At 37.3% G+C, this 55324-nt stretch overlaps 7 protein-coding genes across 10 annotated transcripts; 1 reads left to right on the top strand and 6 right to left on the bottom strand.

Annotated features, from left to right (window-relative positions):
- Window positions 1–663: 663 nt before the first annotated feature.
- On the bottom strand, window positions 664–3153 carry LOC137953408 (uncharacterized). Of its 2 annotated transcripts, none has more exons than XM_068800799.1 (3): window positions 3056–3153; window positions 2806–2954; window positions 664–2415 (listed from the first exon to the last, which is right to left on the bottom strand). In XM_068800799.1, exon 3 carries the CDS (start codon window positions 2380–2382, stop codon window positions 1360–1362), a length of 1023 nt encoding a protein of 340 aa, XP_068656900.1. In that variant the 5' UTR covers window positions 2383–2415; window positions 2806–2954; window positions 3056–3153; the 3' UTR covers window positions 664–1359. The 2 variants fall into 2 exon arrangements, with proteins under 2 accessions (XP_068656900.1, XP_068656899.1); XM_068800798.1 differs by having other exon boundaries at window positions 664–2420.
- Window positions 3154–6649: 3496 nt separating this feature from the next.
- LOC137953436 (probable polyamine transporter At3g19553) lies at window positions 6650–9494 on the bottom strand. The gene is made up of 2 exons (XM_068800855.1): window positions 8123–9494; window positions 6650–7347 (listed from the first exon to the last, which is right to left on the bottom strand). The coding sequence occupies exons 1-2, from the start codon at window positions 9079–9081 to the stop codon at window positions 6858–6860; spliced, it is 1449 nt and encodes a 482-aa protein (XP_068656956.1). The 5' UTR covers window positions 9082–9494; the 3' UTR covers window positions 6650–6857.
- Window positions 9495–10308: 814 nt separating this feature from the next.
- LOC137953344 (ABC transporter B family member 29, chloroplastic) lies at window positions 10309–16684 on the bottom strand. Of its 2 annotated transcripts, none has more exons than XM_068800709.1 (10): window positions 16030–16684; window positions 15705–15791; window positions 15497–15604; window positions 14947–15213; window positions 14726–14809; window positions 13390–13606; window positions 12680–12765; window positions 12233–12420; window positions 11920–12010; window positions 10309–10765 (listed from the first exon to the last, which is right to left on the bottom strand). In XM_068800709.1, exons 1-10 carry the CDS (start codon window positions 16666–16668, stop codon window positions 10613–10615), a joined length of 1920 nt encoding a protein of 639 aa, XP_068656810.1. In that variant the 5' UTR covers window positions 16669–16684; the 3' UTR covers window positions 10309–10612. The 2 variants fall into 2 exon arrangements, with proteins under 2 accessions (XP_068656810.1, XP_068656809.1); XM_068800708.1 differs by having other exon boundaries at window positions 11881–12010.
- A 749-nt stretch (window positions 16685–17433) lies between these two features.
- LOC137953217 (small ribosomal subunit protein eS25) lies at window positions 17434–19604 on the bottom strand. The gene is made up of 4 exons (XM_068800501.1): window positions 19521–19604; window positions 19311–19385; window positions 18950–19084; window positions 17434–17745 (listed from the first exon to the last, which is right to left on the bottom strand). Exons 1-4 carry the CDS (start codon window positions 19521–19523, stop codon window positions 17632–17634), a joined length of 327 nt encoding a protein of 108 aa, XP_068656602.1. The 5' UTR covers window positions 19524–19604; the 3' UTR covers window positions 17434–17631.
- Window positions 19605–21006: 1402 nt separating this feature from the next.
- On the top strand, window positions 21007–28525 carry LOC137953398 (FAD-linked sulfhydryl oxidase ERV1). 2 transcript variants are annotated; one of them, XM_068800785.1, is made up of 6 exons: window positions 21007–21313; window positions 21679–21756; window positions 22553–22588; window positions 27089–27153; window positions 27917–27994; window positions 28091–28525. In XM_068800785.1, the coding sequence occupies exons 1-6, from the start codon at window positions 21065–21067 to the stop codon at window positions 28209–28211; spliced, it is 627 nt and encodes a 208-aa protein (XP_068656886.1). In that variant the 5' UTR covers window positions 21007–21064; the 3' UTR covers window positions 28212–28525. The 2 variants fall into 2 exon arrangements, with proteins under 2 accessions (XP_068656886.1, XP_068656885.1); XM_068800784.1 differs by having other exon boundaries at window positions 22553–22600; window positions 28091–28519.
- Window positions 28526–28638: 113 nt separating this feature from the next.
- Window positions 28639–33517, bottom strand: LOC137953399 (uncharacterized). The gene is made up of 4 exons (XM_068800786.1): window positions 33389–33517; window positions 33160–33305; window positions 29009–29134; window positions 28639–28926 (listed from the first exon to the last, which is right to left on the bottom strand). The coding sequence occupies exons 1-4, from the start codon at window positions 33419–33421 to the stop codon at window positions 28773–28775; spliced, it is 459 nt and encodes a 152-aa protein (XP_068656887.1). The 5' UTR covers window positions 33422–33517; the 3' UTR covers window positions 28639–28772.
- Window positions 33518–38460: 4943 nt separating this feature from the next.
- Window positions 38461–39945, bottom strand: LOC137953971 (scarecrow-like protein 32). The gene has a single exon (XM_068801548.1). It carries the CDS (start codon window positions 39943–39945, stop codon window positions 38593–38595), a length of 1353 nt encoding a protein of 450 aa, XP_068657649.1. The 3' UTR covers window positions 38461–38592.
- Window positions 39946–55324: the final 15379 nt, after the last annotated feature.

Here is a 55324-nt window from a genome sequence, read left to right on the forward strand (position 1 = left end):
AGGCCCCTTAGCTTTGGTTTATTAGTTTGGATGGAGCTAGCCATTACTTGTCAATACAATAGTTCCTTTATCCATTCATAGGGGTGATACAACTTTGGGCACTAAAAGTGTTCTGCTAGAATTTTCCTAGATCACCAAACGGTCACTAGAAAACACATACTTCAACTTTTTCTTTTTCTTTTATTTGAATGGTGGAAATCTTATTAAAAATAAAGTGGAGAAAACCCTCTGCTACAAAAAGAATGCACAGGAACCAAACTGCCCATTAAACAGAGCAATGTAGTTGCAACTAACTCTTTTTGAAAATTTTAATCTAGTTCAATATACTTCAAGCTAAAAGAAATTAACATGGGCATGGCTATCGTCAGATGATTTAAAAAACTGCTTTTAACACATTGGAGTTCATGCATAAACACAGTGACTACTTTCGTCAATACAAGACTTACATTCCAAATAAACTCATAGCTTGACTTTTTTTTTTTCAATCCAACTAATTTTTCATACTTTATAAAGCCATCATTCAGTAAAGTATGTCTACAAGGAGCCAAAGTCAACATGGTAGTTCCTTCTAAGACCAGACAAATTTTGCTAGTTCATATAAACTGTACAGTACCAAGCCCCACTGTAGTTGGGCAAGGCTCTTTTATCTTTGATGACGGATGATTTCAAGCTACATAAAAGAGGTCCATACATTGTAATTGGCTGACAATTTGTGGAACTGTTATTTCTCCATTATGTAACATTGAGAGTCTAGAATCCACTCTTAAGTATCAACCACTAAAAAAAAATGGAAAAGTGCCACAGGGGCTAACATCAAAGGCTTTGACTGGATACAGATGCAGGATTTTTTTCAAAGAGAGATGCTGAACAATTTAACTCAAGATAACAACGTTCTAAAATTTTCCAACTTAATGCTTTATATACAGAAGCTACTCCATATGATTAACTATAGTCGGAATCAGTAAAAAACATAAATTTGTCATTTTTTTTCAATGATATAAATGTCATTTCATTATCTGGAATTTGTGCAGTATAAACTGAGTTGCGACTGGCATTTTGTTGCCATAACATCATTCCTCGGCATATCACCATCATCCGGATCCTTTCTTTGGAGTGGTCCTCTCATACTCATGACAGAAAAAACTTCAAATCCACTTTAAGAATGCCTCAAACCTCCTAAATTTCTAAAATATACTGCCATTTATTACCCTTCCAAATCAAAGGCTAGAGAATCCTTTTAAACAATCTTTGGCTAGAAAATCCTTTAAAACAATCTATCCTCATAAGCATGTTAAAGTGGCCAACATCAGCTATAATTACGTACATGGAGTTCTGACCGAAGTATCTGAGACCTATAATTTACTCCTCTGATGAGCAGAAGCATATCTTCTCCAGCTGGACTGGCCAATTATAACCAAGTAACTGAGGATTTGTTTCCATTGCAACTTGAAAATCTAGTAAAGATGCCGCATAGTAACAATTTGACTTTGACATATATCTATTGGTCATCATGCTGGTTAAAGATTGTTCTTCGACATGTCTTGCTTTTGCTAATTCCAAGCATGGCTTTATCAATCTCTTCAGCAATGCATCCAACCCATTATTTAATAAATGAACACAGTCAACTGAAACATCGAGACCCTCCATCATCAACTTTTGCTCCACCCGACTCTTCAGTAATTTGAAGTCAGGTAGCTCAAGACAATTACCACAAGTCTCAGGCGTGCATGACACTGGAAGAGAAAACCTAGGTTCACGTCCAAAACAGCCTCTTGTTTGGATACCAAGTGGAGCCTCTAAAGGGCTTCTACTTTGAACATGTGAAGTTTCAGGTATTTGTTCTACCTCTTCTCCATCTTCCACAGAAAAAACTTCACTCTGCTGCTCTTGTAGTCTTTTCAAATCATAGGAACCAATGAAAGTAGGCCCGTTTACTGTAAGCCTTGATACCAACTCATCAGATAATACACCTTGGATCTTATCAACAGGCTTGAGAGGACTTGGTCTGTCATTAAACTTGCGATCACGAATATTAGCAGAATGGGACTTGCGTGGGGACCAGGGAATTGCATCTGTACAAATGGAACTGTGATTTCCCTGAGATCTATTGACAGAATCTATGGATTTCGTGGAATAGGCTGGAGGTGACTCAGCAAGACATGCATTTTTGAGAATTGATTGGATAAGAATGTTGTGAAGAGCAATGTTTTCTCTTCCGATGGTACTAAAACAAAGCCTATTAAACTTGGACTTGGTAATTTTATAGCTAAGGAATCCCTTAAGGTGATAGAAGTACTTCTCCGATCTCTTGTACCCAACTTTGCGAACAATCTGTGCTTTCAGCTCAAGCAGATCAACTCTGGAGTGTAGAAGGGTCGGCATTTGAAGCTCCAATTTCAGCACACTCCCGCAATTCTTCTCTAATTAACCAAAGCCCAGAAGTAAGAGGAGATTGGTTTTTAAAATAATGTAAAAACGACATATCAAGCAAAAACAAAAAAGAACAATATATAAGTTGGAAATTTCTTGAATTTTGACAAAGATAGTGCAGTTAATCGCCGGAAGCGAGGAAACCACAACGCACTTTGAATTCAATGTATTTATTTGCAATAGCCGCAGAGGAGAAAAGGAAAACGTAATCAGCATAAAATGGCTGAAAAATCCATTCAACCCCTCAAATTCCAAATGTCATCCATTAACCAAGCATATGCTAAAAATTGAACATTATAACGAGAAGTATAATCAACACATAGGGTACAAAAAATAAGCATTTACTAAGGAGACAGAAACGGGAAAACGGCAAACCTGATAGAGGGATGGAACCGCTTTTCCTGATCGCTACAACAAAGTACAGCAATATCACAAAGCACACGACAAAACTGAATTCAGCCAGAAAAGGCTAAAAAATCCAATAATCCCTTGAGCTGTAACTGTGATCCACGATGGAGGATAATCTGAAAATTGAAGAAAAAAGCCAGAAGCAAAATCAAGATAACGTGCACATAAAATTACATCAAGGGATTAAAGGGTTTAATAAAAGCGAGAAAGGGCGGACCTGGGATAGGAATTGGGGTGCTTTTTTTCTGCTAGCTACAACGGAATACTCCCTCGAAGGGGTTGGAGCATTCTTCCGAAATTCTTCGAGGAAAGGATGCCTAATCAACCTTGGACATCGGGGAGGGGTCAAAATATTGTTTTTGTAGCCTGCGTGAGCTCGCGCAAGTCTTCCTTCCATTGGTCCTTCGGAGCTTGGGTTCGGACTCTTCGGACCACGTTGCCATGTCATCTTTATTTAAGCTGAAAACAAATTCTTTTTAAAAAAAAAGTCTGTTTTCTCCTAGAAAAAAGTTGTCACAATGTACATAATATTTTTAAGCTATGTTCTAAAAATTGCATAAATCTTGCTATATCATTTAAATAAATTTATATATTGAACATAATAAATTATATTTAGGTAATAGTTATAAAATTCAATCTGAGCACCCCTAACTCGAGTTAACTCGAATACGAAAAAAATCGAGTAATTATTATTAAACTTGTTTTTACATAAGTTAATTAATTTTTTTAAGACTCACCCGAATTTTAGAAGATCAGATCAAGACCACTTAGTCCAATTCTGTACAAGGACAAGTCTAATTTCCTGTAAAATTTAAAACTCAAAATTGTGTATAATGTATAATTATGTCAAATTACATATGTCACTTCCTAATATTTATGTATATAAAAAGATTGATTTATGAATAGATAGATAAAATCATTAGGGATGTTGAAAACTTACAACATGGTTAAAACTCATCCATGTTGTTGAGTTAGCTCGAACCGAGTCAAGTTTATTCTAATTTCTACAAGAAACTCAATCAATTCGAAAATCTATTTAAGAAATTTTATATATTGTCTTCATTTTTATCTTTATTTTTATAACAAAGGTAGTGTTGACTAATAGAATTGAGAGATACTTCAAGATGAGTACAAATTCCAGTGGTCATTAAACAATTTCATTCTCTTTGAAGTAAAACTTCTAATGAGTTGGCCAAAACTTATTTTAGGTATTCCAACATCCAAAATATCATTTAAATAGATCGTTTACTTGTTAACATAATTGTGTGTGATCATATAGTGATGAAGTTATAAGCTAAGTGGGTTTTGTGCTTTTTTGTTTTAAGTAGGAATCATAAATCTTTTTATTTATCGGAAGTTTTCAGTTCGTGTTGAAAGTCTAAAGCATAAGACATAGACCCATCAACAAGTGTAACATGCTTAATAATAGAAGACTCCTAGTAAATAAAGATGACATACTTGACATATGAGTAGAAGTTCTTGAGTCAATTACTCCGGAAGAGAAGACTTTTGCAACATATCGGTAATATTGCCTATAGAAAAGGTAAATCTACTCTACAAAGAAAAAGAGTTATAATACTTTGTGCAAACAAAGGGACGGTTAGTGTCGCATGAACCGGATTTCTTCTTATGTATTTTTCTAATGCTGACACTCCTTATCTGGGTGAGACTTGAACTCAAGACCTCATACTAGAAACCCTCCCATGCAGGCACTGAGCTGAAGGCTCAATCCACAACTTCTTTCTATGTTTCTTTGCCTATGGACATCAAACTCCACTACACCTCTTTTGGCTTAGGTTATTACATCATTCACCAAGACATAAAACTTTGTCATATTTCAGTTCAGATGTCAATCAACACCACTAACAGATCATAAGAGCCACAAAAAAAAAAAAAAAAGAAAGAAGGCAACTTTGAGAAAGAAAAAAAAGATATAGATAAGAAGAGGAAACCTTGAGATGAGAAAGAAGTTTCATAAATTGTCAATCTAATGGGTTGAGTTCCCTGAAACTTGTCTTCGTAGTTCAACCACATATGATAAGTTGAAGCAGTCACAGACTCTAACAAATCAACAGAGAAGGCAATCTACTCAAATTCTCTGCCACCTTACACAAACATATCCAGTATCTAATTCAGAAACGAGAAAAAGCTACTTCCAGAAGCTGTTCTTCAGAGTGCAACAATCTTAGATGTAGGTTAACAATTAAAGTAGGTGAAATCATAAATGAAAATTCCAGGAGTTTCTCTGATTAGAACAGGGAACAGGTGATGATTACATCTGCAACCTTCCAATTCTAAAAGTGAAACGAAATGGCAATGCTAAGCTTTCAATAACTCTCAAACCTCTCCTAGAAGTTGTCTCATCGAGTGCAACAGATCAAGTTTCGGAGGGTTACTTGAAAGCAATATGCTGCATCAAATGAAGTCCAAAGCCCTGTAAAATGTACCATACATTCTTTACATATTTTGCTACATTATTTTACATACTTTTAAACAATTTGTGGTCATAAGTAAGAATCTGGGGAAAACCCAAAGCCAACAAGTGACTCGATATTGTCTAATTATATTTGGATAGCCAATTTGGAGATTTGGTCAAGTGTCAAAAAGAGGAAAACAGGGTTTTTTTTTTTTTTTACATATTTAAAGATTCTTTATTCATAATCATCTAGCAACTCAAATGCAACAAAATAAAGTAAGCAATCATCACTTCAGATATACTCAACATCAGGTTAAGTCAGGTCACTTGTTTATCACTTGCTTTGAATTTTATAACTCTCCTCCTTGGCTTTTTCATATCATTTTCATTTTCCTTCTTGATGTGGTTCTAGGAAGAGCTGAAGATGGAAGTACGTTCACGCTTTAGAACTAAAGAGAACAAAATATAGATTTGTTTGCACTTCTTTGCAACTTGACAATAGAAAAGGATTTGAAAAGCGAAGTAACTAGCAAGGAAGCAAAAACAAGAGCTCTAAGATTATTATTAAATTTAAGCAAATAAGAAGTGTTCTCTAGGATCCTAAGAGAGCTTTCATAACCTCCTACATATTATATATAGAAACATATGAGAAGTAGGATTCGATCAGAACTCTGTTAAAAGGCTCAAACTTCTAAACAACAAATATAACTGACACTACTGATCTAAAATCAGAAAGTCCCACTACAACGAGACAAATATGAAATCAGAACTTATATAACGAAAATTTTGAGAATAAAAAGAAAAATCAAATAAGGAAACTCTAAGAAAATTAAGGCTACATCCCTCTTATTTATTCATATGGAGAAGAAAACCATAACTTTGGAAAGTCTACATCATTCTGTTCCAAGTGAATTATGCATAACAAGGAATCAACTGACAAATAAGCAGCCATGTTATACAGCACAAAGTACAGTACCATCCTGCAGAACATTTATTAATTGAACACCAACTTTCTGTAAGTCAACCTTTACTCAAATCCAAAACTGACAGGGATATGGAACAACTGATTGCATACACTAATAGTACCTTACCTTTTGGATTGAATTATGAAGACCAAGAGAAAATTCACTAGCCAGTCTTCAAAAAGTGCTTGCAAATCCAAGATGGTGTATGCGTTGGACTGAAAAGCTATAAATATGAGATTCAATGGAATTGGGAAAACATTGGTCCAGATGGGCAAAGCATGGAGGTGATGGCAATCATTGTAATACATTTTGAGAAATGAATATATGGCTCAGACAGCAAACAGGCAAACGAAGGGAAATATATCATGTCAATTTAAAATAACAACTTCCTTATCTAAATCAGTACCGAAAAGCAAAACTTTTTGTTACCAAGCATCTTACTTTAATGGACCCACTATCACCGACAATACTTGTTACATTTACACATTTAAAGATGATAGATATTAATAACTTATGAATTTTTTATAATAGAACAATTATAAAAATTAGTACTTACACCACCTTACAACAATACATGAAACATTTTTCAACAATGAAGACAACACTATTCCATCTTCAAAATCTGTTCCTGTAAAATGTCAGGCTTCCTTGTTGGTGATATCTGATAGAAGGCCCAGAGAAGCCTCATCAGAAATCTCTTCCTGCTGTTGGCACACAATTGGAAGGGTATCTGAAGTTATGTCAGTGGACACGTCAGTCGTATCAAACCTAGCCCAATTCTTATCCTTTGCATGCCCAATAGCAGGATATAATAGAAAGCCAAGTATAATTACACAGCCACTAACGATCAAAGTTCTGACTGTGGCCAAACACATAACAAGAATAAGCAACAAGGTTGGAGGCACACAGAGAAGTGTTACCCCCAGTGTTTGCAAGGGGACCTTGTATGGTCTGTGGAGATCAGGTTTATGTACTCTCAGCTTTATGAAGGCAGCAAACTCAAGAAGCATTCCAACTGAGTATAAAAAATTGAGAAATTCCAATATCTCCTGAAAGCTCATCCAGGACAAGAAGACAACACCAGTAGCTGAAAATAAGATGCTTATGGTGGGAGTCCCATACCTGGATCTACAAAAGGTTTTCAGAGAATTTTGTTAAGATTTACTAAAGATGATCTTTTCTTTGACAAATGAAATCAAGTTTAAGATAGCCCAGACAAGAATACATATGTTGATGACAAAAAAAAGAAAAAGTAACAAACTTAAAGCCTAAACAGGAAAAGACTAGAGAGGAGGAAAAAAGCAGAATATAGTGTACACTTAACTTGTATTTTCTTTTATGGAGTTGGGAGCATCAGCAAAAAGAGTTTGAACAGCTAAATTCATCATCTAATGTACTATATTATAGTCAATTCTGTACCAACTTAGTATGCCAATGCTCCTTTTAAAAGAAATGTCTCTTCTAATAGGTTATGAGTATAGAGATGAGTCACACAATATGTCTCCATTAAAATAAGGCAAACAGATGATTTTGGATTTTCTTCATTACTGCTTAAACTGCAAAAACTACGTAGCCATTTGATTGGTGAAAGACCAGATAAAAAATTTCAAGAACTCATACATACAGAAAAAATATTCATTAAAATTTCCACTAAACAAGGGGTTTCCCAAAAAACGGGTCAAACAATTAAAACCAAATTTAACTGCATCTGATACTTATCGTCTTGAACTTTTCACTAAAATATGTATCTTTCAGGTCGTTACTATAGTGCTAATCCTGAGAAGAGCATCAACATCAACATCTCAAAGTAGATATGAAATGACTCCTATGCATGTAATGTTGCATTTAGCTAGCCTGGTATTACATAAAATGAAAGAACAGTTCCACCGAATAGCCAACTAACCTCATGGAGAATATAGAAGGCAGCATACCCATCTCGCTCATTCCCAACAACTGAAATGCATCGCCACTCATTTCAGCAGCGAACAAACCCATATTGGACATTGCCGCAGCTGCCTGTATCCACCATCGCAGCCAAGCACCCCCAATCAAAAAACCAACCTCTGCAAAGTACCCGTCGCTCCATTCACTAGCACCAACGTCAAGAGCTCCAGTGCCTGAAAGAAGTGGTATCAAATAGGAGGAAACTACCAATAGTACAGCCCCCAATAACGCCTTAGGAAAGGTCGCACTCGGATTCTCAACCTCCCCAGCCAGGGTGCTTGCCTTGTCCCAATAGTTCAAGTTCCAAAACATACTGTTAAAATACCCCCTCCAGTGAACGTTCTTGAAATCCACAATCAACCATCGGCCTGGTCGAATTCGCGGAATTGCGAGAAGACCCATAACTACAAACGGGGAAAGGGAGAAAACTGCCAAAATAACCGCAGAGAAGCCCACAATATGAAGCCCCCTGTAATTCAAGTAAGTCAAAAACGCTGTAATTGCTAATAACGATGGGACTCGAGCAATCGGTTGACTAAGAATCGGGAGCGAGTGCTTCAAGTAATCGAGAAAGAGAACAGGATAGAGTGCGTTATCCATGACCCCACTGAACCACTTCCAAAACCCTTCCTGAAATCCCCAAAATGGGCCAAAGGCCGACGAAATCCAGACAACATAGCCGCCATTTTGAGGGAAGGCGGCGGCAAGTTCGGCAGTGACTAGAGCTTCCGGTACACTCCATAACAAAGGGAAAACGATGAAACCAAGCAAAGAGAGCAGAGGACCTCCTCCGTCTTTGACCGAATCTTCTACCCCAAAAGGGCCGCCGGAAACTTCATAGAAGATGAGCGCCACGAGCGACAGAATGGTCAGTTTGGGATTGGACTTCACATTAGTTTCAGTTTGCTCTTCACCCATGGAAGGCCAAACCGACTTCTTCCTTTTCTGTACCGTTTAGGAGAGAGGGATTCGAAAGACACAATTCCGTTGTTAACAGGAGGGGGAGTTGAATCCGGAACCTCCGTGCCCGGATGATTTGATGAATCGCCGTTTGACGGCAGCTAAGGATACAATATGGCGTCTAATATCTATCCGATATTTTCGGACAAATAAAAGTAACTGCTGGAACGGTCAAAGCTGAGTTACAAAAGGAGGATCGAAAACAGAAATGATAAAAAAAATTAAAAACTCAGCAGCAACGATCAAACAAAAACTTTGCTGACGGTTCATACGGGAGTAAACAGAAGAGGCTTTTACCCGTTTTTTTCCCGCGGTAATCCTTCACGGCCGTTTCTGAGCGAAAGAAACCCAATGGAAATAATTTGGTATTAACACTGAAGACTTTCGAAAGTTCTTAGTAATCTGATTGAGGGATTTGATGTCTAATAGAAATGATTACTGGGTATGAATCTGGTTCCAGAAAATCTTCGAAAATGTGGTTTTATTGCTTCTGTGTTCATTGAAACGAAAATAAATACATTTATTGGGAAAAAAAAGGCCTTTGGAAACGGAATCCAACTTAGATTTCTGTGTTCTCAAAATAATAAAACCAAACTGGATTAGATTGAACATCTACTAATTAGATTAAAACACATTTCTACTAAGATATAATTAAGGCAATTCTGGAGCGATGCTGCCACAGCCACAGTGAAAATTTACAACAAAACATATTTACAGTTGAAGAGATACAACATCATCAGAGCAAATTGTTTGCCGCCTGTAGCAGCAGATCCTGACTCGTCATGGTAGGACCCAGAGGCATCTTTTACCAATTTGGCAGAAATGTCAGGTCGGAACAACATGCATCTTTTTCATTTTCCAGCTAGTTGCAGCTGGTCCACAGTTGGGATAAATAATCTACTCATTCTTGTGAGAAATTGTTTTTTGTTTTTATGCTTATTTTGCTCAAATCCACACTAGGAAATTAGTCTAATTATAATTAAATTATCATATCTTATAATAAAAATTATATAAAACTCTTCCATATCTACTCTTCAACAATGTCTGACTGATTATCTCCTTTCTAAAAATATTTCTAGCTCTTAGTTTCTGAGTTCTTATTCTCTTTTGTTTTATTTATTTTTATTTTTATTTTTATTTTTGTTTTTGTCCTCCTAAAAACGTATAATTGTAAGAGTTTATGTCTAATAGACAAAAATAAAAAATCTATTGTATCTTGAAAAGACAAAGACAGTGAATACACACCTCAACCCTGCAATATTTACATAAAAAAGAACGGATTCTATTTCTGAAGATCATGCCTTAGTCGATGATAGACTTCATGGGAAGCTCCAACTACCCATGCATGAAAAAACTGACCTCCAAGCGCTGCTCCACCTGATACCTCTTTCGCTGCAAAATCTGCTTTGGTATATCCGTGATAGATGCCAGCAGAGAACCAGAAGATAATCGAGCATAAGTTTTTTTCAGGATTTCTGTTCCAGTCTGATCAAAAGATGAGTCCACTTGACAGCAGAGAGCCATGGGATAAACCATTGCCAAGAAGGGAAGAACGAGGTATCTCCTCAAGTTTTCCACCATCCAAGAGAAACACCCGATCTGCCATCCGAACAGTTTCCAAACGGTGGGCAATCACAAGCACCTAAACATTTTCAGCCAGAATACAGGATTTAGAAGGTTATTCTGGCCAAACATGAATCATATCACATGTCTTAGTTATCTATAGGAAGCTAGCCTATCTCCATCCCACTAAGAAGAAGTGCTGAACAAGAAATTGTAGTCGGGAATAGTTTTGCTTGGAAATGAATGAAATGCACAGACATGGACAAAGTTGGTTCAGTTCGTAAACCCAACATTTTGCCATGGAGAGAAACTGAATCACAGAGAATGGAATGATTATGGCATCTTCAGATGGGAAGTGACACTGGTGGAAATGAAGGAGAAGAACAAAGAAGAGAATCAGGGACCGGACTGGATGTAATGGATGTGTAGTGTAAAAAGTCTAGAACAAAAGTCACACATGAAAATGCCTTTCAGTCCTCTCATAGATATTAAGACGCAAGATAAAGAAAACAGAAATATAAAAACTTTAAAATGTGTAGTAATTCTGTAATTTTAGCCACTAACGGGGCTGTTTCAAGAAAAGATTGCGACTCTCAGAGAATTTAGTTCCCTTCAACTCAACGAACAAAACAAAAAAGGAAACCCAAAACAGTCACTAGCAAAGGGTGCCTACTTCAGGAATATGTTCCAATTACAGAGAAAAGAGAAATGTGTAACCCTCAGATAACCTTGCAAAAACTACCAGATGCACAAAATTGCAAAGAGCTGATAGCTATTTATAAAGATGAAGGATCAATACCGGATGGAATGAGTCCCAGCCTAGAGTCTGAGATGAAATAGGGTTTCAGTTTTAAAAGATATTTCTCTTTATACTTCGGCCACAAACCTATTCCTCCCTTAAGGGACAATATGACCTATAGTAGCTCAAATTTTGACTAGTAAAATATGCTCATGAGACAGTTCATTTATACGCTATTAGTGCTTTTCACAAAGGGAATCATGAAAATCATTTGAAAACAATTGATGTTGAAAATTGATGACACTAACTGAAAACTGACATGAACTCTTACTTTCACCATGACTTACTTATTTTTTGAAGATGACCATTCTAATTAAGAAGAAAATATAGATAAAAAAAGAGCAATCTTATTTAGAAACAAACAAGTATGAAAGAAAAATAAATTTCTCCCTCACAGTATGGTTTTTCAGTAAACGCTCCACAGCCTGTCTCACCAATTGCTCAGATCGGTTGTCCAAAGCAGAAGTAGCTTCATCAAGAATCAATATTGAGGAATTCTGATACAGAGCCCTTGCTATGGCAAGCCTGGAATAGAAAAGAATTACCGGAAGCAATATTAACAAATCCATAAAAAGAAAGTGATGCCAATTAGATTTGCCAAACACAATGGAATCAGGCTGAAGTCTTAATTATCTTTTGGACTGAAAAAATTGTGGATGTTTAGCCAAGTAGAACATTGTAGATGGACTTGAAGGGCAAGAATGAGTATCACAGCACAAATACAGGACTATCAACTAAAATTTTCACCTCTGCTTTTGGCCCCCACTCAAAAGGGATCCCCGTTGTCCAATATTGGTGTCGTAGCCTTCTGAAAGCATTAGAATGAACTCATCTGCATTTGCAATCTTAGCAGCTTCCACAACTTGATCCATGTTAATTTTGCCCATCAAATCCCTGTAGCCGATGTTTTCGGCTACAGTTCCTGAAAACAGTGCCTGATAAACACAAAGAAGTAAAAGGGAAAGAAGAAAAAAGAGCGCTCAACCTTGACTGAGCAAGGAAGATTAACAATGAATCTAAGAATGAACACTGGGCTGGACTCATATTTTCCTCTCTTTTTTTCCATGTTAGTCCCACCAGAACATCAAACCTATCATACAAGATGAAATGCTTGTGAACTTTACTTTCGTTACTGTACCAAGTTTAAGAATTATACACCTTATTGAAACAGATTTAAATGTTTGGTGCACTCACTATATCCTGTGACACCAGAGATATGTGTTTTCTCAGACTAGCCAACTTAATGTCTCCAATGTTATGATCATCCAAAAGTATGCGTCCTGCAATAATATAATTAGAAGCAAGTAAGTAATTCATATGTAGGAAGAAAGGTTATCATGCAAAGAAATGCCATTTAACTTTCACAATAGGGAAAAAAAAAAAAAAGTCACTTCACTTCCAAAAATATATTCATTTTCAACAATTAAGCACTTAACAAAGTATAGATAAAGAAAAGAGCTTTGTTATTCTTTAAAGAATACAGTGATAATGGTTAGTCTAACTTTGAACGAGTAACAGCGAGTTTGACTTAGGATTCAGAAAAAGAAAATATTCATTGAAAGTCAATATCAAACAAAATTAGCTCAATGCTGTGTTGAAAGGACAATTACTTTTTTGCAGTTTTTCCTAAAAGAAAAAGCAATATCTCCTGAACTTAAAATGTATAGTGAAGAACAGGGAATATAAATGGTATTTTTAGAAAAACAAGGTTTTGATGAGGGGCTTTTTTGCCATTCTACATCATAAAGGAGAATTAAATGAAGTGTCTCAATTCGAGGACTGATAAAACATATATTCGAAAATAAGGCCCAAATAAACTTTGCCAGACCACATTGAAGAATACTAAAACAGAAAACATAGAATTATCACACAAGCAGTATTGCTTTAGAAGCTAGATGAATCACCACAAAGAGGACCATAAAGACGAAGCAGCAATTTTGTAAGTGTTGTCTTTCCACCACCAGAGGGTCCCACGAGAGCTACCGTTTCTCCTGGTTTGATATGGAGATTCAATTGATGGAGAACAAGAGGCATACTGTCTCCATACTTGAATGTAACACCACAAAATTTTATGTCTCCTGTAACAGAGTCCAAATCAACTGCATCTGGTTTCTCAATCACCTATTGTTAAGAAAAATGATTAGAAGCTAATTCAAAACACCAAATTCCATGGCACGAATAACTAGGAATGAACTAAGAACTCAACTAAGCTGCAGAATTAAAAACAGAGAGTATGACATAGCAGGGAGTTACCCTTAATAATTACAAAACCTGAACGCAATCATCTCGTAGAAAACCCAATGATATTGACCGTTGGAAAGACCAAAATCACAAAATTTAGATGCAATTTCCAGATTAGAAAATCGAGTATGTTGGGAAAATAATGAAACAAGAAAATCAACTTCAAGAATGTCATGCAATAAAATGGCGTATTAACATCATAAAGATACATAGTGTAAAAGAAACTCCACTTGGGTATTAAGGACATGTAGCTGTCGTGAAGTCACAATGAAGTACCAGTTAACAGAAGATGATAGGAAAGTCGAGCAAGTAAGTGGTTCTCCAAAGCTTCTAGTATCCATATTGTCATAGGCTATCACAATGAAGTACCAGTTAACAGAAGATGATAGGAAAGTCGAGCAAGTAAGTGGTTCTCCAAAGCTTCTAGTATCCATATTGTCATAGGCTATCTTTTTTTTTTTTTTTTGGATGAAGAAGTATTTCTATTAACAAGAGAAATTTACAGAGAGGGAGGGAGCAAATCCCTTACAACAAGAGATTGCAGGGAAGCTCCCTCATAGGCTATCTAAACGACAATTTTCCTCTCAATACAACTTCAGCTACAAAATTTACATGCAACATAAGATATTAATACCTATATTTGCATACATTTTCTTTTTAAAAATTTTAAAAACATAATACCGATATCAATGACAACAAAGGCACTCCCTTAGATGCAAAGCAATCAACACATGGACTGTGTAGCCACCTAGGTGGTGAGTTCCGATAAAAATTGCACAAACATGTTAATCAAGAAGAACTAGAATGACACATATAGAATTAATGGATATACCCTGTTGCTACTAAAACATCAATTTCTTCTTCATATATTATCTAACATATAAAAATCTATTTTTTGAACCAATACCTGGTATGATTGTAACAACAACCATAGCCAGAGGAAACAATAAGACAGTTGCATTCTCAATAGAACATCTGGTGAAATGATGATAATGATACCTGATAGTCGAACCTAGTCAAATCAAATAAACGATCTATAGAAGGTTCTCCCTGCTTGAACTCATTATATGCTTTTCCAATACCCTGTAAAGTTAATGAGAAGAAGAAGATAAAATCACTAGGAGAGAAGAGGAGTACATTGACTAATCACCATTTTCTGAGCTTTTTATTCTCCTATAAGATAAGGGAAAAACATCTCTCAGCTCTAGACTCTGCGTTACCTGGACAGGCTCAATCAAAAGAACCAACGAAGTCACAAAAGAAACAATTTGGGAACAATCAATAGATCCTCTTGAGACCACCAAATAACCAATGCCAAATATCAGCAGTGTGCTAGTGTACATAACTTGTACAATCAGGGGAACTAGTGACTTCATTTTCTTCTTCTTCAAATGTTCAATTAAGTCAATATGGGCAAGTCTTTGAAATCGTGCCCCTTCACAGAGCTCCGCATTATTCGCCTTTACAATAAGGATTGCTGGGAGCACCTGGAAATCTGAAACTAAGTTATGCATTCATACATGTACTCCATATTCTTGTAAATGCAAAAGTAAATATCAAGTACATGTAGCAAGGGTGAAGACATCCGGGATCCCAGGTTTGATGGCTCATACTGCTGCAATGCCTGAGACCAAACATTTTTCTGTTTGGCTGGCAAAATATCTTGCTGATTGGAGTGCCAACTGGCAATCGTATTAATGTTAGCTAAAAGACTAGGTTTTTCTCACAATAGGAGAGAAAAGGCTTCTCAACCGACAGAAATAAAATTACCTCGTTAATGTAGGTAGAGAGCTCTGCAACGCTGAGGTGTGCCTTCCTGGATATCTTTCGAAGCCGTTCACCAAGATAGGCAACAAAAACGGACATGCATGGAATTGCCTACAGATGAACAGTTGAAGATATACATAGCTCAACACTTTAATAAATACATCAGACAAAAAGCAGGCACGCAGCGTGACAGGAGTCTTCACGAGCTCACCAAGGCTGACAACAATGAAAGAACAGGACTCGCCACCAGCATTTGCGTCGCCATTGCCGTCATTTGTAAAGTACATGGTACTATGGTCTACACTCGAAACTGAATATCAATCAGGAATGAAGAAGACAATTTTAACGAAGACTGCTTAAATTCGTCTGAGGCCATGAGCCTGCTGCCTGCAACAGGTAGAACCTTCTGTTGCTAGTTGGCTAACTTCTGCACTTACATATTTCTCTTCCAAAAAGATTTTTTAGAAGAAAAAAAATGATAAAAAAAAGACACTCAAGGAAACGCCATAGCTTCATTCGAGCTTATCAGAACTTACATTGAGAACAGCATAGACAGTGTCCGCAACATCAGAAGCCTCCGCGGTAATCCTATAAGCAATATCGCCCACGGCAACTCCGCCAGTCCCTTCAAAAAAACTCAAGTCTCTCTCCAAAACCCTACGGAAAACATCAACCCGAATCCTATACGCAGAATTAAGCGCAGCCTCCCACAAAAACGCCTGCTGCAAATAACTCGCGGCACAGCGCACTAAAACAAGAACCGCCAGCGTCATACCCTCCCGCGTAAACCGGTTTGCATCCACCGAGGTCAAAATCGACGTAAATTTCCCCACCGTCGGTACTGATTTCGAGAGACAGTATACCGAGACGGCACTGCAGATCCAACCTTTGAGGACAGGTTCCCATTCGGATATTAAGTACGGTTTAATTGGAAACAGAGACGAAAACGATATAAAAGGGTAATCAGATCGAGACTTTGAGCCAGATTTCGGAGTTTCCGAAGCACGGGAGAGGGAGGAGTCTATCGAAACTTTGATCGAACTGGCGAATTTACACGAGGGCATTGAGACATTTTTCACTAGTCGAGGGGATTTCTTTAGGTTTTTCAAATCTGCCTGAGATGCAAACGAGACTTGTTGGGCGAATTTTGCAGCTTGGAACACCACCACCGCCATTCCTTCAAAGCTGACGAGAGCCTGAACCGGAGGGATGAACAGAGTAAAATGGAGACGAAGAATCCGCTACTTAGCTTTGAGTCCGACAGAGATTCCGGACCCGGTTAGGTCCCATTTCACATTTCCTGACACGCCGAGTTGACTCATGAATAGCACCCTTAATGGTAATTTTAAAAATATAATTAAAAGAGTGTATATGGTACAGTTTATGCTACCATAAGAAATAATTATTTTCTCTTTGATTATTTTTTATTAAAAATTTGTCTTTAATTTATTTTTTATTTAAACGATAATATAGAAAACAAAAAAAATTGTCATCATATTTACGTTTACACTAAAAATAAAATAACATTTTTACATTTTTTATCATTATGGTACAGTTTATGCTACCATAAGAAATAATTATTTTCTCTTTGATTATTTTTTATTAAAAATTTGTCTTTAATTGATTTTTTATTTAAACGATAATATAGAAAACAAAAAAAATTGTCATCATTTTACGTTTACACTAAAAATAAAATAACATTTTTACATTTTTTATCATCTTAATAAGAAAAGGAATTACAAGGAATCAAAGGAAAAAAAATTCTAATAGTGACACCAACAAAATCGGAAAAACCACCCAATCCACCAGTCGATGAATCTAGAGAGAAGGAACCCCTTCTGCACAACCTTAACAACACATGTATGCTTATGTCTTACAATTTTTTCGCAAAATGAAAGCCTCAAACCAACGGAAATAACCCATATTTTGTTCTCAAATACTGAGTGAAAAATAAAGCACCAAATAGACATTTCAAAATCCAACAAAAATTCCATAGTCAATAACAACATGAGAGGCCAGACATTTAATCTCACACTGGCCTTCCAAACCAAATAAAATTACTAGAATTCACCAAAAACTCAAATTAAAGAGGAAATTACAGCCGGTTATCTATCCTAGTTGTCACAAGTAAAGTTATCCTAGGTATTGGTGGCCCTTGTGTATATCTGCTGGCTTGCGTGGGAAGAAACCAACCTGATGGAACCCCTGGACATGAGATCTTTGATTGCCCTCCTTGCGAGTGATCCATTAATCTGCAGGAACACGCAGCATCCATTAATCTTGCATTCAGCTGTAAGCAATTGATACTTCTTTACATCCAACAACGTTGAAGTTGGCATTTTTTCAGAAATATAGCCAAGCAAATAGTAGAGAAACTTAAAAGAAGGATTTTATATGAGAGCAGTTTAACACTATAAGCCAAAAAAAAAACTCCCCCCCCCCCTCCCGATAGAAACTTGAACCCATGACCTGATACTAGGAACCCCTATGTGGCCATTGAAGCAAAGGCCCAAGTATCAATTAGCAACACAAAAGATATTGAAGAACAACGTGAATTCCTCCATTTCTTGGTCTACCAGAATAGGTAAAAGAAGAAAGATAATAATGGCACTGCATCCCTCTATACATGTTTCCCTAAGGTTTGCACTCCTAGGGACCCAATTTTGCCAACTCTCAGCATGAACACACTACCTTCTCAATTTTTAAGCACCTGCTTGATTTCAACCAACAACCATACGGTAAGCAAATCAGCACAAATTCATCAACAACATATAAATAAATATCATCACTTTTTTTTTCCTTTCTCTATTTTGAAATGTCTAAGAAAGCACTTGCTTTCATCGGAAGTATAAAACCAGTCCAAGTTCTGAAGATCACACAAACATCAGCTTCTGAGACTTATATATGGGTTAAGTATGCACTGAGTGACCATCTCAAAAGGAATATCGGCTTTTAGCTGATAGAACAAGAGAGATGGATAACAAAAGCAATTGACATAAAAGCTAAATTTTCTACCTTAACAAAGGTACATATCTTCTCCCAATAGTAACACATCAAAATAAACAATGTGGCAAGAGTTACGTGTAAAACAAAGTATAGACGCCCAGTAGATTCACACCATACAATGAAATGCAAACAAAAGAATATGACGTAGATCTGATTTTTATATGATTTTTCATTACAAGCAAGCATTTCAAAGAAACACCCCTCACCATAGTTTACTTAGTAACTACTTTTCTTTAATGAGACTACATAGTGACTGCTTCAAATAAATATAAAATCTCTACACACGAAGAGAACAGTTTCAGAGATTTCAACCAATGTCTTTTTGTTCACAGATCATTCATCTACTAAACAATTTCTCAAGAAAATACAAATTTGGAGACCTACAATAATTTTTAATGTCATTTTCAATTTCTTCACAATAGATGAGGGAGATAGTTAGACGGATCATACCCTCAGCCTATCTGACAATATGGAAGGAGTGATAAGCTTGTACTTGGGAACTTCAGACAGAAGTTTGTCGTAAGTAGCCTGGTCAAAGAGAATCATGTTGTTCACCTTCTCCTTTTGCTTTCCTTTGCTCCATTTCTACACATAAAAAAAAGGCCAAATGCTCACAGTAGTTTCACATAAACTACATTTAACCATACAGTCCCAAATTTATTATAAAAAAAATAAAAAGATAGTTCTAAAACTGTAACATCCCTAATCAGAATGACAAAACTTTTTCAAACGTCAATGCCGCATGAAAAAAAGATAAATCAGACTCTACAGAGCCATACATAAACCAGCAAAAACAAAGAAAGATATACACCTTTTTTTTCTGCTTCCCGCCGCCAGATTTCGCAGGCTTGGAAGACGGAGGTGGAGCCTTCTCCTTCTTTGGCGCCTACAAAGTGAAACCGAAAAAGATAGGCGCTTGTAACTTCCAAAAAAACAAAAACAAACGGTACTCTAACCATAGATCCAGATTTCTGATGAAAACATGCACAGAACAGAAACAAAAACAGAGAGCTTTTCTCACCATTTCGCCTCAACTTCAATCAGATAGGACGACCGACGATGCAAGGAGATTAGGGTTCCTACTTTACAACAAGGTTTTTCACGGGAGAAAACCCGAAATTTATAGTCGAGCCATTGAATGGTCTGCTCGCGAGGCAGGGTGGCCGGACACTTAAGGTGCCGGGTGCGGCAGGGACAGTTCACGGATCCGGATGCCTTACCCGACCAGAGTCGAATCTAATCGGAAAAAGGGTTTGATGGAACCTAATCGGATATTCAACATGGTATACGGTTCTGCAGCTGAACCGGACCCAAGAGATCTGGTTCGATAAACCTAATCTGATTTCTAGGGCTAATATGTAAACCAAAATATCTTAAAGAAAAATAGAGAAGATAAAAACTTCAGCCAATAAAGATAAATAAGAAGAAATAAGAGAGGTGTATAGACAAATTTGAGTGAAAAGTTTTACCCCATACCTCGAGGTTATATTTATAATTGTGTGAAAGTGTTTACAATTACTATAATGCCTTCAGAGCCACATACTTCAAAAAGCAAAAGTACATAAGAGGATATACACTAACTTGCATAATTATAATTTTATGTCATCTCTATGAAATTTTCCTTATTTACTAGTCATGCCACCTCTACACACCTGAGTGTTTTTTAGCATAATCAACCGTCCCTCTTCTTGTGTGTCGTGAGTTGTAAGGTCCTAGAGGGATAAACCTAAGGGAGGAAGGGGGGTAAATAAAAATTTTGGTTAGTTTTAAAATTTTTGCATACAAAAAAATCTCATACTAGAAAATAAATTATCCAACCACTACACTAGGATTTTTGTAACGGTTCATAATCAATATTTCAAATTTATAATTCACTCCCTAATGAGCATTTGCCCTATAATTAAATTTTGTACTAAGATTAGTCAAACAACATTTACAGCTTAAGAGTCTAAAAGAACTCAAATACACCACTAGCCCAAATACCATGGGACTTATGATCAGCCGCTTAGAGGTTGTCAGGGATCGGATTTTTTTCAAATCCAACCACAACTTGAAGCAACCTATTGGCATCTCAACTCCTATATAGCATGGGATTTATTATCATAAATATTTATTTTTACTACATATAACTCAAGTAACATGCATAAATAAATATATTTTTTATTTTATTTTTCCGTATATCACATAGGGTTCTTGCTAGTATAATTATAAATAAATTTAATATAAACTTTTAAGTATAATATACCATATTAAAACATAGAACCGGTTCCGATATCCGACTCATATTCTATCTTTTTTCTTTATTTTCAGTCTCATTATCTCTTATTAGGGTTTAGGGTTTAAGGTTTAGGATGACCAGGACGAGGTCTGATCGAATGGAACCCGGCACAACCGTATGATTTTTATAATATGGATAATGGTTGTGAAATTTTTATCAATTTTACAATAATATATCATAAAAGACGGCGGAGTCATATCGGATGTTGGAATCCGGTTCGGTAGAAAGCTTCATTATCGATATTTTTGAACTTTTGGTACGAATGGAAAGTGGGAACTAATGTTTCTATGGTCACAGAAACGACTCCCTCCATGTCCCAGAACCCGTGGCAAATCGTCCTGAAACCCTGCGAGAGCTTCTTTCATTGCGTTCAAACCCATCTATCGAACTTCATAGGCGATCATTTCCCTTCGGAGAAACAAAAGCAAACCCGCTCGCCACTGCTTTCTGCCATACCTAAGCACAGAATCGGTTCTTCGTCAAATGAACATGTTGACGAACACCATCCCTTGGATCCCGTTTTATGCCACGGAAAAGTAAGAGAAACAGTTACTGTCTTGTTTCTCTGTTCATTTATCGTTTGGTTTTTCAGTCTCTTGCAACGTGCACTAGGCGTTTGATAGAATCTCCGGCTGGTGTTTGTTTGATAAAATCTAAGTTGGTGGGCTACCGGGAGCAGGTTTGTTGGGTAGGCTGCAAAATTCTGCAAGTAATTTTGGCTGCTGAATAAAAAAATGTGAACATAAATATAACGAGCATTGCAGACTGGCATGAACTACATTGCTTTCATGACGTGAATTTGGTTGCGCTACTTGACATTCATTACCAATTCTCTATCTTACATACACGTACAGTTACATCTTTCTGGTTCATTTTTCAAGTTAATATACTCCTTTTTCAGGGTCAAAAGGCAAAACCTTTATCCAAAGAGGAGCTGGGAAGAGCTACTTGGACTTTGCTTCATACACTTGCAGCCCAGGTATTTCAACTCATATTTCTTTTGCTATTTACCTGAATTCTGCTTAAATTAGATTTAACATTACCTGAATTCTTTTTTTTTCATAAAAAAAACATTACCATCTCTTCTTTTAGAAACTTATAGTTGTTAACACAGTCCAAGATTTTTTTTCTGTATTTTTTGGTTTTATTTCTTTACTTATTGAATAGACTTGATCACACCACCTTTTGACTTTTGATGTAAGAATTACACTGAAATAAAATTGATTGCAATCACCTATTAATGATTTTTATCTCATACAAGTTATCATAGCCATGTTATTTATAGTACCCTTAAGTACGAGATGCCCCCTTTAAGGGTTTGTAACTTGACTAGGTTCTTAAACTGATCAATACAATGAAGGGAATCTCACTCTCTCTCTTCATATCTATATATACATCTAACTTTTGTTAGGTTAATAATTCCCAAAGAGAATTCTAGCTCACATTGTCAACATGCCTTTCCACGTTGAAGAAACAAAATACTTAGCGAATTTGGTTACATATGCTCATGTAGCACTATAGATTCATTTTTGTATTATATGAGATTATATCTATATGAGTTTCATTATCGATGGTAACTCTGGTAACTGTAGTCATCTTGTTTTCTTTCTACTCCTATACTTTTATTTCCTTTTTATTGTCTCCATTTTTCTGTTTTCCTTTCTTTTGGTTGCTTCCTTGTGTACTTCTTGTTCTGGAATAAAATTATGTTAATTTACTGAAGCAAATACTGCTCAATTTTATATGTACTGATATCTAACTTTTTGTGGTTTCAGTATCCAGATCACCCTACTAAACAACAAAAACGAGATGTAAGAGAACTGGTATGCATTATTTGAACCTTGCAATGGAGACACATCATACATAATTAGTAGATTGAGTCTTACAAGTGTGGTCTTTTATGGTATTATTTAGTGGAGTATCTTATTAGAATTAGAGATTGATATTTCCAATCCCCAGTTCTCCATAAGCATGTAAACCAGGTCTTATCCATATGATTACTTATACCAACTTAACTTTTCCCAATATGCTTAATGAAACAACTGCCAGCACTCTAGTCATACCTTAATATGTGAGCCTCCAGTAAGCAGTTCTAACCAAATAATAGCTTATTCAATTATTACACCATTTTGTTTTGGTTGGTTTGTTAGATCCTGTTAAATGGGTTCATTTCCTTTGACTTGTTAGACCATATTAAATGGGTTGGTTTCTCTTGACCTATTAGACCCTATTTTTGTTTGGTTTGTTTGGCTTGTAGATCATATTAGATCGATTGTTGGGTTCAGCATAATTAAATGGGTCAGAGTATGAGTATAGACCTCTAAACAATGCCTTTTTTTTTTTACCCTGTGTAAAGAATCACAGTGCACTTTATTGGTTTGACTTGGTCAAACCTGGCTATACCAGTACATATTTTTATCTATCTTGTGATCACTTCTTAATCTTTTCCCCTTCCCCTCTTCTTTTATTTTACTTTGCATTTATCTCTCTTGGTTCGGTGAAAATCACTTTTTTCCTCTTTCATTAGTTTGTATTAGTTAGAGCCACTGGAATTGGTTCTCAATTTTTTTTAATATTGGAAGTAGTAAAGAAATTGCAGAAGTTAAGTAATCTAGTCTAGTATTTGAAAATTTTCCCTTTCCATTATACTAAATATGTCACCTTTTTTCTCCTTTTCTCTACTTTACTTTTAGGTTGCTTGACCAAAAGCCTATCTGGACATAATCAGGTTGGTTTAGATGGAGTTAAATGCACAATCAGCTTGGTTCGGTTCAACCTGATAATATGTTGTAAAAAGAGCATAACCAGCACTACCGCACCTGGTGCCTTTGCCCCTAGCCAGAAAGAGAAATGCGAATAGCAATAAGCAATAGTGGTTTAGTATCTACTGACAGTACAATATGTTGGCAAACCTTCTTCCTTCCACCCTAGTGCTTGTTAAATTTGTAGTAGTCATTTTTTTAAGAATAGTTCCACATGGATCCAGGATAAGAAAAAGTCCTATGCTTGTTAGTTGGGTAGAGACTTTTTAACTTCCTAGTTATTTTGGTATTTTGGGATGGTTGTGCACCCAAATCTAATGTGGTATCAAATTGGGTGCTCATACGTGGAACTTCTACCCAAAGTTGTCTATGTATAGGAGCCATATAGAGGGCCACACGTGAGGGACAGTGTTAATAATAGTGCGACATGGATCCTGTTTATTACTTGGAAGGGACCTTTTAACTTTAGCTATTAATTTTGGGATAGACATGGACTGAACTTTAATAAATTCATATCAACTGACAAGAGTCTGATTTTTTCCCATTCATGTTGTGTATAAACTGTCAGGAGTTGAAGGACATACACTTTTTAATATAGTCCCAAGATTGATTGTGGAAGGGAACCAATTTTTTGATTTTCATTCTGCATAAATTCTTCGAAGAAGAAAAGTTATATTTAACACAGGTTAAACTTAAAACAGATTAATATGCAGGAGTTTAACAGGAGCAAATTATTAGTACTCGTAGAGGGTAAAAAAGTCTCTCAATCTATATTTGTGCGTGCTCCATGTCTCAGGCTAGTTTTAATGTGAGTTGTTGTGTTTGAAAAAGTACTACATTAATTTGGACTTGAGAAGATCCTATGCTTATTATTTGGGAAGAGACATCCTAACTTTTGTTAGTCATTTGGTGTTAGAGGCTTCCCTTACTTGTGTTGAGTTCTATGTGACCTTTTTGTGTGTTCTTAATGGGCTGAGTGTGTATGTCCTCCATGTCTTGAGCTGGGTTGTCTATGTAAACATAGATGCGAGGAAAGGTGTTGGAGGCTAAATAGCCTCCCTATCTATATCTGTGCAGACTCTACATCTCAAGCTAGTTGTTTGTAATGAGAGTTGTTGTGCGTGGAAGCAAAGTTCCACGTTGGTTTGAACTTGAAAAGATTTTAGGCTTATTAGTTAGTAAGAGACTAACTTCAGCTAATCATTTGGGAGAAACCAATCCAACTTTAACATATGCAGTGTAAAGAAATGGGAAATAGAAGAATGAGAGAAGAGAGGACAAAGAAAAAGGATAAAGGAGTTCTAGAAGGGAGCCTGAGAAGTGCTCTCATTGGGGTTTAGAAGTTGACCCCTAATCCTTCTTAATTAGGGGACAATTACATATTTACCCCTCTTACACTAAACTCCTTATAACTACCCATCTACACCTCTAAACAACATGAAAAATGGACTACAGACACATCTAAACGTTCTGAACATTATAGTACTCTCACTGGAATTCACAGACCATGTAAAAAGATCAAACTACCCCTTAACACTCCCCAACTTGAGCATAGATGTCTAGAAGCCCTAACTTGTTACAAAATGTCCAAATTCACGTTTACTCAATGCTTTAGTAAACATATCACCAACTTGATCACTAGACCGAACATAGGGGGTAACAACTTCTTTCTGCATTATTGCCTCTTGAATGAAGTGGTAGTCAACTTTTATATGTTTGGTCATTTCATGAAAAACTGAATTGCCCGCAATGAAAATAGCTGTTTGGTTATCATTATACATTGTCATAGGTTCAGCAACCTACAGGTTTAACTCTTAAAAAGCTAATCTCACCCACATCAACTCACTTATAGTATCAGCCATAGCTCTATATTCACTTATAGTATGGGCCACCATATTCTGCTTATTGTTGTTCCAACTTACTAAATTTCTTCCTGCAAACACACAATAGCCAGTAGTGGATTTTCTATTAAGTTTAGAGCCAACATAGTCTGTATTTGAAAGGCTTCTATCTTCAAATGACCATGAGGTTTAAAGAACAACCCCTTTCTATGTGACCCTTTTAAATACATTAATATTCTCTATGCAGCCTCTAAGTGTACCTTGCATGGATGTTCCATGAATTGGCTTAGCATATTTACAGCAAAGGTTATATCAGGATGAGTGACTCTGGCATAAATAAGTTTTCCAACTAATTTGTGGTACACTGTTTTGTCCTTAAGTTCATTGCTGCTTTCATCATGAAGACCATTGCCAACTTCCATGGGTGTTTTCATAGGCTTTGCACATAACAAATCATAATCCTGTAACATATGTTTTCTTTTGTGTTAATACAATTTCTGCCTTGCTTCTAAAAACTTCTACTTCAAGGAAGTATTTTTAGGAACTCAGATCTTTGGTCTGGAAACTCTTTGTTTGGAGTGCTATTCATGGCAGGATTCTCTCTAAGGACAATCTGGTGCAGAGAGGTTCTTCTTTACCTTCCATGATTTGCAGCCTCTGTGTGCTGGAGAACAAAAGCATTGATCATATCCTTGTTCACTGGCCTTATACCTGGCATGGTTGGTGCTTTTTCTTCAGCTTATTTGAGATCCCAACTTGCGTCCTCTTCTCCTTCTCCAGCCTTATTGATCACTGCTTAGGCTTCCTTCCTCCCCTTTTAGGGAAAATCATGATGAGATTCCTTGGGCGCTCTGGTATGAGAGGAACCAACGGATCTTCTGCAGAAAAACCACATCCTGGTTCATGTGATAGAATATGGGCTCATATCACTAGGCTTCTCTCTTTGGACTCCTTTAGTGATGTTGCCGACAGCTCTTTGAGGTGCAGTTGGTCCTCTATTGCTCGTTGCTCCCCTTCCAAGCCCCCATCCCCTCCCCCTCCCTCCTGTGGAGTGGCTGCCCCCTTAGTGAAGGCATCATCAAGTTTAATTTTGATGGCTCTTCGTTTTGGAATCCTGGCCCTGCTGGTTTCGGGAGGGCCTTCCTCAACTCTTCTGGTGCTATCCTTGCCTCCTTCACTGGCCCACTTGGCACTACTGACTCCACTATGGTTGAGGTTCAAGCGCTAAGACAGGGTTTGAAGATTTCCAGGGATCATTCTTAGCCTTTTGCACGTGAAATTCCTCTGTTCTCATCAACTGGTGATCAGGGAAGAAGGATCCTCCTTGGCATCATTGGCCTTTTTAAAAAAAATTCAAGATCTTTCTAATTTTATTTGTTCCTGGTCTCATGTTCCTAGATTTGCAAACTTGTTTGCTGATTCTTTGGCTAGCGAGGGGGTCGCTCTCCTATCCCTAATTGTAAGGCCTCCCACCCCTGGCCTAATCTTTTTCTTTTGTTCCTTCTCTGGGATTTTTTAATAAATTGTGGTTCTCTTAAAAAAAAAAGTACTGACAGTTTATGAAATATGCAAAGTCAGGTGCTACTGTATTTGGCTTTTACTTTTTTCATTTATATTCCAGATTGGATTAAGTAGTGTATATGAATATTGAAGACATGCTGGTGTCAGCTTTTGAATGGGCGTCACTTCTTAACTGATTTTTGTGCAGATGGCTATACTGTCTCGACTTTACCCTTGCAGAGAATGTGCCGATCATTTTAAGGAAGTTCTAAAGTATGGTATTTCGATCCTTTCTTTTTTCCCTCATGTTTTTCACAAGAGAAAGGGGTGGGAGGGGAATCACATTTATCAATGATTCTTCTAGCTCTCTATTTACACATTCCTGTAAAGTGCAATGCTGGAGCTGCATGTTGGGAAATCTTTTTGATATGCACTGAAAGAAAATGAGGTATAATCGTAAACAAAGTCAGCAGAAGGGTGTATGCTTGGGTATAGTGGTACCAGCATAGATGTTGTCCTAGGAAGTTCTGTAGCCGGATCCCCTTTTCTCTCCATTCTTTGGGCTAATGACTACATTAGGGGTCTGTTTGGAACCCATGGAAATGAAACGAAAGTAAAAGAAAACAAAATAAGAATTTGACCATTATTATACCAAAAAATAGTTAATAAAAAGGAGAATTTGATCATTATCGTATTTTAACTAACTTTTTTTGGGAATAATAATGGTCAAATTCTTTTTTTTTTCTTTTCTTGGGTTTCCAAACAGACCCTAGAGGATTTCTTAGAATGAAGTACATACTCAAGTTTCAGAATTTTTGGTACCATTGGGGTGTTTATGACCAACCCTCAGAAAAAGAAGATAAAGGAAAAAAGGCAAATAGCGAAAAGGAGAAGGTCATGTAGACCTGTGTTTGGTATGCTCATATGTGTAAGGATGTATCTAGATCCAGAAAGAACTAAGCACTGCAGTATTTTAAGCATTGAAGATGTATCTATTTCTTGACTGGCTAATTCTTTTTGATTGCATTCTAAACAGAGCCAATCCAGTTCAAGCAGGATCACAACCGGAGTTCTCCCAGTGGATGTGTCATGTACATAATGTTGTTAACCGTAGGTAAGCGTGCTTGCTTGTTAGTAAAAATTGCAAAGTGCAAACATAGAATGAGTAACTGTATATATAATTCCATAAACCTTGGTGCTTGTTGAACAGTCTTGGGAAATTAGTATTTCCATGCCAGCGAGTCGATGCAAGGTGGGGCAAATTGGAGTGCCAGGACCGGGCCTGTGATCTTGAAGGGACCGATGCCGATTTTAGCAATCACATCAGGTAACTTATTTAAATTGCCAAAAAGAAGTGTGCAAGAATGAAGATCCTGTTGTAGTGAGATGAGGATGATGTAGAGGCTGAAGGGCTATTTAAAAGTATTTATTGTGATTTAGTATCTCTGGGGAATGAACATCGATGATTTTATTATTTCTCAACTTTGAGAGATTATTTTCATGTAAAGCTTCAACGCTTGTTTTCAAGTAAAATACTGTGGAAGTTAGTAGCAGCAGGAACATTTTGTAGATGTATTATGCTGTTATATTGAAGCAATTCCATAGAAATGTATTACACATCAAGCTTCTCATTGTTAGGAGAGGCCAGCCTGCAATGACTTAGCTGAAGCTATTCCTCACAAAGTGGATTAAGACAGTAAATGATTTCCATATAGGGATCAGAAAGTAATAATATGAGACGGCCAAAGGATCACAATAGGACTAAAATCTCCACAGAAGCTCTGGAAAAAGGATGATATTAGCCACTGTTGATTAATTTCGAATTACAGACCAGATGCAGAAGATATGAGACTCAAGTTTTCCCACGCAAAATGTGTACAAAATATATCAGCTTAATTTTCATTTGATTGCAAAAGTCCCAACGTTCTAACTGGTGCGCTCACTCCAAACTTCAATAAGTGGGCAATTTCATAGACAGGTCGCAATGGTGACATGACCTGGGCATCTAAATATGCATCACACTTGAAACACCAAACTGACAAATCACTGTCACAAGAAACCAGGAATCATCAAAACACAAATTTCTCATATTGAGGCTCCTGAAAAATTTAGGCAGATGATCATGTACCTGTAGCTTAGGGCAATGCAGTGATCAGTTTCCTGAAAATGTTCAAGCATATGTTTGTTGATGAAACGGCCGCAAAGGACATCCTTACAGCTTAAGCATAACCAATTTTCAGTATGAAACTGACACCTGAAAATGTCACATTTTAGAGGTGAGGATGGGAATTTGGTTTATGGAGCTCTAGACTGAGTCCAAAAAGAGATGTTCTTGGGAAAAAGGGAGTGGACTTCAATGAAGTCCTACAATAACCCTGTTAGAACTGAAAACATAAATAATTGTTTCTGTTTATGAATATAGAACATTCAAAATAGTCACCAATTATAATCCCTGGGGTTTGTTTGGAACCCTTAGAAAAAAAAGAAAAAAAAATGAGAGTTTGACCATTATTATTCCCAAAAATAGTTAGTGAAAATGAAATAATTTTTTTTTTCCATGGGGTTCCAAATAGACCCTTCATGTTGTCCTTATTTGGGAAATGAGCCTTCGAAAACTAGAAGAGCATCCATCCTTTAGTGGGTAAAGTTGGAGACATGCTAATAGAGGAAGTAGTGGCAATTCGATACAATTTGACCAGGGATTTCTCCTAATACTTAAACCTATATCAAATATTCAGTGGTTCCACTTGGTAATTGGCATAATTTCCGATTAAGTATTTAATTAACCATATGGACAAGCTTTAAGCAAGACACCATAATTGCTTGGCTTTTATCTAGTTGATCAATAGAGTGGAGGATCCCGCATAAGGGTAAGACATTGACAAGCCTTTTTAATTAATACAAAAGGTGGCTTTCCTGAAGCCATACAAGGACTCAATAAGACCAAATGAAGTGAGAAACAAAGGAAAGAAAATCACTACATACTATCTTCTACTGGACAATAACAAATCAAAGCTCAAATCTAGACATTTTATCAGGCAAGTAGTGAATTATATAATAAACCACCCTAGGCGTCAAAATCAAAAGATAGGATGTTATGAGCAATTATCCATGATCTCATTGAACACCTAAGTCAACATGGGAGACCAAAACTTGTCCTGCATTTCCACCATACAGTCTACGTTAGTCACCCTTGGTAGGTAAAAAATCTAGAGATTTTGAAGAAAAGTGTCTCGTTCCACAGGAAGGGATAGATGTGTAGAAAGATTGAAACGTGTAGCAGCCTGAAAGCACTTTGATTCCCTTGATGATCTAGGAAGGAATGCTATAGCCACTATTATTGCATGCTAACAATGGATGCACAAGAACCATATTTCTTCATCTAGAGATCAGTGAAGAACAAGCAACATTACCTCTTTGTACACACTTTGGAACAAAAATCTTCCGGTATAGAAGCCACTAATTTGCATGTTCAATCAATAATGACAACATTTTTTTTTTAAACAACAAGAAATAGAATTAGGTACTTTATTTCTGAAACTCCAGTTTAAACTCTCCTACATTGTTATCTAAAGATTGCTTTCCACCACAATAAGCCCCAGTAAAAGACTCAGAGATGAGACAACACCAAATCAGAAATTAATTCTCCAACCGGGAGCACCAAACCTGAGTAAAAACTAGTTCCTATTTCAAACAATCACCAGTTAATCATTAAAATGTAATCTGCAGTATCAGTGGGGAGACTATGAACCAGACAATTAGTACTACAATCTTGAAACTCCCAACAAGATGGTCCGATTTTAGGATTTTGCTCATTTGCTTCACATCTGTAAGGGCAAAATTTTCACTGCAAAAGTGAGACATATTTTGCCAACAGAAGAAACGAAGAGCGAGAGGGTAATCAGTCTTGGTGTAAGTTGGAGGGCAGGCTAAATGGTTCACCCAATGACTGTTTCTCAATTTATTTTCCTATACAAGTGTCAATAAACCTGAATCTGTCACCTCTTCAAGAGATTATGAGGAAATTAATACTAGACAATCAACCGTAGATCCATTTTCTCCAAGGCTGACCTCCCTTAAGCATCTGCTAGAAGACTTGAGATAGGCGAACTTATTAATGGAACCACCATAGTGAAGTAGAAAGGATGAGGGAATATCTACTCCAACATGGTTCTCACAAGGCTCTAATGATGATGATTTCCTAGAAGGATCACATGCACTATTGAACGCTTTTCCCAGAATCAAAATCAAAATAAAAATCCTCTAGATTTGAAGCCACACATTCTAGATGGTGTTTAAGCTATAAGAATGGCGTCAAGACTACTTTCATTTGATAAATCCTCCTTAAGTTGAAGAAGCCAAATTTCTCATCATCTTCTTCTTACTAGCAAAGACTTCAGCTAGGGTCCTGAATCCATCAATGGTTCCAACATTCATAGAACTACTTTCTCCTTTTTCCACGAAAAAATGAAGGAAATGCTTCATTCGTTCCTCTTACATCAAGCATGAAAATTGCTTCAGAAATGTCAAGTGGCTTTATCAATAAGTATGCTGCCCATCCTGTAAAATGTTCAGCACAGAAACTATTCACCTCTCCTTTTATTGTTCCAGCCACTAAACTCACTGGACAATTTTTCAACATCTGCTTCAGAAATTTCAGTGGAAGATAATGAAAGATTTAATTGGTTCATTTGCATCAGTAGATTAGTTTTTAGAGAAGGAATAAGTGATTTTGTCACAAGTTGCCTTCCTTTCTCAGATAGAAAGGGATTCAAATTCAGTGGCAGGTCAAGGATTACATTGTTTCTACACGACATTAGAACATGGGCTGAAGTGTGCACTTGAGTCCTTCTAGACAGTCTCCCATAAATTCCCTACAAGCTTAGAGCCATAACTTCTTCCTTGTGTTCATGTCTCTTCGACGTTATTTGCACAAGCCAAGATCCCTTTATCTCAAAAGTCGCATCAAGCCATGGATGTTGAAGATGGTGAGTTCTCTCCCTCTTTTTGTTTCATCCTTTACTCTTTGGTTTCATAATCTAATCTGAGGTGCATGATGAAATAAAAGGGAAGTTAAGTTCAAAATCAAAGAAGAAATGGGATATTCTCTTAAGAACCCCAGTGATTGGACAAGGCTATAGAGATCAAGGTGATGAATGATAATGATGAAATAATGAGATTTTCCATTATGTCTCCTTTAAGACTTGCTGAGTAGGATCAAGCTGGGCTCAGTCCTACCATGTCTATAGCCTTCGAAAGTGCATCAGAGAAAATCATAATCTTTTTTGAAGAAACCTCTGAGATCAGAAAGAAATAGGGTTTCTAGTGCAGCAAGACAAAATGTGAATGACCCACCAGATCTTCAACAGGCTTTTTGACAACAGTCCTTCAGTTTTCTAGCTAAAATATGCAAAGAAAAGCTAGCTATCTACAATAAGTAACCAGAGCCAAACAATAGCGGTTAAATGTCCTTGTGGGCTTCAAATGCACAAAGAAAGCTCTTAAAGAATTTGGCAGAGGGAACTTTGACATTTAACCAGATCAAATGTGTATTGCTAGTTTTATACTAACATATATAGCAACTTTTGTGCAACAAGCTACCAACAGAAATCGTTGTGCCAGACAATTAGTACTCGTGCTATCCATATTTCCCTCCAAAGCATTGGAAACCAAAGACAAAAGGAATAGGCTTCAGCCGCTGGGGAAACCGTCTTCTAGCTACAAAAACAAGTAACAGCTGTGCTGAAATCATCAATCACATGCCACACAACACTGAGATTCTTAAACGATGGCCATGGGCCCCTATGTTCTCCTGCAGATTCGTTCAGTGAAAACGTGGTTTTTTTTTCATGGCTACCTTAGAGCTCCTAATTTGATAAATAACTGACCAGACATTGTAACGATTTTTTATTTTTATTTATTTAGTTTCAGTTTAAGTTACTGGATTGAAGTTTCAAAACAACTACACTCACAAATCAGGACCAACGGCATGTAACATCGAAATGCGTAGAGCTCAAGCGAATTCCAAAAGGCCAATTCTCCGGAAATCATCCAAATAAAATCTTGCAATGTTTAGGACAAAGGGCTAATTCCCCAGAAATCATCCAACTGAAACCTTGCAAGGTTTAGGACTTCTTCCGCCTGCGCTAATATTTTCCACACCTCACGAATCTGGACGCCAATTTACAAAGTACTCCGGACTCTTTTGGAGGTACCAATCATAAAGATAGGAATTTCCAACCAGCAGGAAAAGAGATTATGGGTTTGGAAGAGACTAACCTGGTACATACAGAATCGAGAGTAGGAATATGAGAGAGATCGGAAAATGAGAGGGCAGTAAGCAAGTGATCACAATGAGTTCGAGCTTCGACCCATCCAGGATCTGATTCATCCAGTATCAGATGCAACTCGGTCTCTGTCTCTTTCTGGACAGTGAATTTAATAAAACAAAAAGTTCTTCAGAGCATGGATAATTGGAACAGGGAAAAGGAGTTATATAAAGGCTTACCAAAACTGTCGATGATGAACCCTCTTTTGCCATTTCAGAGTTTCAGACGCGAACTAGTAGAAGATGCTCTTCACGGTTCTTCGAACTTCAATGGCATGTTAGTGCTCTGTGTAAGGGGAAAGTCGTCCAGAAGCCTTTGCCCAATATCTTTAGTTTAATAATAAAAAAGTTAATTCCAACTATCTTATAAGAAGTAATAGATTAAATTTATATAATAAATTATTTTTTATATATAAACTAATAATAATTAATATTATATTTAATCACTAGTTTAGGAGTGAGAATTTAAACAATGCAAAAATAACAAATTTATAAACTATTTTGATATTATTAAAGTAATCATTTGTTTAATTATTTTATTTTTATATAAATAAATAATTAAATTATGTTAATTTATTTTTATTATTTATTAATTCAGCACAAGTTAAAATTTATCCTTTAGTTTATTAGTAAAAATTCAAGTAAAAGTAATAAAAATTAAATATATCTAAATATTTAATTAATAAAAATTCTCTTAGCACTTTACACCGCACTTTCTATTATGCATACTAACACAAAAAAATATTTTACACTGCACTTTCCATTGTGTACGCTTAGGGGTGGCATCGAGCCGAGTCGAGCCCGAACCTGCCTATGTTCGAGTCGAGCTTGATTTAAATATTTCGAGCCGAACTTCGAGCCGAGCCTCGTCTCGAGCCTAAAATTGTTATCAAGCTCGAGCCCAACGAGTTCGAGCCGAGCTCGAGCCTCAACATACATTTCAAACTTTTCAAAAAATATATATCGAATAAAATGTATATAAAATTATGCATACATTTTATATAAAATTGGGCATGACCTCTACATAAAATTGGGCATAACTTATATATATAATATGTGTATAAGATTGGGCATAACCTCTACTTAAAATTGAGCATAATCTATATATATAATACTTGTATAAAATTCGGCATGACCTTTACTTAAAATTGGGCATAATCAATATACATAATACCTGCATAAACACTTCATAAACACTCCATAAAATTGTTTATACATTCCATAAACACTTCATGAAATTGTTTATACACTCCATAAAATAATCTAAACACTCCATACACTGCATAACATTATAAATAAACTCCATACAATAATCAAACACAACAAAATTAAATAAAATATCACTATCAATTTACAATCACCCAAATAAAAACTATAAATTCTTTAAATAAAATCATATTACTATTACATACTTACTAGAAAATTACAAGAAATATTTTAAATTTTTCTTAGGAAAATTAAATGGACCTCTTATTGCCTTTTCTAAGGAAATAAATAAAAATTAATAATTAATCTAATATATTATTATACTTATCATTAAATTTTAATCACATAAAATGTCAAACACAAAATTACTATGAAAATTGCCTCATGCTCAAAGTATTATATCATCAACTGTCAAATACTTATTCAAAATTTTTCTATATGGTTTTCTAAACCATCTTGGCAAGAAAATCTTACTTGAAAAATTATAGGATTTTTTAAAAAGAATTTATAATTAGAAAAATATTTTGAAAAAATACGAGGCACTAATGGTCCCTATATTTCTATTAAAAATATTTTTTCAATATTTATTGAAAAAACTAGTCTCTGGAAACGTATTTCTACTAAAATATCTTTTCAATTTATTTAAGAGCCATGAGGAAGGGACAAAGAGTTTTTTTTTCCTTGTTTATGATCTCGCACGTAAAGGTGGCTTTGAATAAATTATATATAAAATTATGCATACATTTTTAAAAAATATAATGATAGGGGAGGTTCAGGATTGAATTTCAATAATGGATTAAAATGCACCAATATTAATATTTTTTACTCCAATTGTTGTCTAGCTTGTTTTGTAATTTTTGAATTTGGCCATAATATTAATATTATTTTTCCCAATAATATGGCCTCCATAGCGCCCCTAGATAAAAATTTATATTATAGAAAAAACTAAAAATATTTTTCCTATGATACATATTCCCAAAAAAACCTTTAAATAAAATCTTATTACTATTAGTGACTTATTAGAAAATTATAGGAAATATTTTAAAATTTTCTTCGGAAAGTTAAATGGACCTTTTATTGTCTCTTCTAGGGAAATAAATAAAAATTAATAATCAATCTAATATATTATTATATTTATCGATAAAATTTTAATTAAATAAAATATCAAACACAAAATTGCAATGAAAATTATTTCATGCTAAAAGTATTACAGTATCAACTGTTAAATACTTATTCAAAAATTTTCTATACAATTTTCTACCCCATCTTGGTACAAAAAATCTTACTTTGAAAATTATATGATTTTTAATAAAACATTTCAATTAGAAAAGTGTTTAAAAAAACATGAGACACTAATAGTTTATAGAAAATTATTTCTATAAAATTTATTTTTAATTTTTTCGAGAGGAAAAAGTTTTTTTTTTATTTTATGATCTCGCACGTGCGAAATCGCACTTGCGAGATCATCTTCTCGCTAGGAAGGGGGAGATTATTTCTCCCCTGTTCTGGTTTTCCGCCGAGACGACCCCGAGGGAAGGGGCTTACGGCGCCGGGAAGGATTTATCGTCGGAGATGACGGCCACGACGGAGTCGACGGCGACGGAATCGGCAACGACGGAAACAGAGGCGACGGCGAGGAGAGGAAGAAATCGAACGGACAGACACAGAGGCGGCCGGCGAACAGCTGCGACGGCGGTATAGACGCCGGAGAACAGCTAAGACGGCGGTAGAGGCGGCGACAACAACCGATGGGAGGGGTCGGCGGTGACGAGGGGGGAGGAAAAATTTTTCCCCCCCTCGCTCTCGGTCCCGCACCCGCTCCCCCGCTCACTCGCGATCCGTACCGATTCATGCCGATCCGACTCATTTTGAGCCGGCTCGCGAGCCAACGAACCGAACCTAGCTTTGGTCGAGCTCGGCTCGTTAAGGTAAACGAGCCGATTTCGGTGTTCGAGCTCGGCTCGAGCTCGAAAAATGACGAATCGAACCGAGCCGATACCAAGCCGGCTCGAGAACCGGCTCGGCTCGAAGCCACCCCTATGTACGCTAACACAAAAAAATAATTCACTTTTACTTTTATTTTTACTAGGCAATTCACTTTTACTATCACTTTCCGGTGTACTTTTTAGGTGCACTGACCCCCCTAGTTGGCAGCTAGCTTATAGACAACCAATTTTTTTTAAAAAATGGCTTTCCAACTTACAAGAATAGCTGCTATAACAACTCATCTTCTAGCTTCATCTGAACTCCTGACTGGTCTTCCATGTTTCACATACGAAAAAAAAAAACCCCATCTAGGAAGAATCCTTCTCTCTTTTAAGGGTCTTTTAAAGCTCTTAAGTGTACAATATAGTGAACCTTTAGGGACATAATATAGTACCCCTCAATTTGTCTAGAAGTTCACAAATTACAAGTAGCAATACTCAACCTAGATGAAAAGGCAACTAAAGGTTTTTTTAAAAATTTTTTCCTTCTCTACCATACATTTTGATCATATACATAACCCTTACAGTCCTCCATTAAAACATTTTAAGCTGAGGGTTGAGGCTAATGCGGTAATCTCTAAAATCCAATATGCTCACGAATAGAGAATGAGTATTCATGGAGGATAATCATTTTTAGTAGATAGTGGCAAGAAATTTTATTATCAAATTTGGAATTAGTCAAACATGTAGTCTTATCCGTGTTTGTTACTTATATATTTTAAAGAGTATCTGACCAATTTGAGGTATATTGTTTTTTTTATATAAAAAAATACACACTTTTTATGTGGAAATCAAATAAGCAGTACGTACCCACATAAGATGCCACCGAGAACTTTATGTTATATTGGTATTTTTGGCATCTATAAATAAAACTGGGGAGGGTTAGGAGGGTTAGGAGACAAGTCCATAACCTTATTTTTCTTCCTCTTTTCTTTCTCTCATGTGTTATACTCTTCTCTCCTTCTCTTGGACGCCACCTTTCTCCCTCTTCTCTCTCTTCTCAGCTCTCTTCTCTTCTTCGTCCTTCTCTCCTTCATTATCGAAGATCTTAATGGTATGGAATCTTGAAAATTAACATGGTATCAGAGCAGTGATTTCAAGATTCCAATTATCTTTTTTATGTTTGAATTATGATTCATGAAGGTGATATTCAAGTTTGAAGATTGCATGGAACTGTTTGGCACGAAGGAGCTATACGAGTTGATTCGAAAAAGATAAGTTCTTCGGTTATTCCACTTTGAAAATAAATGAGACATTGTTAACACCTCATCTTCGGTTAGATTTGTTGTTGCGTTGTTGGAATTCAAGATACGATAGTATTTGCTGAGAGACATTCGTAATTCAGAAAGTGATTTGAGAATCACAAGGTCCCCCTATTGGATTTAGCAAGTGATTCAGAAACTAATCACACTCTTGTTCTTTCGTGATTCAGAAAATTAGGTTACCGTAGTTTCAATCGATTTGAGAACCAACTTATTTGTATCCCTTTATTTATAATTAAAATTTATGTTCTTCAAATCAACAGAGAAGTGCAAGTAGGGAGATTCATTCAATGTAAGTACAAAATCTGAAGAGCTTATATTTGACATTGGTCCACTTCCTGTTGGTATGGGAGAGGGTGAATATTTACTGTCTCATGTCTATCTGCCAATCTTCTCTGAGCCTCACAGAAGGGTTTGTCTTAGCATGGACCACATCCAATATCTGGCTTTCGATGCTTTATCCCACACTGATGCGATGAAGAAGAGACACTTGGTGCAAAAATGGCAGATATTTCAAGATAAATAACTAAACCCTCCTCCTATATGTCTTTCACCTCAACTGCTTCTAAAACCAAAGGAAAAACTCAGGATTCCTATTCCAGAATTGTTGAGAGCTAACTTTGACAGAGGGGGGGATGAACTCAAGTTGTTGCAGGAAGTTCAGATGGAGAGTGAAAAACAAGTAAATTCAAGCAAGACAGTAATAAATAGATTGTTGAACCATGGAAAGTTTTCTGAACGTGGAGAACAGAAGTTTGTATGGAGAGGTTTCAGAGAAATTAATTAAGAGACTGGAGATTGAGATGGTCATGTTAATTCCAGTCAGCCGAACCAGTTTAGTAATATTGATTGAACTCGATCGTTCACATAAAAATGATTTTGGAGAAGAAGGAAAATTAGGAGAAGAATACAGCTGGGAGCAAGCAGATTTTTAAGCAGGAAGCCAAGCTGTGGCAAATACAACACTGTGGCCTTTCCATGTAAGCATAAGATCATCATCTTCCTTCTTCAATCCCCAGCCTGCTGCATGCTCGTCCAGCATCGTCTTCACTTGAGAGACGGCCTCGTCGCTGAAGGGGACGCCGCGGAAGCCTGCATTGTGCATTCTCTGGACCCATTTGTTCTTGGGTTCCAGCCTCTCTACCCTCTGGAGCCCCTCGTAGGCGATTACATTCTCGATCTTCCAGCAAATGTCCGCCTCGTACCACTGCCTCTGCTTGCTCCCACGGGGAAGAAACGTGTCCACTGTATCGTAAGGAATCCACAGAAAATTGAACGCCGACCGCAGCCTGGTTACCAGGTTGTTGGAAGTGAAGTCTGCGTCTTCGTCGATTAGAACCACGAGTGTGGGATCCAGGCTCCGGAGTGATTTCTGAAACATGGTTCTGAAAGATGTATGAGAGTAATTAGATGTAGGGTTACTGAGGTTAGAGACTGCACCGAGTGTTTCTTCTGGTATGTAATGCAGCAGCATCTGACAGTTTATAATGAGGGCCTCGTTGTTGTCGACGCCGCCGCCGCTACTGTCGGAGAAAAGGAGCCTTTGGGATCGAACGTGTTCAACCAAGGAGGAGAATCCGTCGGACGAGGATGAAGGGACGACTCTGAATTCCATCCTCATGTTTCTTGACTTAGCGAAATTCACCAGCCGCGAACCCAATTCGTCGTAGGGGAGGTCGAGCATGGGAGGGATATTTCCGGCAGTGCCGGCGACCGTGAGCTTGATGAACGGAGGCGCTTCGGGTCGGTTGGCGAGTGCGTCAATCAATGTGGGAAGTTGCATGCAATGGGTGACACTGAGATCGACGATGTGGACTACCGAGAATCCTTCGACGGCGTCGATAATGGCAGCATTAGCGGCGGAGAAGCCGAAGCGGTGCCACGGAGTGAGATCAATGAAGCCGGCGAGCTGGATGACTGAGAATCTGTGGGTCTCAACGGCGAGGTTAGGGCTGGCGTTGGCGACGGCCGTAAGCATCTTGCAGCTTCCGGTCATGGCGGCGCGGGCGATGAGGGCGCGGAGGAAACCACAGGTGAGGCGCTGATTCGAATCTCCGTCGGGCGAAGCGATGTTGTTGAGCACCCAGAGGATCTGCTGGGTCAGAGTGGAGTCGTTGCTCTCGATTGCATTCGCGCAGTGGACAAGAAGCTGTTCCATGCAATTGGTGTCCCCGAAGCTGCCGAGATTCTTGGCGGTGGGTAAGCCAGGCCAGGGACGCGTTCGGCACAGCGAACTGTTGCTCATGGCGAGTGCAGGCGGCAGCGTGTCCGTGAACTGCATCATGGACCGTAGCTGCTAAGAGAGAGAGAGAGAGAGAGAAAGGAATTTCAGAAGGGAGCAGACGGTAGAGGTGGAGCAGAAGAAGAAAGAGACAAGTCTCCCACCACTGAAAGCCTAGGGTAAAGAGCCATCACAGAAGCTGGCTCTGCATATTTCGGGTGAATTCTGCAACTGGATCAAGAAAATCGACAGTTCAGCTTTTAGGGGTTTTTAGTTCTTCCGATGAAAAACAAAAAGAAAACCCACATCCCAAAAACTCACTCTCCAGTCAAATTATGCGAAGTAAAGCCCAGAGCCGTCTCAGCTTTTCAGTTGCAGAAGATTTTAACTCTCAGAGCAGGGGCGGGTAACAGATAATCCATCAAAATCTCCTCTCGCTCTTGTTCTCACCCTCTTAGCCGAAGAAGAAGAAAGAAAAAAAAACCAAGGAGAAGAGGAGAAGATATAGGACGGAGAGGCTGCAGAAGAGGGGAAGATATAGGATTGAAGAGACTGCAGAAGATTACAGAGGAGGAGTCTGGTTTTGTTTCTGGTTTTGGTGGCATGTGAGGTGGCCGGCCTTGCAATTGTCCTGACGTGGGTGTTGGATTTTGTCTTGTAATGAAAGGGAAGGAAGGGGATTGGAAGTCTGTTTAGCTCACGGGCCAGGCCATATCATCAGCAAATCATTTGTAATTCCTTTTAAGACACTTAGGGTTCCTCCGCTTTTGGGGCTGGATGGAGTTTATTCCACCATTTTGGAGTCTTCCATCTTTAAGCTCGTTTTGGTATCAATAGAGAAATCAGCCTCCCCTAGCTTGATTCAATTTTTTTTTATTGACTAATCATATGAAGATGAAATTTATTTATCTAAATATACAATTCAACCCTCTTAAAATGCCATGTTGTAAAAAATCAACTTTGTTCATAAATAATTGATATTGAAGCAATCAAGACCACATGTAGGACTTACATGAAATAGAGAAGGAGGTAGGCCCCTCCTCTCTTTGCGTGTTGACGAGAACATTGTCGATAGATGGGGTTGGCCTTCCCCTTCCTTTGTTGAGGGTTGGGGTAGGGGAACCCCCCCTAATGCTCGTTTGCGTCAATAAAGCCAATTGAAGGGGAAGGTCTCCTTTTTTGGAATGTGATAATCAAGTAACGTAACGGAATTTATCAGAAAATAATTTTTTTTTCTAAATTCCATTAGTAAAGTTATTTTAGTAGGTATATTATTTTGTTATCATATTCTTGCAATATATTTATTTCTCAAGACTAGAAATTCTCCTTTATTTTGTAAGTTAATTTATTATGATTTTGGTTTAAAAGCTTCAAAACACATTTGAAATGAGTCAAATATTACTTTTTATTTTAACATTCTTATATTAGATGCATATTTGAAATGTGATACTTATCTCTAAAATCTGTTTTAGAGATAAGGCACGGTGTGTTTAGGGAGAACGAATGAACTATTGGGCAACCTAGAAAGAAAGTTCCCAAGGAAAATTGAATTCAGATAAAAACTCCATAGAAATCCCTTATGATTGTTTATCATTATAAATAGGGGGAGATTGTAGATCTCAAGATCTTCATTGAGATATTTTTTTATTATAACAAATACTCAAGTTACTAATGATATACATAAAGTATACCTCTTACCTCAAAAGGCCTCAAAAGAGATTTCTGGTAACATATCCTTTTGACCGGCCATGGTCTTCCCAACTGGCTCATACAAAAAGGGTTAGCAAGTAGTTCATCGTCAAACAGCCTGCAACACCATTGGTCCAAATAAGAGAGAGAAGAGACTCTATTGAGGAATGTTTGCCCAAACTTCAGGATGACCAACCCAAAAGAGGGTAAAAGAGTAAAAATGATAAAAAAAAAAGTTGACCACTGCAAAGATCAAGTTTAAGGTACAAATGAGTCAAATTCTTCAGTAGGAGGAAGTGAAAACATCGTAGAAGGTCCAACACAATGAAATAAGTTGGCTACATTCTAAAATTGTTGTTGTGTTGCACAAAAAATTTATTCTACAATATTTCAAGCTCAGTTTTAGGAGTTTTAAGTTTCAAAATTTTACTAGTGACTACTATTGTGTTCAACATCAAAAAAATAATTTAATATATTTTTTTTAAAAATTAATCTTTGTTAACCCATTATTTCTAAAATACAAAAAAGTCATTTTCTAGCCATAATAACTATTTTTTGAATGTTGGAACTCGTGCTATTTAACCCAAACACACCCCGAACAAACTTTCTCTCTCATCACAATGAAAACCAAACCTCTTAAGCCCTCCCGCATGATTCAAGGAGTTTTTTACCTCCTCTAAAGCTTGAAAGGAAGCCAAACTCGATAATTTTTTTCATTGACCTATGTATTTTTTTACTTGATCATTTAAATCCTTATCGAATGCTTATATTTCAGCTTTTTAAATATGTGCCAAGTAATTTTGAGTTCATATTTGAATCAATCATAACATTGTGCGGTTGACAACCATTTAAAATCAATTTTGGAGCATCAATAATATCAATACATGTTTGTATGTTGTTTTAGTGGGGTATTTGAAAGGGCCTTTCTTAAGTATTAAAATGTGGATCAAATCTAAGTATTTGACATGCATATACTTTGAGATATTTCAATCATTAAATTAAGTAGTTGTATGTGCATTACCCATTTTGCAATTAAAACCAATCTCAAATTTACATGGAGACTACACTTTTTAATCAAGTCATTGAAGATTATATTGACTTGATTATATTTTTAAATCTGTCATTAATGGATATTTTAAGTTACTAATTACATGCGTAAGTACTTAGAATTGGTGTATCTATTTGCTTGTCTTTAGATTATTAAAATATACTTATTAACAAGTAATTTACATTGGACTATATTCTAAACAAGTAATCAGTTGCAATTGGGTCAAACCTTGAATAGGTAAAATCGACCTAATTCCAAAATTATTTGAGAAAAATTATTGTGTCTGAAGATAGAAGTTGGGAAGTTGTGTTTATTGTTGTGAGAGGCATAAGACCTTGTAGGTAGGTGGTGTTGAAAATCCTTTTGTAGGTCTAAGTTAGTGTGCCTAGTGAGTTGTTGAAAATCTTTGTGTAAGTCTAGGCTAGAGCACCCTAGTTGGCTATTGGAAAATCCCTTTGTGGGTTAGGCTAGTGAGCTTAGTGAATTGTTGTAAGTCCTTGCACGGGCAGTATTATAATTGGCCTTTAAGACGATTCATTGTACGTATCATATGGCAACCCCAACTTAACGGAGCTTCAAGGTGCTGATATATACAAAGCATGTGAGAGCATATAACATTTTGCGGCCTTTTATCTCCAACTCAGTTTTTTCTAAATTTGATATCTATTAAAATCCCAACCCCAAAGTTAGGAGTCTCACAATGAGAATCTGCACCAGATAGAAAAAGGAACTGTTGGCCATCTCTATGTAGGATCCCTTTTGTTCCAGGTTCATAATAGACTACTCAGTCCCTCCCTCACCCCCCACCAAACACAAAAACCCTAGTTTCGATTTCCACGCTTTGATCCTCAAATCATGGTTCCCGTCGTCATCGTCATCTTCGATATCATCTGCGACTGAGTCCTGGGCCCAGACTGACATCTTCTTGTCGCTATCAGCCACCATCGCCAACCAGTGCCTGCATGGCTGGCCATGTGCGCCAAAGGGCACGTCCATGTCTTCTCACAGTTCTTCGTTTCAGCTGCTCTTAGAACGAATTAGACACTCCATCTTCAGTTGTTTTAAGTTCAGTAAATCCATATCTGAGCTCTCAGTGAGGTACATCTACGTCTGCATGGATACGGTAAACCTTGTGAATTGACGTACAAGATAACAACCACGTGCAGAAGCAGCAGATAATCAACAAACCCAGACGCATCGCTAGCTCCGACTCCCGTGAGGGGTTCGGTTCTGGCATGCCATGTCCATGTCGACGATTCTGCTTTCACGGTGGGGCTGCATCCAACTCTGTTTCAGTTCCCCTCTACCTTCATTTGCAGGCAGTAGAGTTACTGCTACGATTCCATTCTTGACCAGTTCTAACAATGGGTGCCTGAAACAGCATCGTTCCTGGCTCTGCTGCAGTAGGTACATAGACACCTCTGTTGGCATTTCACCATTACAAGAAAGAGAACAAAGGGGTCATGATTCCATATCCATGGAGATTACATTTTCCTTCTTTTTAGTGGCTGCTCAACAGAATTCATGTGAGACTGTCTTCCACTATCAAACAGCTGTTCAGAGAGAGAGAGAGAGAGAGAGAGAGAGAGAGAGAGAGAGAGAGAGAGAGAGAGAGAGAGTGGTCCCAACAAAATTACTGGGAGACCCAAATGATCTGTCTGATGAAAAAAAAAAGGAAGGTTTACAGTTCTTTCCATGAAGATCCAAGTCAAGGAGGACGACAGAGGACAGAGATGTTGTTTTCTAACGTGGGTTATTCACACTGTATAGATAGGCATCTGTATAGAGTCGAGACAAAAAACCAAAACAAGAATGGTCAAGGAAGACAGGATTTCTTGATATCTGAACGCATGGAGCTCAAGGACAGTATAAGAAGAATCTCAAGCAAAGCATATAATGAGAACGAGGTAAGTTAAAGCTGGAGAGTTTTTTTACTCTCTGTGAGAATTTTGAGTGTTTCTAAGCTTTCAGAAACAAGAGCTATTCTGGAGTTTCTTCAATGGGATTCTCCTGATTTTGATTTTAAAAGCTCCTGACGGGAGTAAGGAATGTTATCATGTGCTCTCAGGATTCCCTTACTCAATTTGAGTTGTGAACAAACTCGGGGCCTTATTTAAATGTGTTTTTGGAGTTCACCCAGTAGAGATGAAAGCCAAATAGTAGGACGTTTTTATCAAATTTTGAGCTTTTGGGGTTTGGAGAAGGAGACATTCTCTCTCTCTCTCTCTCTTTTTTTTTCCGACTATATTTGTTTTAAATTCATGCAAGTTAAAATGTCAGTGAGGAGAACCCAATCATTGCAAGAGATTGGACTTTCTAATGTGGGTAGGAGGGGCTGTTCGAGGCACCTGAGGGTCCCAAGGAGGTGAATTCATTCCAAAGAATCTCATGTGGTACTAACTTAAAAGGCTCTATTCTTGGAAAGATTTTTTTTAATTGGTTTTCTGCTGTTAATTTTGCTGGCACTGGGCTAATTGAGGCTTGGCTTGTTAATGGACATTATATTTGAAAAACTTCAGATGACAAAATAAAGCTATGATCTTTTGTTAATTAATAACATAAAAAAATGAAGTAAGAGAGATGAAGATAAGGAAAAAGAAAGTAGTAGTAGAAGACAAAGGAACATTCAAAGAGGGCAAACTTGAAAAATTCGACTACACCTCACTCATGCATTGCATTTACTTAAATATTAGAGTGATTACATGATTATAAAATTACCCCCAAGGTTCTCAAGAAACTACAGTCGTCCATATTTTAATTAACTTTTAACACTCCTTCTCAAGCTAGGAAATATGCATCAAATAATCATAGTTTGGAGCATGAGGTATCACACTAAGCTCCATGTAATGCCTTAGAAAATGTATTTGTCAACTGATGTGCAATTCTCATATGAGGGGTTATGATTCTTCCACTTAGTACACTTAATCTTTGGTTAAATGACCATATAATTTGATGAACTTCGTTCGTTCATAAAAAACAAGATTATTGGCTATAAAGATAAAGGGAATTTTACCAAAATACCGGTTTTAAACAACTTATTGATGAAAATAACGAAGACCACAAATTATTTACAAAACTACCGAACTTTGACCGGTCCACTGTATACGTGGATAGTCAAAGGCAACACGTAAGCTTTGACTGCTTACGTGTCGCCCCGTCATCAAAGTAAAATCTCAGAGTCTGCCACGTCATCATTATTGACACATCATCTGCCACGTAACTTATCATGTCATTTTTATTATTTTCTTTTTGCCATGTCATCAATGGCCACGTAAGCATGTGCCACGTCAGCCCTCACATATGTTTTTAATTCTCTCTTCCACGATTTTCTCCTCGCCTCTCGTCTCGGCTGCTCTCCTCTCGTTGCTCGCCTTCTGCCGCCTCCCCTGCTGCCGCTCACCTCCCCTGTTGCCGCTCGCCTCCCCTGTTGCCGCCGCTCGGCCGCTGCTCTGCCTCGGCCTCGTCCCTGCTGCCGCTGCTCTGCCTCGGCCTCGACCTCGCCCCTGTTGCCGCCGCTCGGCCTCACCCTCGACGCCCTCCGCTCAACCACTCTCTCTTCGTCTCAGCCTTATCTCTCGTTCTTTTTCTCCGTCACCCTCTGTTCATCCTCTCGCCGCCGACGTTCTTTCTCTCTGTTCCCCTTTGTTCGTCCTCTCGCTGGCCCTTCTCTCGAAACCTTAGGGTGATTTTTTAGGGTTTTTGTTAATTGAATAGAATTATTGTATTTAATTATAATGTTAATTTAAATTTAGGTGTTTAATTACTGTATTGATTTTTATGTGATTTACTGTTTAATTTTTGATTTTATGTTAATAAAAATTTTGCCAAATTAAAATTATTGTAAAGTTTTGTAAGATTTTTAATTAAATAATATATTTTTTAATAATTTATTATTTTGTAAATAAGGTGATAAAAAGTATACAAATAAATTATATTTTTAAAATCTAAAACAACTTTTTTATATATATTTTTTAATTTATAAATATTTTAAATGGATAATATATGGGTAAGATTTAAGTGTAATTTTTTTCTATTTATAAATATTTTAAATGGATAATATATGGGTAAGATTTAAGAGTAAATTTTTTTCTATTTATAAATATTTTAAATAGATAATATATGGGTAAGACTTAAAAATAAAAAAATTATTTATAAATATTTTAAATCCATAGTAAATGGGAAATAGTTAGATTATTTTTATTTATAAATATTTAAAATTTCTAAATATTATTTTATAAATAAGGTGATAAATATATACAAATAAATTATATTTTTAAACTCTAAAATAGTTTTTTTGTATATTTTTTAAAAATTTTAAATATTTTAAATCGATAAAATATGGGTAAGACTTAAGAGTAAGATTTTTTAAATTTATAAATATTTAAAATTTTTAAATATTATTATTTCGTAAATAAGGTGATAAAAATATACAAATAAATTGTATTTTTAAACTCTAAAATATATTTTTTAATTTTTTTAATTTATAAATATTTTAAATCTAATTAATTTACTTATTTTATTTTATTTTGTAAAATATGAAGAAATAAAAAGTGTAACGATAATTTTTTTAATTAATAAATATTTTAATTGATATTAAATGGTGTTAAATAAGTAAGAGTTAATTTTTTAATTGTTTATTAAATTTTTTTAAATAATTTTTTATTTTAGATATAAGGTAATAAAAAGTGTATGTGATTTTTTAATTTTTTTTAAATTTATTCAAAATTTTATCATGTATTGACGTGGCAAATGACGTGTCAATAATAATGACATGGCAGTCTATGTGTTCATCTACAGTATCGCTCTGATGATGGAGCGACACGTAAGCAGTCAAAGCTTACGTGTCACCTTTGACTGTCCACATATACAATGGACCGGTCAAAGTTCGGTAGTTTTGTAAATAATTTGTGGTCTTCATTATTTTCAAAAATAAGTTGTTTAAAACCGGTATTTTGGTAAAATTCCCAAAGATAAAGGCCTGATTATTGCTTGATAACTAACAATCAAATTTACCTCAACACCAAATTTTGACAAAAGAAATTGTATCTGGATCATTTCACAAGTGATAGGTGCCATAGATTTGCATTAAGCCTCTGCACTTGATCTTGATATTACTTTTTGTTCATTTACTTTTCAATGCTCTAAATTTTCCCAACAAAGGTACAATAACCAGTGGTCGACTTCATGTCACCTTTATCCAACATAGTCTCTAGCATAGTAGTCCATCACTTTTATGTGATGCTAATACTTACAAAATATTTTATCCCTAGTCCTCCTTTTAGATGCTGAAGTATTCAATGAACAACCTTTGCATGAACTTTTCTATGTTTTCCCATAAACCTACTAACTAGTCCCACAACATACAATATATCGGCCTCATCACCAATAACATATATGAGCTTTCCAACTAAGCATATAAAAGAAGTTAGATCTTTTAAAGGAGGAGAACTAGCATAAAATAAATCAAGATTAGGTTCTAGTGGTGTATCAACTAGTTTAGCTCCCAATAATCCAATTTCACTTAGAAGATAAATTATAGATTTCCTTTGAGACAAAATAATACATGATTTGTTTCTTGCCACATCTATTTCCAAAAAAAGTATTTAAGAATCCCAAAGTCTTTAATTTGAAAATGCTTTTGAAGATAGGCATTAATCTTAACAAGTCCACCTTTGTCATCTCCAGACAAAATTTTATCATCTACATAAAGTACTATCAATATCACACAACTTGTTACTCTTTCCAAAATAAATATAGATTGATCATAGTTACTTCTATGAAATCCAAACCCTAGAACAACATGATTGAATTGCTCAAACTATGATCGAAGGGTTTGTTTCAACCCATAAATGGCTTTATGCAATTTGCATGCTTTACTTAACTCTCCCTAAGCAACAAAATTAGGTGGTTGTTCTATATAGACTTTTGCATTGAGATCACCATATAAAAAAAATTCATCCAATTATTGAAGTGAGCATCCCTTTTTCACAACCATAGATACCAAATTGGTTTGAATTTAATTTAGCAACTTGGAAAAATCTCACACGATAGTCGATGCCATAAGTTTGTATGTAATCTTTAGTTACCAATTAAGCTTTGACTTGAATGGTAAAGACCCATATGCAATCCAAATTTTTGGCATTTAGGGGAGGAATATAAAGAGATACCAAGTACTCTAAGACACAAGAGCAACACTTTCATCTTCAATTCTAGATTTCCAATGAGGACTCTAAAAAGCTTTGACACAACTAGTGGGAACACATGAAACATCAAGAGTAGATAAAACAAACCTTATAGCAAGAAGAGAGTCAATCAAATGATGACAAAAACTTCGAGATGGGAAACCAAGTACATTGTCTAACTCCCTTCCTAATAACAACAAGCAAATGCAAATTAGGAAATAAGGAAGAGGAGGACTCTCCTTCGGAAGAAGTGACTACAGGGAGCCTTGAAGAGGAGCATCACAATTCCCAACTCTGCCATTATCTATATCTTCCAATGCATTCATTGGTAGGACAATAAGTACTTCCCCATGAGAATGATCTTTGAGCATGTTGGGCTGGTAGTTAATGAGAATGATTTTAAAAATTCACCACACCAATGGGGTGTCATGCTTTCATTAATTTATAGGAGTGATATCCCAATTACAGGGATTTACAATTGACTACAAGAGATTTGATTTGTACAGACAATAAATGATTGAACTTAATTAGCTCTTATAATGGAGGGTTAAATTCCTCTGCAAGGAAGGCCCTAAACAGGGCAATGATCCTTAATTGATTGAGAATCAATTCTATGATTCTTAATCGATAGAGAATCAATTCTATGATTCTTAATCGATTGAGAATCAATCTCTTAAGGTAGTATCTTCAACGGTTAAGGATTATCTTCAAAGAAGGAAATATATGTCGAAACATACCAAGTTCTATATACCTTTTCTCAAATCTAGGATAACCCATGAAAAACACTGAATGGATCAATAAAACATTTTTTTCTTGGATGGACTTGAATTATTGTTAAATTCCATGGTTTAATCCTTATGAACTAGGTTTTATAACTTCTATATAAAATTTGACTTTTACAATCTTTAAGGTCTTCCACTTTACTTGCCTTCTTCGTAATAGTTTTCTTTCAATTTTTTCCTTTAGTGTATTGACTCAACAACTTAAATCTTCAATTTCCTCGCTCCAACTCATACCATAGACCACTAGAGTGTGTAATAAAGGGTATGTATCTAAAAACGTCAATACTTTTCTTCGCTTCAATTTCCAATTTAATGCACAACTGATGGCAATTCAGCTGTTGTAAGAGATGATTTAGTTAATTTTGATAGTTGTGTATGACATTAACATCAACGCTTAAGGATCATTTGTGTCGACTTAGGAAAATAAAACGGTGAGAAAATTATTTTTTCTTTTACTAATTTTCTCATTGGATGATGTTTTTATTGACAAATTCTCTTCGAAAATTTTCTTGCATTTGTGAGGCTATTGAAAATAAAATAAAATAATAATTATGTAGCTGTAGTATTTAAAATTGGAACAAAATAAGAAATTAAATATAGAAAATGAGCAATCAACATAAATCTTCTTGGCTTACTTTTCCAATGATTTCAGATTAAGCAATAAGAAACATACTTTTTTTTTTAAAGACAAGAAGATAAAAAATAAAACTTTTTCTATTCATAAAATAGTGAAAATATTAGAAAAAAATTCCAACAAAAAAGTTTTCCTCTATATATTTTTCTTATAATTTTCTATCAGCATATACACACCCTTAAATTTTTTATGACTAGTTACATGTAATCTCCATAACATAAGTAAAATATGTGCTAGCTAGTGTATACCTTGTTATTTTTCAATCATGTTTCTCATGACCTCCAAAGACGTAAGGTTACATTGTCCTCATCAAAGACTCAGGTCCAACACATAATCAAAACTAGGAGTGTGCGAAAAAAAAAAAACTTAAATTCACTCCGTTGGGTGGAGAAGTGATGCAGGAGAAGCGTGAGGCGGGTAAGTAATCGGATCCGTATTCGGATCTGTCTTTCTGAACCCGGTTTGGGTTTGTTTGCTTTGAGCTGTAGCCCGGGCTTGTCGGGGGCTTTGCATTGTTTTGGATGTTAAAACTCGTTCTGCATACGGGTGATGGAGATTATTGATGTGTATGAAATTGAATAGAAACGGGAGGATTTTCTCTCTGTTTAGAGCGACCTATTGCCAATTTTTCCCACAGATTACCGGTGGAATTGCCGGCAGGATAATCATTATCCTGTGTCCGGCATCAGTTGGTATCAGAGCGTAAGGCTAGGGAAGAGCTCGCCAGAGACATTGCAGCGAGAAGATGAAGGGGTCGACGAAGTCGACGCCGTCGTCGTCGCCGTCACCGTTGAGCTACTGCTCAACACTGCTGATGTAACCGTTGAGCTACCGCTCAACGTTGCTGTCGAAAAAGCTCGGGGGTCGACCGAGCAGTTACAAAAAATAGGGTTTTGGCAAAGAAAAAGGTGCGGAATAGTTACTGTCGTCGTCGTGGTCGGAACTGCCATCGACGAAGCTAGCCGAACAACAAGAGTTTGGGATTGACAAAAAATAGAGCACCGAAACAGGGTTTCGTGGTGCCAAGACAGGAGGGGTTCCGAGACTCATTGTCGGAGCGAGCTAGCATCGCAGGAGAACGACGAGCTGTCGGAGACGACGGTCGAAGAGGGCCGCCGGAGGAGTTTCGATTTCAAAAAAAAAAAATCAGGTTGGAAATCCCGATTTCGGGAGCTTCGTCAGCGTCGAGGTATTTTTCGGGAAGTTATATTATTTTTTATTATTATTAAAAAAAAAAGTATGGTTGGTGGTCGTGGTCGTGGTCGTCGCGGGCAGCACCCAAATGAGGAAGCTCCATACCGTGGCCGTAATCTTCAGAATGTGGTGATTGAAGACTTATAGCGGCAAGTTGCGGAGTTGACTCAGCGTCTGGCAGCGCAGGATTTTGGTGATCGTGAGATGGGAAGTCACGATTCCGATACCAGCTTCGAAAATCCATATCGCAATCATGCTCGATTTGGGGAGCATCGCGGTCAGGGGGACCGACCTATAGACCTCGGTTTCAGAGTGACGTTACCCAAGTTTTCTGGTACGCTGCAGGCCGAGGGATTCATCGACAAGTTGCAAGAGATAGAGCGTATCTTTGAGTATAAGGAAGTCCCCGATAATGTTATGGTGAAATTGGTTGTCATCAAACTCAAGGGCAGAGCATCTGCGTGGTGGGAGCAGTTGCGGTGATCACGAGACCGGCAGGGCAAGGCCAAAATCACTGATTGGGAGATGATGAAGAAGAAGATGAAGAGTCAATTCCTTTCTTTTGGCTATACTCAAACCTTGTTTCAGCGACTTCATTTGTTGCGGCAAGGCTCGAGATCAGTGGATGATTACACGGAGGAGTTCTATCAGTTGATCGCCCGGAATGACTTATCTGAGACAAAAGAGCAGATGGTGGCACGGTATTTGGGGGGGTTACGACAACCCCTACAGGATGTCCTCAGTCTTCACTCGCTGTGGACTATTTCGGAAGCATACCAGCGTGCATTAACTATGAAAAAATAGCAGAACAGAAGGCCAATGGTCAGAAACGATCACAGTTGCCGACCAGTTCGCCCTCAGGAATCTCGTCCTGCCCAGCAGCCTCCCCAAGGTCCTTCTAACTCAAATATTCGATGTTTTCGTTGTGATGAGTCGGGACATAAAGCTACTGAGTGTAGGAAGCATGCTAGTCAGAAGGGCAAAAACCTTCTGATTGAGGAAGACGTGGTAGATGAGCCTGAGGAACTTGGTGAACCTATGTATGATGATGCTGAGGATGGAGAGGTATTGTACGGTGATGGCCATGAGACTCTAGTTGTTTGTAAGAGTCTGTTGACTCCCAAAGGGGATTTAGGGGATGAGTGGTTGCGAACCAATGTGTTCCACACGACCTGCACAGTCGCAGATAAAGTCTGCAAGATGATCATTGACAGTGGCAGTTGTGAGAATGTAGTTTCTGAAGAGGTTGTCCAAAAATTGCAGTTGCAAACAAACCTTCATCCCAAACCGTACAAATTGACGTGGCTGACTAAAGACAGTGAGGTAGCAGTAAATAGGCGATGCCTTGTTTCTTTTTCCATCGGCATGAAATATTTTGATAATGCTTGGTGCGATGTGGTATCTATGGACACTTATCATGTTTTGTTAGGCCGCCCTTGGCAGTATGATCGCAGCGTTATTCAGGACGGGCGGTAGAATACCTATTCCCTTAGCATCAAAGAGAAGAAGATTGTGTTAGCCCCTCGCTGGGAAGGCCCCACTCCTACCCCTATAGACGGTCCTTCTAACCTGCTTTCCATGTCCAGGTTTCTCGTAGAGATAGAGAAGGAAGATTTAGTCTATGCTCTACTTCCTTGTGGGAAGAGTATCACAGATGAGACTCCTGATTTACCAGCAAAGGTGCATCAGCTCCTAGCAAAGTTTTCTGACTTGATGCTAGAGGACCTTCCTCCTGGATTACCACCTATGAGGGATATTCAGCATCAAATTGACCTTGTGTCGGGGTCCAGTTTGCCAAATCGGCTAGCGTATCGCCTCAGCCCCAAGGAGTCCGAAGAGTTGCAGCGACAAGTGATAGAGTTGTTGGATAGGGGTTACATCCGTGAGAGTATGAGCCCATGTGCAGTTCCTGCCCTACTAGTGTCGAAGAAAGATGGCTCGTGGCGTATGTGTGTTGATAGCCGAGCAATCAACAGGATTATAGTGAAATACAGATTTCCCATTCTTCGCTTGGATGATATGTTAGACCAGTTGTCCGATTCTAAGGTCTTCTCCAAAATTGACCTTAAGAGCGGCTACCACCAGATCAGAATAAGGCCTGGAGATGAGTGGAAGACAGCGTTTAAGACGCAACATGGGTTGTATGAGTGGATGGTCATGCCGTTTGGGTTGTCCAATGCACCCAGCACCTTTATGAGGTTTATGCATCAGGTTCTACGACCATTTATGGGAAAATTCGTTGTCGTGTACTTTCACGATATCCTCATTTATAGTCCGACGTGGGCATCCCATTTTGATCACCTCCGTGCTGTTTTTGCGATGTTGTGGACGGAGCGCCTGTTCGTGGCTCGGTTGAAGTGTTCTTTCTTCACTACCTTTGTAACTTTTCTTGGGTTTGTTGTGTCTACTGATGGTGTTCATGCAGATCAGTCGAAGGTCAATGCGGTCTTGGAGTGGCCCACACCAAAGACCTTGCATGATGTCCGCAGTTTTCATGGCTTGGCATCCTTCTACCGTCGGTTCATTCGACACTTCAGCACTCTGATTGCTCCTCTCATAGTGTGCCTCAAAGAACGCGAGTTCCGGTGGTCCGAGAAGGCGAAGGCCAGTTTTCAACTGGTTAAGCAACAGATGACAGAGGCCCTCGTTTTGGCACTTCCCGATTTTGAGAAGGTGTTTGAGGTGAACTGTGATGCATCCGGGGTTGGCATTGGTGGTGTTTTGAGTCAGGAGGAGCGGCCCCTAGCTTTTTTCAGTGAGAATCTATCCGGTTCCAAGAAGAATTATTCCATATATGATCTGGAGTTTTATGCCATAGTTCAGTCCCTAAAGCATTGGCGTCACTACCTCGTCCAGAAGGAGTTCATTCTATTTACTGATCATGAGGCCTTGAAGTACATCAATGGCCAACACAAACTGAGTCGTCGGCATGCCAAGTGGGTGGCGTACTTACCGGAGTTCACATTTGCACTGAGACACCAAGCAGGGAATCTGAATCGTGTCATAGATGCCTTGAGCCGTCGTACATTACTCCTCACCACCATGAGTGCCAGAGTTGCAGGCTTTGAGACTTTTTTTGCTATGTATGCTGCAGATGTTTCATTCGGGCGGATACTTTGCGAGGTAACTGAGGGTCAACGCCATGATTTTCTTTTGCATCATGGTTATTTGTTTTGTGGATTACAGTTGTGCATTCCGGAGTGTTCCCTACGACAATTGATTATTAGTGAACTTCATAACGAGGGTCACGTTGGGCGCGATAAGACGTTGGCTTTGATCTCTTCTCGCTATTACTGGCCCAAACTGCCCAGTGACGTGACTCATTATGTGGAGTGTTGTTATGTGTGCCAGCGGTCCAAGGGAGTTCTCACTAATGCAGGCCTGTACACCCCGTTACCAATACCTGAAGCCCCGTGGATTGATGTCAGTATAGACTTCGTGTTGGGCTTACCCCGTACCCAGAGGACCTTGGATTCTATTTTGGTTGTGGTGGACAGGTTTTCCAAAATGGCCCATTTTGTTGCTTGCCAGAAAACAATGGATGCCACCAGGATCGCCCATCTTTACTTCAGGGAGATTATACGTTTACATGGCGTTCCTCGTTCCATTACTTCTGATCGTGGCACCAAGTTTTTGAGTCATTTCTGGAGGAGTATATGGGAGAAACTGGGGACGAAGTTGAACTTCAGCAGTGCCTATCACCCCTAGACGGATGGTCAAACTGAGGTAGAGAGCCATAGTTTGGGCAACCTTTTGAGAAGTTTGGCAGGAACTAAACTGAAATAGTGGGATTTGGCATTACCTCAAGCAGAATTTGCCTATAACTGGTTGAAACACAAAACCACCGGTATGAGCCCATTTGAGGTCGTCTATGGTCAGAATCTATCCGGGGTGCTTGACTTGGCCCCTATTC

This window comes from Aristolochia californica, unplaced genomic scaffold, assembly GCF_029961685.1.
Source record: "Aristolochia californica isolate CCGP_79_NKW_82.1479 unplaced genomic scaffold, dmAriCali1.0.hap1 SCAF_16, whole genome shotgun sequence".
Taxonomy (NCBI): domain Eukaryota; kingdom Viridiplantae; phylum Streptophyta; class Magnoliopsida; order Piperales; family Aristolochiaceae; genus Aristolochia; species Aristolochia californica.

Coding starts and splice junctions, on each gene's coding strand:
- LOC137953408 (XM_068800799.1), bottom strand. CDS start 2,382: ATGCCGACCCTTCTACACTCCAGAGTTGATCTGCTTGAGCTGAAAGCA.
- LOC137953436 (XM_068800855.1), bottom strand. CDS start 9,081: ATGGGTGAAGAGCAAACTGAAACTAATGTGAAGTCCAATCCCAAACTG. Junction 7,348..8,122: donor CCTTCTATATTCTCCATGAG/GTTAGTTGGCTA, acceptor AACCTTTTGTAG/ATCCAGGTATGGGACTCCCA.
- LOC137953344 (XM_068800708.1), bottom strand. CDS start 16,668: ATGGCGGTGGTGGTGTTCCAAGCTGCAAAATTCGCCCAACAAGTCTCG. Junction 12,421..12,679: donor CTCTGGTGTCACAGGATATA/GTGAGTGCACCA, acceptor TGTGTTTATCAG/GCACTGTTTTCAGGAACTGT. Junction 10,766..11,880: donor GTTTACTGAAAAACCATACT/GTGAGGGAGAAA, acceptor GAAAATGTTTAG/GTGCTTGTGATTGCCCACCG.
- LOC137953217 (XM_068800501.1), bottom strand. Junction 19,085..19,310: donor GCGGGAAGCAGAAAAAAAAG/GTGTATATCTTT, acceptor TTTTATGTGTAG/AAATGGAGCAAAGGAAAGCA. Junction 17,746..18,949: donor TATTGTCAGATAGGCTGAGG/GTATGATCCGTC, acceptor GTGTTCCTGCAG/ATTAATGGATCACTCGCAAG.
- LOC137953398 (XM_068800784.1), top strand. CDS start 21,065: ATGGTCACAGAAACGACTCCCTCCATGTCCCAGAACCCGTGGCAAATC. Junction 21,314..21,678: donor CCGTTTTATGCCACGGAAAA/GTAAGAGAAACA, acceptor CTCCTTTTTCAG/GGTCAAAAGGCAAAACCTTT. Junction 27,995..28,090: donor CATAATGTTGTTAACCGTAG/GTAAGCGTGCTT, acceptor CTTGTTGAACAG/TCTTGGGAAATTAGTATTTC.
- LOC137953399 (XM_068800786.1), bottom strand. CDS start 33,421: ATGGCAAAAGAGGGTTCATCATCGACAGTTTTG. Junction 33,306..33,388: donor GTTCATCATCGACAGTTTTG/GTAAGCCTTTAT, acceptor TTCACTGTCCAG/AAAGAGACAGAGACCGAGTT. Junction 29,135..33,159: donor CTCGATTCTGTATGTACCAG/GTTAGTCTCTTC, acceptor TGACATTTTCAG/GTGTCAGTTTCATACTGAAA.
- LOC137953971 (XM_068801548.1), bottom strand. CDS start 39,945: ATGATGCAGTTCACGGACACGCTGCCGCCTGCACTCGCCATGAGCAAC.